The sequence below is a fragment of the Mercenaria mercenaria genome, chromosome 6, assembly GCF_021730395.1.
Source record: "Mercenaria mercenaria strain notata chromosome 6, MADL_Memer_1, whole genome shotgun sequence".
Taxonomy (NCBI): Eukaryota; Metazoa; Mollusca; class Bivalvia; order Venerida; family Veneridae; genus Mercenaria; species Mercenaria mercenaria.
In genome coordinates this window covers 91,108,093-91,175,000 of record NC_069366.1, presented here as the reverse complement: position 1 = coordinate 91,175,000, position 66,908 = coordinate 91,108,093, and the positions used below count along the sequence as shown (strand labels likewise).

Below are 66,908 nucleotides of genomic sequence, written 5' to 3'. Positions count from 1 at the left end.
AAAACAACAACAACAAAAATTAAAACTTATAAGTACTAACAGAAGTAAGGATCCCCCCCCCCCCCCACAAAAAAAAAAAATCAATTATTGATGTGACATTGATTAATTTAAGATATATGGTGAATAAGAAGTCTATGGAACGTCCGACACGACTTTGATGGTTTATTCGCATTGGCTTACGTAAGTCTTCATTAGGCAGTGATCACTTTTCAATCGGCAGTGCTAAGGTTACCTGTCATTCAGTTATGGTTACTTTGCATTTGGATGTTCTCACTGTACATAATAGCGTCGTACATTTTCATTCTGGTGTGGCTCGACGCCATTCGGCATTGCAAACTTGTCATTCGGCATTGCAAATTTGTCATTTCGACAGTTGTTTCTTGCCATTCGGCCGTGATACCCTGGCATTTAACAGTGATAATTTGTCATTTACTTTTCTTTCGACAGTTTTTACTTGTCATTCGGCAATGGTAACTTGACATTCGGTAATGGTTGCTCATTCGGCAGTGGGTACTTGTCATTCAGCAGTGGTAATTTGTCATTATTTAGTGGTTACTTGTTATTTTGCAGTGACATACTATATGCGACATCTAGCGTCTTTTTTTCAATCAGTCACACTTATCAAAATGGCGTCATTGACAGAAATACCCGGATGAAGCTCATGCACCTTTCACAGAAGAAGACGTTGGTAGGATCCTATTTATTTTAGTTTAAGGACATTTGGTTAAGCTGTCTGCAACTAAACGACTGAATGTGACGGGCCATTTCATTTACCGCTCATCTCTCATTTGTGTTACACGGAGATTAGTATTTCCATATGATTGTACATTCGCATGTGTAACTGATTTGATACATAAAACGAGGGAAATGAATTTCAACACTGAGATAATTTTGTTACCCCAAAAAAGTGTGATATATCCTACTCCTCACGAACACGTATACAACAACCACCATGTATAAATTTATACGATACTCATCATGTACATACATTTACTTTACTCAAAATATTATATACATGTATTCTACTCACCAGTCCAAGTATATCCTACTCCTAAAGAACACAGATGTACCCTAGTCACCATGTTCCCTACTTACCATGTTCACATGTGACCGTATTCGTCGCGTGCATAAGTGTACTCTACTCAGCAGGTACACAGGTGCCCTGCTCACCAGATACATACGCATATTGTATTAACCATATACTTGCATGTACGTGTATCCTGCTCCATACCGTACTCACCATGTTCAAATGTTTACAGTACACACCATGTACATACCATACGTCTATCCTACTCACAAATTACATAAATGTACCCTACTCCTTAAGAACACTGGAGAACCCTACACCAGGGTGGCAACCCACGTGACTTTTGGATACCGTACACACGGAGACAATGTCCCGATTGAAGCAACATTTTGCCTGTATTTTTCCTTACTACTTGACGGATTTTCATAGGATAAAGAGCGTCGAAGACAGCAAATGAGTGCTTTCGTTCGCACAAAACGCCTGCAATCAGTTCTAAGTACTTTTCTCTCACACTTCGCCCAACTGCGAAAATGTGTACGTTATCTACACAGTTACTCCACGAACAGCAGTTGGGTGTAGTGTTTGAGAAAAGTCATTTTCAAGACTGAAGAAAAGAAGTTGCTGTCATCCCGGAACATTTTTGGCACACAATATTGTCAATGATTGTTTTAAATTACGTAAAATGCCAATATAAAGCAATGATTGTTTTGAATGACATTAAATATGAATATTACTAATGACTGTTTCAAATGACTTACAAAGGCAAATATTACCAATGACTGTTTCAAATAACTTACAAAGGCAGATATTATCAATGACTGTTTTAAAACAACAATGCCATATAATCAATGACTGTCTTAAATGACATAAAATGTCATATTAAAAATTACTGTTTTTCAATAACTTGTAAATGTAAATATCATAAACGATTGTTTTAAAAGACATACAAATGCCAATATTATCAATGATTGTTATAAATGACTCGTCAATGCCAATATCATCAATGACACATAAATACAAATGGCGTTTTGATTAGTTAACTAATTCTTTAATCCTTCGTAACACGAAGAGACGAATAGAATACATAATATGTATATACAAATTACAAACCATGCAATGATATAGGCGTTAAGTTGGTCTGCAGTTTGCAGTTCGCAATTCGATTTGCAAGCCGCAAACTATTTTGCATTTTACAGTTCGAATTGCAAACCGCAAACTGTTTTGCATTTTGCAGTTCGAATTGCAAAATGGATTTTTATTTTGCAATACAAGATGTATATGATCCATGATTTGCTTTCCAAGAAAGATGTTAATGACGGGGTTGAAACATTAAAATTTCACCTTTCAGTCTCCTTTGCGCTTTGTTATTTGAATTGCAAACTGTAAATTATTTTGCATTTTGCAGTTCGAATTGCAAAATGAATTTTTACTTTCGATTCACTATATGTATTGAACAGCGATGCAGTTTCTCAGAAACATGGTATTGTGCTTTAACATTTAACATTTCAATCTTATTTGCACTTTGTAATTTGAACTTCAAACTGCAAAACATTTGCAGTTCGAACTGTAAAACGAGTTTTTATTTTGCGTTTCAGTATTCAGTATTTCAATGTCCTTTTCGCTTTGTAATTTGAACTTCAAACTGCAAAACATTTGCAGTTCGAACTGTAAAACGAGTTTTTATTTTGCGTTTCAGTATTCAGTATTTCAATGTCCTTTTCGCTTTGTAATTTGAATTCCAAACTACAATTTATATTTTGCGTTTCAGAATTTAGGATATCAATGTCCATTTCGATTTGTAATTCATGTTTTTTTTTTTTATATATGTACAAACTGAGAATGAAATAAACTTTGAAAAATTTAATTTGAATAACAAACTGCAAAATATTTTGCATTTTGCAGTTCGAATTGCAAAATAATTTTTTATTTTCGATTCAATATATGTAGTAAACTGCTTTTCAGTTTCTTCGAAAAGTGGTATTGGTTGGGATTTTTCCAGGCTTTAAAATTTAACAAATTAGTCTTATTTGCTTTTTTTTAATTTGAATTGCAAACTGCAAAATATTTTGCATTTTGCAGTTCGAACTGCAAAATGAATGTTTGTTTTGCGTTTCAGAATTCAAGATTTCAATGTCAATTGCGCTTTCTAATTTGAATTGCAAACTGCAAAATATTTTGCATTTTGCAGTTCGAATTGCAAAATAAATTTTTATTTTGCGTTTCAGAATTAAAGATTTCAATGTCAATTGCGCTTTGTAATTTGAATTGCAAAATGCATTTTTATTTTCGTTTCAATATATGTATCGAACTACGATGAAGGTTCTCAGAAACATGGTATTTATTTTTTTGGGGGGTGGGGGGGGGAGGTGGGGGCAGCTTTTCAGGCTTGAAATTTTAAAGTTTCAATCTAGGTTGCGTTCCGTAATCTGAATTGCAAACTTCAAAATAATTTGCATTTTGCAGTTCGAATTGCAAAATGAATTTGTATTTTGCGTTTCAGAGTTCAAGATTTCAATGTCAATTGCGCTTTGTAATTTGATTTGCAAACTGCAAAATATTTTGCATTTTGCAGATCGAATTGCAAAATGCATTTTATTTTCGTTTCAATATATGTATCGAACTACGATGAAGGTTCTCAGAAACATGGTATTTGAGGGGTGGGGGGCGTGGGGAGGGGTGCAGTTCGAATTGTAAAATGGATTTGTATTTTGCGTTTCAGAGTTCAAGATTTCAATATCAATTGAGCTTTGTAATTTGAATAGCATTTTGCAGTTCGAATTGCTTTATGATTCAATATGTATTGAACTGCGATGAAGTTACTCAGAAAGATGGTATTGTTTGGGGGTATTCAGACTTGAAAATTTAACGTTTCAATCTTTCTGCGTTTTATAATTTTAAATTGCAAACTGCAAAATATTTTGCATTTTGCAGTTCAAATTGCAAACTGAATTCTTGATTTGCGTTTCAGAATTCAAGATTTCAATGTCAATTGCGCATTGTAATTTGAATTGCAAACTGCAAAATATTTTGCATTTTACAGTTCGAATTGCAAAATGAATTTTTACATTAGATTCAATATAATAATTATGTATTGAACTGCGATGAAATTTCTCAGAAACATGGTATTGTTTGGGGCTTTTCAGGTTTTCAATCTTATTTTCGCTTTGTAATTTGAATTGCAAACTGCAAAATATTTCAGAATATACGCAAATTATCGCAAATAACCTTCAATATCATACATATTTATATTTGCCGCTTTTGATACAGAGAAAAGAGATTCTGTTTCAAGTAACTGGCATTCAGTGAGGCAAATGTCAAATTACAGTCATTCGTAATACTTTAGACATCCCCCATCCCTATTGTCCTATTGGGGTTTTGCTAAAGTCTGCTACATCGACTGAGATTATTTTTCGTGAGACCTCGGACGCTTGATTTCATATCCAGACATTCTTTTTTGATCGTACCAAGTGGGAGCTCGTTGGCGCTAACCACGGTTTGATGGCTGGGCTCTTGATTTCTGTTGCCTTGGTATTTAAGGGGAGTCAGAAATGGCATAGCTTTGTGCAGCTGAATCATTTATACGGTTTCCAGCATACTGGGGTACATTGTTGTTAAAAACTCTTGATGCTTGTGTTTCTGCACATAATATAGTCCCAATGTGGAAATATTGGAGGCCTATTACGGGTATTCATCCTTAATCAAATGTAAACTACATAATGTACAATGTATTGTAACTGACTAAACCACAAAATAACAGTCGAAAATGTATAGACTTATAAAATGCATTTACTACAGTAGCATATATAAAAAGAATCAGACTCGACTGGAAGCATTTGTTAAGCATTTGAAGGAGCTAATGAATGTAATAATTACGGGTATGAATTCACAACAGCCGTACATTTTCTCTTTAAAAATAGATGTAATAAGTACATTGAGAAATTGTAACAATTAATACCAGTCGTCATTTATGTTAATGACAGCGAATACATCATCAACTGATAAAATCGCTTGAGTGAATAGTAAAATCTAATACGGGTTAGATGTGACCACAAGAAAATAGCTAGTAAAATGCTTATGCGTGATAACATTTCTAACAACTGTTAAATTCCTAATAATGTCAACCTATTAGACTATTTCGCATATACATGTATATCTCAAAAGCCAGTAATTCATTACCTATTACAGCAGACAGTGGCAGACCTTTATAAACTAATACACTGTCCAAGAGAGTTCTCCAAAATGAGTCTGGTAAGTATGGATATGCCAAGCTTTGTAATAAAATAGTTCAACATCGTTCTTCGCAAGACAGAAGACAAGATGATAAATATACAATAATATGAGCCGCGCCATGGGAAAACCAACATAGTATGTTTGCGAGCAGCATGGATCCTGACCAGCCTGCGCATCCGCGCAGTCTGGTCAGGATCCATGCTGTTCGCTAACGGTTTCTCTAATTGCAATAGGCTTTGAAAGCGGATCCTGACCAGACTGCGTGGATCCATGCTGGTCGCAAACGCACTATGTTGGTTTTCTCATGGCGCGGCTCAATATTATCATCTGTCATCCCAAAACACATTTGGCACACAGTATTATCAATGACTGTTTCAAATGACATGTAAGTGCCAATCTTAAATTGGATCGTTTTAAACGATGTGTCATTGCCAATATTATTGATGATTATTTAAATTTTTTAAAAGAAACTGACCCCCAAAAACCTGAAACATTCAAGAAAAAAGTTATAATATTATTTGATAGATGCATCGAAATGCATAAATATCGTGTAAACATCCATTCTGCACACCTGTCTGATATTTGAGACAGTTTTTAAAATAATAACAAACAAAATATTGACAAAGTTTCTAGAATACACGCGCGGCTTGTCAAGTTATTTACTTTTCTGACACGCCCTTCATAAGAAATTAGCATATATTTTTTCTAACATTAAATTCTATATTTTGAATAACTAGAGTCTACTTGCGTGTGCTGTATGCGAGTGCTGTATCCGAAAGAGATGTCAGAACACAGTGTTGTATTCTGGCTTACAACGACACGTGCAGCTGTTATTATGGCAGTAAAAATAAATCTGAAATCATGAGAAAAACTCAAAAGGGGATTTTTATTCCGATCCATTTCTAAGAAGACAAAGCCAAAACAACAAATAACTCATTACTTTTATTCACACAAAAACAATGCAAAGTAATAATTGCACGTAAGCAAATTAATATAAAATCCCCATCATAAGCCACATCCTTAACCATTTTTTTTTCTAACCATTTTTTTTTCTAACGTTTCTCTCTTTGCCTATATAAATAGATTTGAAATAAAGTAAAATTTATTCAGTAAACTTTAACAGTTTGTGACTGTCAATTTAATACCCACATTGTTGAAACACTTGAATGAAAAACATGGACAAAATAAATACGGTATGCTATTTATACTTCTAATTACCTTGATAATTAACATTAGTTTCAGCTCGAATTCAAAGACTGTTGTCTGAATTTCATTTGTGAGCCTACTTCACGATGTGAGAATATAATGATATTATTCAGAGACGAGACAACTAACTTTTTAAAGAAGCATGTCTTCATATTGGGAATTTAGAAGACTCCTTGATTCTATTATTAACTTAGTAAGTGCTAATGAAAAATAAAGGCAAATTGATTATATCGCTTTCGGGCATTTTATCTTTAAAACACAAATATGAAATATGTAAAAAAAATGGAGCAGCTTTCAAAAGAGTTCGAGACGCATTAAAAGTTTAAGATGTAAAGTAAAAGAGAGCAGGAAGCATTAAAAATTAAAGTATATATTTTCATCGTTCTTACGAAATATCAGCCTTAAAACACTGATTCGTGATTTGGTTACGTTATAGACCCGTTATAGACACTGTGGTTGTACAGCGTCAGAAAATTTGAGAAATCTTTCTATTCATTAACGTATAATTGGTTAAATTTAAACGAGCCGCGCATGAGAAAACCAACATAGCATCCGCGCAGTCTGGTCAGGATCCATGCTGTTCGCTAACGCGGATGCGCAGGCTGGTCTGGATCCAAGCCGGTCGCAAATCACTATGTTGGGTTTCCCGTGGCACGGCTTAAATACATTTCTAATAAAAGGCTATATATAGATCGTCTCGCTAACAGTTTCACTTAACTACGTTAAGTCGGCTACTCAACGTGTAATCACGTTATTGACGTCGTAGGGGTGAAATAAAGGCAAAATCACGTATTTTGGGTATTCAGCTAGTGTATCGACTTTGACTATTAATAAGTAAAGAAATAAGACATTCGATATGTTCACAAAAGAGAACTAACATGAGATAAAGAGAAGTCTCGTATGTAATTATACTTTATTTAACTCGTTTATACATGTATAAATTCAGTGTGAAATATCTTCTACATATTGACATTCCTTTTCAGAATATCACGAAAATTGGCGTCTTGGTGCTTCTCGTGGTTATATATGCATGCGTATCTGTAAATGGAGCACGTTGTGAGTATTTAATTAATGCAGATAAACTAGTTAAAGGCACATCAGCGTAACATATGCACGTGTAACTTGCATTTGTATAATTATACAAAGGTGGTATTCATCGATAACCCGAGTATGAAACTTGCAGACTTGGACGAAAAAAAGAAAAAAACCCATAAAATTTTCAGTTTCCTAAATTGTTTCTCAATTGTAGGATTATGTTTATATATATTGCTTTATGCAATGTTTCGGATCACAAGGGTCATTAATAATAAACGACTGGAAGTTTTTAATTTCGTTAGTCTAAGTCTAAAATCGTTAGTAAATTCTTGTCATGACATTAAAACTGTACTGAATGCTGAGTCATAGACTGGCCCCCGTCCCTATGTTTGTTCTTATTTACATATTTTTGTTTATTCATTAAGAGGGAAGTAACTCCAGCAGGTTGTTTCTACATTGACTTTTTTATTGCCCCTGGCTCCGATCAGCCATCAGATAAAATGTGCTTTTTTAGAGGCAAAAGATTTTCTTATTTTGCTTGCAGTATTTATATAAAAAATAACCAGGGAGCCAGGCTAGCTGAGTCAATATTTCAAACGTTTTATTCAAATAAATTATTGCATTATGTGTGTGAGAAATACACCGCCTGTTTAAGAAACTGATTTGAGCCGCACCATGAGAAAACCAACATAGTGCATTGCGACTAGCATGGCTCCAGACGAGCCTGCGCATACGCTGGTCAGGATCCATGCTTATCGCTAACGGTTTCTCTAATTGCTATAGGCTTTGAAAGCGAACAGCATGGATCCTGACCAGACTGCGCGGATGCGCAGGCTGGTCTGGATCCATGCTGGTCGCAAATGCACTATGTTGGTTTTCTCATGGTGCGTCTCATTTATGCTTAGACAATGTGGTGTTATTTTTTCCGATCCTTTGGGATGACTGAGTCCTTTCAATGTTCTTTTATGATAGAATCCCTGGGTATCACGTGCAGGGTATCGCGTGCAGGGTATCGCGTGCTAGGACTGCGAAAGGTGTTTCACATTTCTTTACCTTTTACGAACGAAGCGTTACTGAAAGCGAGTCTGCTGTTATTTTGCGGATTCCAAAAGATCTCCCTTTTATTGATTTATTGTGACAATTAAAAACGCTATTTGTGAATAAAATGTAATCTTTATTTTTTACCACTGATCAGCAAACTGCAAATTCGGGACAGACTGTGAGAAATGCTCTAAGGGTCATTTCAAGATGGTACGGCTTGGCGAAAGGGATGTAAAGGTGTGTTGCTCTGGGTGCAGCAAATACTGCAAGGCCGGAAACAGACGTAGTGACGGAAGACCATATTGCACTTGCTATTATCCGAAAGGTAGGATTTATTCTAGAAATTCTATTTTTATGTTTGACGTCTGTGTATACATATATTGGAAGAAAGGTTGACTTCTGTAATATCGTTTTTTATTTTTCAATGATTTTTGTTAACATAAATATAAATGTTACAAATTAAAGCAGTTTTTCGTCTTAATTCGTCTCGATTATAATGACAATGGAAATACATTTTCCTTTCCTTTTGTCTTAGCCGAATCGTGCCGAAATAACAATCAAGGATACATAAGCTTAATTCATTTTATTTTACATACATTTTTAGTGCGTAATTAACATATTTATAAGTATTTATATCTTATAGGTTCACAGACTAGACGAATGTATGATAATAAATATTACAGAGAACTCATTGAATATCTTTGTTTTTGTATAACTAACAATAGAAATAGCTTTCTAAATTTTGCAAATGCTAAAATGAAACCTTTATGTATTTTTTAATATACAATTTCAGGTAATAATTTTATTAAGCGCTTAAATCCCATTTTATATATACATGTTTGATATATTATTTATAGTGGTTTTCCTATTTCAGACATAAAGGGAGATTGTTGGAAAGGCGAGCAATGCGAGACCTGTTTGAAAGGACCAAACAATGGTTACGTTGGATACATCAACATTATTCCAGTGTGTTGTGCAAAATGTGAGAGATCTGGCCTCATGCTTGGACGAAAGCTGTGCAACTGTCGACATAATGGCCCTTGAACTTTGTAATCATCTTTGGGAATCGTCACATAAGCAGATCATCTGTTTGTCACCTTCAAAATAAATGCTTTTGTGTTCCTTTATTTGTTCGTTTTGTGCAAGTGTGTGAGTGTGTGTATTTTGGTCGTGTACGTCCGCGTGCTGGGTTAACGTTATGGGAGGCTGCGTTTCTGGAACGTGGCTTTCCCTGTTGGATATTTATCCTTGTTTTGTATACAATATACTAAGAATATACTAGTATTCAATAATTAAATTAAGGTATCCTTAGGTGCAAATATTAGCCGTATATTTTACAAGAAGAAAGAAACATAAATCCTCAAAACGCATGAGGTCGTTACCATGTAAATTAACATTTATATGACATTTCGTTTTAACATGATGGTCAACACACATCTTCCTGGTACTGCACTTCTTACTGGTATTGTTTTTAATCGTAATATTTGTGTGTCTGCTACAGAAATATTGCATTTTAAAGTGTATGTTTATATATGTTGAATGTCTGTAGATGCTATAACTGTACTTTCAAGTTTTTGTTGTTACTTATTATTTTTTCGCCGTTTTCTGTTTCTGTCTTATGTTTCTTTTTGTTTCTAATGTTGATATATATGTATAAAGTGTCCTCATCCGAGTTTTGAAAACTGTGCTTTTTCCCAGGTGATTTGTCATTAACCTAATGAAATAATTTTGACCACTTGAAGATATATTTGAGTGATTCTGGTCACAGTCTCTAAAATTAAGTCATTGGCATGAAATCAATTTGATACCATTTAAAATGTTCTGAAGGACGATTTTCCCGCTGGTGCTTCTGTCGAAAACCGTCCATAGGGATTATCTTTAGTTTTCTTGTACTAGGTTTCACCCACTTTGAAATAGGTTTTTATCATTTTTTTTATGAATTTGATATTTCAGGCATATTTTCATAGTTGATGTTTTTCTTGTTTGTAACAGTGCGCTAAGAATGACTTATCAATGTGTGTAATCAGTATGATTTCGAATGTGTGGAAGTTTTGCTTACCAATAAATGAATGTTAAATTGATATCAGAGTAATACCAATTTTTCTCTTATTTTCATCACTTCCGACGTTAAGATATTATTGAATTTATATATCAAGGACAAAAGCCGAACAGGAACGGCCGCATTCAAAGAACGCAGCATGGCTTCACAAAGATCTCAATAAACATAAATTGAGAGAGAAATTAACAATAAAAACTCACTGATCTGAGCTAAGTTATCAGTTAAATTGTTTATAAGGTAATGTCCATCATTTTTTCCGGAATATTGTTCTTAAAATCGGTTGCATAAGTCAACAAATAAATATGTTTACTATGTATTTGGCTGAAACGTTGGTACCTTTCTGGTATGTTACTTAACCATTTTCTGCAGTTTTCGGTATTTGCAAATTTAGGTTTACGCTTATGTGTGATCATATACATACTAGTATAGAACTAGTTCTCTATACTTTTTTTCTTCATCATGTGGTAAAGAATTAGCAGAATATATCAACTTCTATAGTGACAGTGAAATAATATATCACAAATGAGGAGTGTGTGTGTTCGGGTTAACGTCTTTCTCAACAATTTTTCAGTCATATGAATGACGGCATAAATGAGCCGTGCCATGGGAAAACCAACATAGTGGCTTTGCGACCAGCATGGATCCAGACCAGCCTGCGCATCCGCGCAGTCTGGTCAGGATCCATGCTGTTCGCTAACAGTTTCTCCAATTCCAATAGGCTTTAAAAGCGAACAGCATGGAGCCTGACCAGACTGCGCGGATGCGCAGGCTGGTCTGGATCCATGCTGGTCGCAAAGCCACTATGTTGGTTTTCCCATGGCACGGCTCAAATGATGAGGTTATGTATTTATCTCATGTTGGTATATCTTGAATTATCTGAATAAGATATAAATAAATAAATAAATATATCACTGGTAGGATTATTGTATAGAAGAGTTTTGCCGACGGGATAATTTGCAAGTGTTCGTTCGCTAATAATTTACAAAATAGTAATTATGCGTGATTTGGAATAATCGGTACATTCATATCTGTAGAACATTATCAGAATTTATTCTGTTAATAACAATACCCGGTAAATTTTAAGAATATTTTGTTTTTATTAAAATGCTGCCATGGTATTTGAACTCTCATTTAAGACTATGTGCTGCAGTGCAGTAGAATTAATAAATTAAACGAAACTTACCTGGAAGTTGAAGTTTAATTATTATTCTACAGCGACTGGACCACAGGTTTTAATGCTCTCTCATTTAAACCACCCTTATTATGAACCAGTGACAGAATTTTATTTGATGTACTCTGAAAGTCTGCCTGGTCACCTGATAAGAACACGTGTTCATCTCATTAAACCCTAAAAATAACCATAAAAATATAATTGCAGTTTACAGATGGTAATGTACATTATGACATCACATACCGTTGGTTGAGCGCGAAACTAATATATAATTGTATATAACTGATAATAGAAAATAAGATACAAATGTTTCGCACTGAGCCGTCGATATGTTCCACACCGTGTTTGGTTCGCACATTATGTGAGATAGCCTTTTCTTGGGATCTGCCAGTGATTTAAATAAAGAGCAATGGTTATCTTGAGGGAAAACTAAACAGTTACCATTAAGTCAACAAACAAACCGTACGGTTAATAGTTTATTATATCTATTGTTATATACCAACAAATCACTATTTAGTCTTGGTCGGTCCATACTTCATCTTAAACATAAATTAACATGCATTATTATCGCGTCAGCATTAAAAAATCATGACAAATACGTTATAGGCCACTTAATGAAATACTTTCGTGCAAAAGTCGACCAATTCACATATCGTATCTTTATAGAACATCACTTTTTATTGCTCAAACTTTTCATGAAAGTTCTATTATAAATTGACGAAGCAAGTAGAAAAAAAATAAAGGGCTGAATAGTTCCTAGTGAAATGCCAGTCTGTGGTCTTCCTCAACCATCAAAGTTGGAAAGTCGCCGTATGATCTATATAGTTGTGTCGGCGCAACGTTAAATCCTACTACCCTTAGAACTGATGCAAATTAGCTGTTGTCTGGACTCGGGATTTGATTTACAAAACTTGCTAATTTGAAAAACGTCTCATTAAATGCAGAATGCATAGTTAGCCTAAAACATCCATTCTACATGAAATTACGCAAAAAAAAAAAAAAAAAAAAAAAGTGAAGTACACGTTACTTTGCACTTCTTCCGCTTACACCATGGAAGCACATTTTTTGATCGGATTACTGGCCTTAATTCAAACAAGAGAAAACAGGCTTAATGCGAAAATCGTGCATATGAGAGGGCAGTACAGAAAAGTCACTCCCGTTGAATTTTATGATGACGATATTTTTACAGTGGAATCAAACCTTTTACTATATCAAACAGGTGATGGACATATACATAGAAATATAAAATGAGCCGTGCAAAGCTAAAACCAACATAGTGTCTTTGCGACCAGCATGGTTCCAAGACCAGCCTGCGCATCCGCACAGTCTGGTCAGGATCCATGCTGTTCGCTTTCAAAGCCTAATGCAATTAAACAAATCGTTATCGAACAGCATGGATCCTGACCAGACTGCGCGGGCTGGTGTGGATCCATGCTGGTCGCAAAGCCACTATGTTGGTTTCTCATGGCACGGCTCAAATGTGATTTAGTTTTGCTAAAATGGTATCATATCTATTCATTTGTTTTCTAACTCATAGTGTAAACCTGTACAACGAAAATGTTATTAATTAAGCAAGTGATTTCATATTAGCTATGCGATTGCTATTTGTCACCAGGCTGTGGTATTGGCCCATTGTCTTCAGCCTTTGACCAATGTGATCATTTTTGGACAAATGATGAGGCAAGTACGAAATCATTTGATTAATAATATTGTATAACAAATAATATACTTATATAACTTACACGTGAAACTTAAAGTATACATTGATTTTGTGCAATAAAACTATACAACAAATTTTACGTATTTCGTAATATGAATAGATTAAACTTCCCAAGTTTATAGTGTCTTACCCCAATAGTGAAAAAATACTTTGATTACTTTATCATATTCTATGGCAGTTTCACGATTTTTGATGATTTGACACCTGCGATTTATCCATTCGCAAAGAATAATGTCACTGAAAATGGACGTATAACAAATGGCCAAATGGAAAATGGACTAGAGGGCAAGAGAAAGCATTTCCTCTACCGTCCTTAAACAGGCTGGATCGAACAGAATCTACTTCATTTCCATTTTTGTCGTGTTGGGTGACCTATGGAATTGTTTACAAAAAGAAAGAATGACGTATATCAAGCCGTGAAGAAATAAGGTATTCTAAATGAATTCTTTCTATGTAGTGTAGTCTCAGAAAAAATAGTATATACATGTAGTAGTTTCTGTTAATACTTAATTGTATGAAAATAATCAATAACTGATATATGTCAATTGAGATAAGAAAAGTATTTGAATGAATTAAATGTGTATATGTTATTGTACAGATACTAAAAATAACACAAAACTAAGAACTGAAAAAAGTGCAAATATAACAAATGCATAACAATCCACCATAAAACTAATATGTTCCCACGATATCTTAACTTCATTTGTGCTTGCTTCATCCATTTCAATATTTTCTTGACCTTGGTTAATTTGTAGGCTTGCTTTCTCAGTTTTGTTGTCAGCAGATCGATCTATTTTCTCATGTTGTTGCTCATCATTAGAAGCAGCTGGTATGATCTTTCCATTCTGATTTTTGCATGCCAAAACTTGATAAAGTTTTCTTAGCCACCGAGGTACTTTTGTTGTGTCCTTTTTATTATAGATCCGCATATTGAATATGGTGATCAATGTTATCAAAGCGCTGTTTATCAAATCAAACAGCAGTTTGTACGAGATCATTGGAATTGGTTTTGAGCTTCTTGGGAGGGTGTCGCTGACAATAGTCATGAAGACGGCAATCGACAGTAAAACGGTGATACAGTAGGACATGCGTTCTCCAGACTCGGGCACAAGTAGAAATACAAATGCATTTAGGATACTAAGAAATGTCAAGGGAAGGAGTACATGCATAATGATAAAGCCGGACTTTCTTTCAAGATAGAAAAGAAAGTCTATAGAATTTCCATCCGCCTCGGCTATGGAGTTCTTAAATGTCCAGATATTATTCCCTTCGTAATATTTGATATCTGCTTGCAAAATTGGAGCTTTTAGTGCCACTTCACTTTCAGAATATCCCCACACCGTAAAAGTAACCTCACATATCTGGGTATCAAAAGGGTAGTATGTCATATCAACCGTACATGTGCTTTTGATGAGATTTCCTGGAATCCAGTATGCAAGGCCATTGCTTAAAAAAAGTACTGTTTGCCATTTCATACCAAGTGTATTTGCTTCTTCTGCAGGATTCATTAGAATTAACTCTGGGACCCATACGTCTTCGTATGATGCCTTTATGCTTTCGATCCCTCCGTAAGATTGAGGATTCCACGTCATTTTGGCATCAATCCAGTTCATATTTATTCCCGCAAAAAATGAAAATTCCCCACGAACTTCATCTAATTGCTGTATTGACTTTAAAACCAAACTAACGTTTACAAAAACCGGTCTGTCTTGGTCTGCAATTGGTCTGACTAGCCTTTTGTATCCTGTAAGAAGGTCGTCCAGCAAAACGTTAGTGTCATTAATTGTTGCACATTTTGCCATTTCAAAACACCAATACATTACTATAATCAACTTTGAAATCTTCATTTTACTAAGTGTTCCTTCAGAGTAGAAATCTGCAGAGAAATTCCACTTACTTAATTGTTAAGTTAAAAGACAATTGCCTTCTATTTTCTCTTCCGTAAATTCTGTCCGCGTGATGAAATAACGTTATTTTAATCTATGGAAATAACTGGTTACATGTAATGCCTGATTCTTTGTGTTTGTAAACTGCTTTGAAGATTTTAACATACATAGATTTTTATCCAGTATATGATGAGTTTCGAATATCGTGCGGTTTATCAACAGTCACTGACATTCCGTCCAATTCATCTATATCTTTTTTGTACAGTTGATTCCTGATATTAAAACAGTGGTAAAGTAAAACATATGAAATATCTTAAAAATTCAGAACATATTTCACCCTCTTCGACCTCAATCATTTGCCTGTTCTGTGTATTGTAATAACTTGTTCTGTTAAAGATACAAAAGCTTAAATGACAAATGAAGACAACGGGTTGTTTAAACTGACCAGCCTCCAGTATAACAGAATGCCGTCACACTTTAAATGCTTATAGCCCGAAACTCTTTCAATTGATCAAACACATAACGTGGTTACTCTTAAGTGCCATAAAGTAACTACCTGTTTAGGGAAGCACATTTGAATTAAGCATATTTGTATAGTGTTACATGTAAACAGTGTTTCAAATATCGGAGAACTCTATAGTTCAAAAAGAAGAGATATTAAGAGAATACCTTTTGATTTGATTAAATATTGCTCCACTACCGGAAATGGCATTTACATAGAGGAAACACATGGCCATTAGCCATTTCGTTTATATACTAACATTTTCAAAGTTACCATAATGAAAAAGAAAATAAATATACAACTTTCAGTTCCCCTATATTAAGTTGTTTAAAAAGAAACATAACTGATTGTATTATACAGTATGATAACTGTCAATGACACTTAAAAATCGAAAGAAAATATCTCTTTACAACGGCGGATATTTCTTCCCAGTACGTAAAACTCGAGGTAAATGACTTCCCCAGAAGAAGAAATTTGTACAACAATCACATCTTAATCTTTAAAAAACAAACGCAGTTTGATCTTTAAAGTAACAACATCAAAATCTTCAAAACAACAACTTCTGTTCAACAATTTATTCAATTTTCCAAGCAACAACCTCTGTTCAACAATTCCCTCAATCTTCAAAGCAACAACTTCTGTTCAACAATTCCCTCAAACTTCAAAGCAGCAAATTCTATTCTACAATTTCCTTAGTCTTCAAAGAATCAACTTCTGTTCAACAATCACCTCAATCTTCAAAGTAACAACTTCTGCTCAACAATTAACACGACCTTAAAAGTAACAAAATATGTACAACAATGACCTCAATCTTCAAATCAGCAACTTCTGAATTACAATTTCCTCAATCTTCAAAGCAAAAATTTCTACTCAGAGTCTTCTGTACAACAATTCCCTCAATCTTCAAAGTTACATCATCTGTACAACAATCTTCAAAGCAGCAACTTCTGTTCAACAATCACCTCAATCTTCAAAGTAGCAACTTCTGCTCAACTATTACCTGAATGATCAAAGCAAACTCTTCTGTACAACAATCACAATTTAATCATTACAGAAATGTTCGCTCTGCAGAGGATGCAATTTTTGATTTATTTTTAACTGTACTAATTCTGCAGTTTTGAGTAATGATACAATGGAAATCTAGTCCAGGGAAGGAATTAAGCTAGTTATTATGTGATGTAGCCGGTCTTTGATTCTGAAATAATCGCTGTCTTAACATAATCATGCGAAACACCGTGGCTGTCTTTGGAATACGGTCAGTGATTCGGTCGAAAATGTGCTTCAGTGGTGCAGTCGAAAGAAGTCCGTAATTAACAGAACCTAATTTTCTCTCTTTTTGCACAAAGTCGTGTGGAACGAGTGCTTTAATTTATCACACTTTTTTACTGCTAGAATACATTCTGCATGAAGTAGGACGGTTTTCGCGTTAAAAACCCCAAATGGCAAGTTTGGCAAATCGAAACCGTAAGTAGATCTAGGTGTTTATTGTGCGAACAAGAGCAAATGTGCGCCATTGTTTGGGGGGAAGCAGACCACAACTGACTGGTATTTCACAAGGAACTGTTCAACCCACTATTTTCTTTTCATTTTTCGTTAATTTGTCATAGAACTTTCGGGATACGTAAGGACGACCTGAAGTTGTCGGTTTTTATATAAAACAAAGAAGGATTTGTCCATTAACCTCTTATATGGACAGATGCTTTTATCATTGGCTGTTATTAAAAACAGGACTGGCGCACCTGTGATATATTACAGACTCCGGTATATACCTGATTAACTAATTTTTTAACGAAAAAATGTCTTAAATGTATATATTTTGTAATCATGGTGATACTAACCATAACCTTTAGTCAGTATATTATGCATATTATACACTAAATGCGTGCGTGCGTGCAAAAAAATGAGTAATTTTGCCGTGCACTCTAATTGATAATAATTTCGGGCATGCGCAGAATGGCTGCTCCGGCTCTGCAATGAGAAATATTCTTTATCATTTCGTTGATGTAGACAGAACTCATTTCTTTGCTACATACAGTCAAACCTGTGTTAAAGACCACCTCTTAACAGACACCACCTGGCTCTAAAGACCACATGTTTGTTTCCAATTATTACATCTACAGTGTATTTTAACCTGTGAATAAAGACCACCTCCCAATAAAGACCACATTTTGGCTCTGCCAAGGGTGGTCTTTATAGACAGGTTTGACTGTCGTTTGTAATACCAAACTAAAAAGATTCAAGCCACCGATATATATGCCATCTGTCATGCCGTTGCCGGTATCACCTTCACTCATCATGTTAAATTATGTTAAAAGTGAACCATCGGTCGCTTCATAGAACACAGAAAATACTACAGTTTACAAATTAGTATATTCCAGAAACAGTCCGTTGTTACTTAACTGAACTGGCGTCAAAATCGATGTACAAACATGTACAAAATGTCCGCACTTATATCAATATATAGATATCAGATATGTACGTAATAGCCATTTATTATAATAAGTATAATCAAATATTTGCTCAGAATCTCTGACATTTATCGGTACTTAAAATCTAAAAAAATTTTAGAATCATAGTAGCAATATTTGGCAAGCATTATTCCAACATTTTCAATACGTTCTTACTGCAATAGCGGTTTTCTCCTAGTCAAAAATGTCCAAAACATATATTAATTAAAAAGTATTTAAAGCATGTAACATAAATATCCGCATTGAATATGCTATCCCGGAAGTCTCATTTTGGTTTTAAAAAAATCAGTTTTTAATGTTGACAGCTGAAAAAGTAAGTATATTATAGATTAATACGCATCTTTTCACAAACTTTATTGTAGAAAAAGTAATAATAAATTTAAGAAAATGCCAGTTTTTCAAGGAGTAGACTGCAGAAAATATTGATGTTGACTAGGAAAATTGAGGTATATAACTTCAAGAGGGACATCAAACCTCTGTGACACGTCACAACCGTCCTGCGACACGCCACAACCGTGATGTGACACGCCGCGACCGTGCTGTGACACGCTACAACCGTGCAGGGAACAGTGCATACAAAACTGTTAAACTAATGGGCATAGGGAGTTAACTCTAGTAGAAAGCCTTGTTAAGACATGGATTTACACGAAATCTTATTTCTAGTTTTGACTTTTTATTTTTGTTTAAAAGCATCTTATGCATTTATTACATATGGTGAAGTTTTAGCGTAAAATATGCTGGAATGAAAAGCACCAATGGCAGAGAGCTTTTAAATGGATTTTGGTAAACACTAAAAAAAAAACAAAAAAAAAAAAAAAAAACCAACAATAAAACATGAGATAAAAAAGTGGGTTTTCATATGTTATTAAAATATTTTTTCACTGGAAAAATAGTCAAAAATATAACATAACCACTCGTTAAAATATTGCATCTGGTGTTTCACTCGGTTAAAGATATTTTTAATAGAACGTTGTTCAGAACTATTGATTTTTATGATGTCTGTCAGGTCTTCTTAAATTAATCCCTGTCTTGAAAGAATATCCAAAATCAGTTAAAAATAAGACAGTTGCTAGTCTTTAGGAATAGGCAAAATAGTGTGTCTTCGTGCAAATCCGTGATTTAATTTAAATTCACATTCTTCTTTCATTTTTGTTAAAACCATAAAATGCTGCATACATTTGATGTTATAGATTTCCAAAACCATACGTTTTCCGTAGGAAGGAAATGCCTGGTAAAAAGTAGCCAGCAGAGTGTTTACACCTTCATCATTGAGGCCAATGTAAATCATATGAATAGGAACAGTGCTGTTACATTTAGCTTCGTCGTAGATATAGTGTCACATGGTTATACTAACGATATATTTGAACAGCACGAATATGTAGCAGTAGAATAGTAACAGCAATGGCAGTATTACTGCTAGAACTGGCATTATAGCGGGAAGTACAGCAGTAACATCTATTACTGTTGGAAGTTATAGTAATGCTGTTCCTGTTGTACCCCTTACTTCTTATTAGTTATATTAAAGTGAAAATTTCGAAATGAGCCCTGTATAATTACTATACTTTATCATTCTATGGAATTCATTTGTCCACCTCAAACCGTTGAAAACGTTTTTGTAAGATATCTTTTTAGAATGTGAAAATGAAATTCGTTGGAATGTAAATCAGTATGGAAGAAGACCTGCATGTTGAATACATTCCATTTGAATTTAATCAGGATATAGAAGAAGGTTTAAACAAGGTAGCACGCATTGGTGGTGCTCGTGTGCAAGAGCCAGTAAATGACCTCAGAAAGAAGATACGTCATAGAAACAAAGTAATAAGAACTGCAGATAGTTCCCCCGGAGGCTGGACCACAGTAAAAGAATAGGAAACTCCCTCAGTCTGTGGAAGTGATAGTTAGGATGAAAAAAAGGCTTAAGCAAGCCGAAACATGTGCTATCAAGAAACTCAAAACTAACAATATAAAGTCTTTTATTCCTGGCAAAAGTTCTTTTTTTTTCATTCAACGTCCGGCACCTGGATTTAAAAACAATGGGATACAAGGTCCCCAATGTTCAGCTTCTGCTTCAACACCTGTCTTCACAGGAGAACAGCCCTGTCGTAGAAGATGTGCATATCGTTGGGCAAGACAAACCGGTACCAATGATACCTGCTTCGCATGTGGACGGAAGGGACACTTTCGGAAAGATTGCAACCTCGCCACCGGTCGTGTTCCGCCCCTGCCAAACAGTCCAGAGTCAGCTTTTACAAGAGGATCATCTTTCAGCTCATACAAGATCAGTGGAGACTTTATCAGCAAAAAAAGTATCTATTTCTTACTGATGACTATGATTACTTTTTTAGATGTTTGGACAAAGAAATTCATTTTAATCTAGTAATGATAACGTCAAATGCAGATTACGTAAACATGTAGAATATTTGGAAAAAATAGGCGCAAATCCTGAGATTATAGATGTTCTTAAGAATGGTTATAAAATTCCTTTTTAGGTACGCCAGAATATTATATTTCCCAAAATTACAAATCTGCATTTAATTTAGAAAATATAGATTTTGATCAAGAATCCATTTCAGATATGTTAAAATGCAAATACATTGTCGAAACGCCTTACATTACCTAGCTTGTTGCAACTCGCTGAGTGTTTCGATAAACAAACTGGGTAAATGAGATTTATTTTGGAAGTGCATAAAGTTAACAAGTTTATTTGCGAACAAAATAAGATTTGAGGAAAATAGCTATCGAATATTTTGAAAAGGATTCATTTTTTTCGTTTCAGATTTACGAAAGGCTATTATCATCTGGATATATTTGCAGCCCACCAGACGTATCTTGAATTTAGTTTCAAGGGAAAACATTATTGTTACACTGTGGTACCTTATAGGCAGTGTTGCGCCCCTTTCATGTTCAGAAAACATTGAGAGAAATGACAAATATTGGCGTTTCAATGGCATCAAAATAGTTGTGTCTACATGATGGATGGGGATCAAATAAGTATTACATTATTTCTTAAAAAGACCATATTTTGTCAGAAATATGTAATACAAGCGGGTTTTAAATATCATAAATGATAAAAATCCATTTGCATTCCCGTGGAAGAGCTCGAGTGGATTTGGTTGATTTGGAACATATGTGGTTTCAGTATTGCCATTCCAAAACGTAGGGTTGATGAATTTCTGGATTACTTGACCTTGCTTTAAGACAATGACCCTTGGATCTCGGCTAGGCAATTAGCAGTATGTACGGGAAAATTAGTATCTATGTTACCTTTCTAGGAAACGTTGTACGTCTCCTGACGCGTTTTCTTCATATGGAAATTGCAAATAGAAAATCTCGGGACAAGTTGTACTGCCTTAGTGCTGATAACATGTGTTGGTCTAAACTACAATTTTGGAAGACATATTTACATTCCTTGAATATTAGAAAACTATCGTCTTATTCCCTAGTTTTTACACTGGTTTTCTCCGATGCTAGTAGGTTGGGCTACGGAGCTTATTGCTGAAACACAGTGAAACATTTTTCATGACAATTGGTCGGTAGAAGATTGTTTGAAAAGTTCTACTATTAGAGAGGTTAAAGCCGTAAATCACACTTTAAAAGCCTTTGGTATCGTTCGTACTTATAAACCTGTAAGATGGCTTTCGGATTCTCTCATGTGTTCATATTGTTAAAGTAGGCAGTATGAAACCTGAATTACACCACGAAGCTTTAGAAATTTTTAAACGTGTATATGTTTGATCTAAATATACAGTGAATTCCTAGGAACTAAAATCAAATTGCAGATGATATCAGTAAAATAGTAGACACTGATGGCTGGGAAGTATCCTCAGACTTCTTCTCTTTCATTTATTCTTTGTGGGGACCACATGCTATTGATAAATTTCCTAGTTTTTTTAATAGGAAGTTGAAACGATTTAATTTTACGTACATGATATACCAACCCACCCACCCTTCGTGCTATTGCCTAACAGTTGTATACATATTTAACTGTACTTTTTCTTTTACCGACTGGCGATTTTTTGTTTCCTGTTTAATGTTTTAAAATAGAGAAAGAAATGTGCTTTGAATAGTCCGGACAGTTTAATTAATTGGAATAACATTAATTCCAATTATGTTTTTTCCAGTGTATGACGTTAGTAACTGTGAATGTCCCAAATTAAAAGGTGCTAATTTCTTTGTGGAACTATCTTGTGTGATAGAGTTCTTATTGAAATGACGTACATGTATTATGAAATGTTTATGAAATACAGAGTAGTCCGTCATACCACTCCTATATTGTGTTCAGTTATTTTTTTCTAGTAGAATCTGGTAATTAAGATGTTAAATAATTTATGTTTGGCTGAACGCAATGAAAGAAAACATACATGTAACAGAGACTATTTGCATACCGCAGACAAGAACACTTTGAATATGAAAGTCATAGAACCAAGTAACTTCTAACCGGAAAACCAAATGCTTGATCGGCGGACAAAAGCATAAAACATAAAAAGATAAATACCGGCTCAACGAAGGGAGCACTATGAGAATAAAATACTTCTAGCATTTACTGTTCATCAGAATGTCCTATTTTTATCATGAATCTTTTAGAAATTTTACTATGCCGGGAGAACTGATACTTCTTGAATATAAAAGACAGGAACCAGTTTAGAAAAAGAAAACAAACAGATTGGATTCATGCATTCTGATACATTTATATCCCTAGGTCGTACATATTAAATTAAACAACAAATTATGGTGTCAAAGAAAGGCACTTTATTCAAGAAGTTAATTAGAATCAAAATGTTTAAAACACTAAATCACATGCAACAGACATAGAAACATTCAAATGATGCTCTCAGATCCAATAAATGTACTAAAGCGGCGTATTCACAATTCTTCAAAGGTAATCGAACAGGCTTATAACAGCATAATTTATCATAAAGAATCAACGATAACACATTTTATCATATCTAGTAAAACTATTACGATAAGTTCAAAACATGCAGGCACGAATGAGTATGGGCAGCCAACGCCAGCAAGAAACAACATTTGGAAACAATCTAAATCATGTACAATACTTTTTAGAAAGAAAGCTGTTTAATAGGTAGCGCAAAGTGCAAAAGAATATCAGATTGTACCAAACCTATCAAAAGAATAACGGCACATCATTTTGTATTATAAATACAGCAGTTTATAAGATCAAGGAAATTATTGAGGATTACCAGTAACAACAGCTTCTGAAAGCATTAATACTTATCACAGCATATCTACATGAATGGCAGTTTATGACATCTAAAATAAATATTAAAATTTAGCTAATTATTTAGACATATCAAAACATTTCACAGGTAATAAAATGATGTTAACTGTAATAGAAGGTTTAAGGACACCTCAACAAATATGACAGAAAATTGTGAGAACACACAAAACTATAAACATTTTAAAATATATCAAAGGTAACTGAATGTTTTTGAGATCTCACAGATCTATTAAGACGAAAACTATCACAGGTAAATACATTCGTGGGAAATCACACAAGAATTAAGACGTATCAAAATATACCGAAGGTAAATAAAGTACTTGAGATCTTAAAAAGTGTCAGGACGGATCGAAATATATCACAGGTAAGAAATATTTATGACTAGGTAGTATAAAATTCATACTAGTAATACTTAAGAACACAAATAACAACAACTTTTGAGATTTAGGAATGATAATTAGACGTCCCACAACAATATAACTTTTAATCTAAAAAAGCATGAAATATTGAGATATTGTCAACTTTCAGAGCAATTACACATTACATAACATCTAACTATTTACTCCCACATTCTGGCTATACATATCGATAACAAACATATCAAACATCTCTAACTAAATCAGTGCATGTCATACTAATCATTTTATACTGATTCAGTGCAAAAAAATCTAAATCGCTGATACAAATTTCATACTAAATCACTGCTCAACATTTTATACTATACTTAATCACTGCCAAATATTTCATACTGTTAAACATTTCTTATTGAATCACTGCTAAACATTTCATACTTCTAAACATTTTTATTGAATCATTGCTAAACATTTCATACTGCTAAACATTTCTTATTGAATCACTGCTAAACATTTCATAATGAACCACTGCTACACATTTCATAATGAATCATTGCTAAACAGTTCATACAGAATCATTGCTAATTTAAAACATGTCATAATGAACCATTGCTAAACATTTCATACTAAACCATTGCTAAACATTTCATGATGAACTATTGCTAAACAGTTCATAATGAATCATTGCTAAGCATTTCATAATGAACCATTTCTAAGCATTTCATAATGAACCATTTCTAAGCATTTCATAATAAACCATTGCGGAACATTTCATAATGAACCATTGCTGAACATTTCATAATGAACCATTGCTAAACATTTCAATATGAACTATTGCTAAACAGTTCATAATGAACTATTGCTAAACAGTTCATAATGAATCATTGCTAAGCATTTCATAATGAACCATTTCTAAGCATTTCATAATAAACCATTGCTGAACATTTCATAATAAACCATTGCTGAACATTTCAGCTTATGAACCATTGCTAAGCATTTTATAATGAACCAGCGCTAATCAGTTCATAATGAACTATTGCAACAAATTTCATAATGAATTACTGCTAAACATTTCATTCAATTTCTAGGGCATGATTCAAAATCGGACTACTTAGCGGTGTAATCCCCCATAAAGACGTTCACCAAAATAATAATGTAAAATAAATATCTATCAAAGCTTACATCAATTGCAAAATCCAAAATGTTTTCATAAAATTACAGTTAACGTAATATCAAAATAAACTTGTGTATGATTACGGATTAACATATGAAGTTTTAAATTTCAAAGCTTATTGAAACAGCTGAACTTTACTTATGACTGAATGAAATGCTGAATACGTTTAATTGTCTGTTTATGCTATAGAATCTGAACTTTTGATTTTGTTTCTTCTTCTACCTGTTTTATTCCTTTCCCTAGGTGAAGCGAACAGTAAGTACCGGGTTTGTCTAGTGCTTCACCACTGACCATAGATATCAGGTGAACGTTCTCTGGGTCGTTTTGGTCGTCAGCACATACTATTGATCCACTATCTCCATGTGTGCAAAAAGGTTGTTTCTCCTGGCGGGGCATTTCTCTGTCTTCGATGATAATAAAATCATCCATACTGCTATCCCTAACTCCTTCAACTTGCGGCATTGTAATGGTTCCGAATCCCATTGGTGTTTTAGACCCACATATATGGACAGGAAGCCCTTTCAGTTCTTCCAGGCTATATTCACTTAATCTTCCTTTCGCTGCCTTTTCCTCTGACGTTTTGTACTTGGTATCAAATTCACTCTCGTCGCTTTCAAAAGAAGCCGCTGCTATATCCAGGACAGTTTTTCTATATTCCCTGATTGATTTGTCAATCATTATTGAAGCTTCGGTTGCATTTTCGCCGTTTAAAACTTTTAGTGTAGAGGCAGGATTATCGTCAACATCTGCAACAACATGTCTTGATACTAAGCATATCGTTCTATTACCTGCGCTTGAAGATGCTCGACCAAACCCACCTAACGTACCGCATTTAACTGTTTTATCAAACGTTGCCTCTACTTTTGATCCTACATTACAAGACGAAAGTTCCTTGACACTGGACGAAAAAATAGCAAATGTAGAAGAGATGTTGTGCTTTTTCAGAATCCTCTTTATATCTGGTTTCAACTTTTCGTGATCGCAATTATCATCAACAAAGACAAGAACGGAACGAAAGCGGTACCCAAAGCTTCTAATAGAAGAACTCAGCTGTCTAAGCTCCTCTTTCAGCTAAAAAGTAACAACAATTCTAAGTAAAATATTTGGAGGAGGTTTGAATTTTTTTAAGTAATATCAAAGTATTTTTCATCGAGTGAGCGCTATCAACCGAAACGTACAAAATTTATTTGTAAGAGTGTTAGATTGTCTGTGAATGTAGATCATAACTGATTTTATAAATTGAGGGGTAAACTTGAAAATACCCGAAGTTTTAATCAGTTATTTCAATGAAAGCAGTGACAATCTTTGCATTAAAATTAATAAGTATCAACGTATATTAAACACGTAAATGTCTTACGAAGAAGCTCTCACGAAAGTGTTTTTGCCTACCTCATCATTAATGGTTCCGTCAAGTTGCTTGTCAAACTGTGGTTGTTCGTCTTTGGGAACACGACTTCGAGTGAACATGCCCTTTATTTCATCATAAAGACGCTCTATTTTTTCAATTTGTTCTGATTATATAAAAGTATTCATAAAACGATCAGATTTAAAGAATAAACTTTACTATGGTAGAAATTACTAAACATATGAACTGCTTCGAACTGAAAAACATTACTCAGATACTTCTATAATTGCATTGATTTTTATTTTTGTTAGTATGAATTATTTCTAGCACTATGCATAGCAAATTAAACAGATGATGTACTATAATACATTTATATATTTTTGATAAAGTCTTTGTATTATTAAATAAGATAATTTTCTTAAAAGCATCCTCCAAAAATGTACCTACAGTTTGAAGAAAAAGTGTCTGTTGAATGACACGGATTATGCTAAAAAGATTGGCAGATTATTATTATTATTATGATGATTATTATTATCATTATTATATTCAACATTTTAATCAGACTCTCTTATAAGCGCTAAAATTACCAGGTAAATGTTTCTGAAGCACTTTTCCCCCTCCGTTCATACTATGAGAAACATTTTCTTTCTCGGACGATCTTTTTATGATTGTATATGGCTGCTTTATAACAGTATGCTTTTCCTTTGGTATAGGTGAAATTTCATCCGTTGTTAATCGCCCTTGCTGAAGATCAAGCTCACTCATTTCCGCAATAAAATCTATAATAAAAAATCAGTAGCATACTTGGCAACGTTTCAACGTGTCAATATATTAGTGATGTTCAAAGTATAGAAGACTACATTAGTTTCTTTTCTTCTTTGTAAATTTTGGATATAGTTTACATGTATTATCTGCAAAAAGACGTTCCATAACATTTACATAATTATGCCATAATATTTAAACTAATCTTAATGTTGCATGTATTGATCTAGTGGACATAATTTTTCATGTGAAATATTTGTAATCATGAAATGTTCAAGGAATTACATACCATCTAAACAACGGTCTTGAGCTGACATTGCTCGCTTGATAGATGTTGCTCTTATTGATACATCAGCTAAAATAGAAATACCATGAAACAGTAGATATGCCGACCTTTGGCGCCATCACCATAATTGTTCCAAAAAATAAACCAGTCAATATCTAAACAAATTGTGAAATTGAAAGCCAATACCACTTACTCTGGTAGCGTCCCTTTACATGGAATGTTTCATGAAGATTCTCATGCATTTAAAAGTCTCATCGAACATATTTCTAACCAGCGGAAACATACACGTGTTACACCCAAGGTATCTAGATTGAACAATAACAACGATGTCTACCTATAGAGCTACGGTACAGGCTAAATTGATAAATTTAGTATCTTTTGTTTTGTTTATTACGTGTACAAAAAAGTGCACATACCTCGTGGTGAGATATTTCCAGCCGACTTGGATCTCTTCTGAGATGAATCTAAAACAACAAGATAATAGATTGGCAGAATGTTATTTATCTCGTTGCGAAATTTACGTTTTTATCCCTCATTGTATTTGTTTATTCTTGTTAGATTTAACGTCACATCAGCACAATAATAGGTTACATGGTGACTTTACAGTTTTTCTTGGTACCCCTCCGGGCAACTTGGTAGAACCTCTCACCTGAACAGCGAGCCAGCTAGATCGCTTTCTGATATAAAGAGGAGTTTGGTTTTAAATTCACAGAAAGTGATTCGAATGCAATGAATGTCTCTGCATGTGATATACAGTATTGCTGTTTGTTACAGCAGTATGTACTTACATCAGTAACTAATCTGGTGCAAAGAAGAGACGAAAATAAAAAAAAGTTTGGTGTGAATTTGATTACAAGAAAGTGGAATATGTGTACGTATTGGTTTATTTTAAGCAATTACATGACTTGTTTACTTTTACCCACATGACCAAATATGAATGCATTAATGACTTTGTCTTATATGTCAATATGAAAATAAAGCACAGAAAGTAACCCTTGCATTTTATGTTAATCACGCTGTGAAAATGTATACATTTATGTACATGTGAGTATGAGCAGGGTTGTCATTGTTATCTACAGGTTGGTGCAACCCGCCCGCGTAGCTCAATAGGGAGAACACCGATCTTCGAATCGCAGGCTTCAGAGTCCGATCCTCGGGCGGGCCGTATGTTCTCTGTGACGGTTTGATGAAAGACATAGTGTCTGAAATCATTCGTCCTCCACCTCTGATTCATGTGGGGAAGTTGGCAGTTACTATCGGAGAACAGGTTTGTACTGGTATACAATCCAGGAACACTGGTTAACTGCCCGCCGTAACTTAACTGAAATACGGTTGGAAAACGGCGTTAAACCAAAAACAAACAAAACAGTGGAAACAGTCTTAAAACATTTTTATTTAGCGCTTTTTACTTTTTGAAATAACCTTTAAAGTTTTTATTTTAATTTTGTTGCTATTTACTACTTGACCCGTGGCAGAAAATTATCCAGTTATGACACAGTTACCTTGAAATCAAATCGACTATGTATCGTATTGCCAAAAAGTTAATAGGACTATCAGGGTTACAAATGAACGTGGCAATTATGGCAAAAAAATAATTATATTCCATTTGAGAAGAGAAAAATGAGAACATGCAATTTTTGAAACTCAAGTCCTTCAAGTTAAAATAAAACTTGGTAACTTAGTGGAGTTTACTTCTAATTATCAACTTTTCGTTCATATAGTTTTGATAGCTGCGTGGGTATCAGTAATTCAAAAAAGTTTTCTTACATTTGTTGAGAATCTGAGATTTTTGGTCTCCAACGTTGGAAACTTTACTCTTTACCTGCCTGGTGTCAACTTTTGGTATACTATTTAAGATTCTTAAAAGGTGTTCACACATAATTTTCATTTCAAATGCTTTGAATATATTTTGTTCCATCAAGTTGCTAACTTGATCGCTGATATCGTCCTTCAAAGACATATGCAGGTTTTGGGAAACTTTCTGACATTCCAGCGCCTTGTCTCTGTCCTTTATGTCTTCGGCTACTACAATTGTTTGTACATTATCTCGTTGTGGAACATCATCCATATTGACGCTTCCCGTGATTATCAGTATCAAATACTTTTCCTTTAGATATGCTTTTGAGTAGTCAATGTCTTTTTCGCAGTTGATTGTCTCAATGAAATGCCATCCTTCGTTTCTTTTGAGTACATCTTTTATTTCTAAAATGCTGCCTTTGCCTGAAGTATTTAGATTTGGTAAACATATATGGAATTCAGGATTGTCGTTATCTATTCTGCGTGACGTGCCAGTTGATACAGAATTAAATTCCCCAGGTAGCTCTTCCTCTGTGAGATATTTATATCGATCAGATAGTTGCTTTAAATGCTTATGAGCATACTGACACCGCGGGTAACTGGAAAATGACACTTTATAGACAGCAAACTGCATTCTGACCAAACGTGTATTTGATCACGCGTTCGTTGATATAATGCCTTTGCTTTATGAAACACGCTGAAAAGCAAACGTAGTAAGTACTTCTTAAGGCATTACATAATACCAATACAATTTTTGTATACGTCAAAACACTGAAATTCTTTGCGTCAGTTATAGTGTACTTCATACACAGCTACTTTTATTGACAAACTATCAGGAAAGCCATGTGCACAAATATTTATGTTTCAAGAAAATCATACTTGATTTTGAAAACAATCAATTAATATTTTAAGTTACCAATCAACAGGTATATTCATATCGTCACCGATCTGCTCAGTGGATCAATTGATAGAGTTTGACAAGTAACTGAATTAAAATAATTTATAAACATGATATGTAAACTACATGTTTTTAATCATATTGCAGTAACAATAGAAGTCAACGCAAAATAGTTTCAGCGAAAAGAAAATAAATGCTAAAACTTAATTTAAATAATTTCTTGATCCTGGTCGTCCAGTTACAAGAAATATAATTCCCTGTGGCGCTAAGTAATAGAAAGAGTATTGAAACTCGAGGGTAAACGATTTGTACGAGGGGGCGTAGCCCCCGAATATAAATCGTTTACCCGAGAGTTTTAATGTTCTTTCTGTTTTGTATCATAGCCATCCATATATGGTAGTTCAGTAGGCGTTCCACATTGCCATATACAGCAGTTCAGTGAGTACTTAAAATCCTCGATTTACAATTGTGTAAAGCTCAGGTAAAATAAACCAATGCGAGCGCAGAAAATCAATAAATGCACTTTGCTGTCTGCTGTTAGAGACGCGCACATACACGCTGGCATACTTTCCTATCCAACAGTGCGGTAACTAGCGTGCGGGTATTTAATACCTGCACACTTTTAGTTACCGCACCCTGCGCTCAGTGTATACGATTTACATGCACTAAATTTGTTAAGAAAAAACACCGAGCTATGATACAAATAAACATTATAATTACAGCTATCTAAATTCCAAGTTACACCTAAGACGTGAAGGAGGTTGTTTTGAAATATTGATTTAAAATTCAGTATTATAGATGTCTCCATGTTTGCTTAAACCAAAAAAAAGATAATTTAAAAATATATTTCATAGTAAAAATATATCAGTGAAGAGCTTCAAAACTTCAAGAGCAAACAAATATTTGCCACTCCCACTGCTGAACGTAAGTAAAGATTATTATATCTCAGTACATGTTGAAGTGCAAACGTCTGAAACGACAGTTGCTATGATTGTTAGATATATTGATCAATTATGAAAGGCGTTTTACTTTGAATATAATAAAATGTAGGACAATTTTCTTTTCTTATGAAAATGAATAGAAAATACAGGTATAAAAGTAAATCAATTTATTCTTTGAGGAGCCACTTTAAAGTTGCATCATAGAAAACCAAATTGTAATTATGGGTCTATATAACATATCTTTTGACGGCCAGTCCGAAAACTGTGTTTTGGGAAAAGTACCTTATATTGTTTGTTATTTTGTACCGAACTAAGATAGCGTATTATCATATTTAAAAGAAGAAAATGAAATGCGGTCAAAATTATTTGACAGTATTATTTGGGCGATACTAATATACGGGTCAGAAAAATGCAGTTTCCATAAGGTAATCAAATAATGAAATAATGGAAAAATGAAAAATATACTTAGCAGCGCTATATAAAGTGTTATCAACATTGCAACAAAAACTAAGTACCCTTTTAATTTATAATAACATTGAATGCATTCGCGAAAAATAGCTTGAATAAATAATGTGAAAAATGGTATCATATTGTATCAAGTTTAAGCGTAGATTTAGAAATATTGAGCGAAATCAATGTTTGTGTAACAAACGAAATAAGAATCAAGATGAATCGGAGTATCACTTCTTATTAATTTGTAATTTAAAATAATGACTTGAGAAAACCATGCTTACCATGACATTATTGTGTTTGGCCTGGTAGAAATAAATTAAAATGAAATGCGAAATTAACCCAAAACAGTAAAATTGTTAACCTAGCAAATCTTATTTATAAAACAATCTCATATTTGCATTTCATGCAAATTTTTATAATCATTCAATTGCATCACACATACATTTTTTTTCGGACGGTAGTCTTGTATTTGTAAACAGACAAATCTTTAAATGGTAACTTCATATTTACGAATACATTTTATCAGGAATATTCAAGATAGCAAAGAAATTTTAGAACACTTATTAATAAAAAATGGTCTCAAAATTTCTGTAAAATAGGAAGTTGCAAAATAATTACTTTAAGAAGACTGTGCACTTGAATATAATTTAAATCTATAGATTATGGTTTGATTTCTGATGTAACTCATTCGTAATAAACAAGAAAATAGTGTAAACAACAAGAAAACAACAAAAGAAAAAAATGATAGAAAGTGAAAAATCAAGGTTACGAAGAAATAATAATAAAAACTGCTTGATAAAGTTACCTGATTCTTTTCAATAGTAAACTAAATATATAAACGAGACCATAAATTCCACGAAATAAATTTAATCTGCTTCAAATATTTCACAATTCAATAAATTTAAATGGAACCAGCTTCAGTCGTTACTTCTACAATTTTCACTAACTCCTTTCTGTCTAAGTCCACGATTTCAAGGTTTTAAATACCGATATTATGTTTAAATTGTTCAGGATCGACCTATTTGTTTTGGTGACATCAAATAATCAAAGTACTGAGAGGACTGATGTGGGCAGCGGCTGACAGCTTCTGGTAATGGGCATGAACAGTTAGCTTAAGTTTGGTGAGTCTAGTTAAACTACTTTTGATTAATAAGCATTTTCAACCTTTCTTTTACCAAATCAAGGGGTAAAACTCTGCTTTTACACTGTCAAAGGGGATAAAATAATATATTAGCAAAGCTCATATGCTTATTGAAAATTTTGTGAGGTTTGGTTAATTTTGCTCAAAATATTTCTTGAATTATAAATATTTTTTAACAAATCAATGGGAAACACCCTGCCTTTACTAGAACAAGGGGAATAACAGTAAATGTAAGCAAACGTCAAGGACTAATTGATAATTAAGTGATGTTTGGAGATTCTAGTTATAACAAGAGCTTGTAGAACACTTGCATGAATTAACTGACAAGGAACAGAAATCATTTGGTCACTGCCTACTGGACATTTAACGTATTGATCTTAAATCAATAATCATTGGTCATTTACCAGTCTTAAATGACCTCCGTATCAAATGTGATCTTAGACCAACGCATAATCTAGTTTTCTGGCAAAATAGTTCTATTGTCAATGTGATATTATCCTTTGACCTGCTGAACTCAAAAGAAATAGGGGTAATTTGCTGGTCATGACAAATCTCACGATCTCATGATCCTAGGCCCAAGCGTTCTCCAGTTATTATCCGGAAACTGATTTTTATACAGACCGACCAACATCCATCATCAAACATTAATATTTACAATATACCCCTCCTGCTTCGAAAGAGGGCAATTAAAATTCAAATAAGAAGATGCCCATGTCTCCCTAGTCCGCCAATGCATAGTCGTAATAGGCCAGAAGTCAATAGAGGATAGGAGCGAAAGACAAAGAGACACTAATATTTGGCTGCAACAGAGATCATCTACTTTGGACGTCCAATCACCCTAAGAAGTTACAAATGTCTGGGTCAAAAGGTTCTCAAGTAAACCGTTTCCATATTCAGGCCCCTGTGACCTTGATCTTTGATCGAGTGAGTCCAAAATCAAAAGGGGTCATCTACTCTGCATGTCCTATTATCCTATGAAGTTTCAACATTCTGGGTCGTGATTATCAAGTTATTGATCCAGAAAGAGTTTTTCCATCTTCAGGCCTCTGTGACCTTTCCTTTAAGTAAAATTACCCCAGAAACATTAAGGGTCATTTACTCTGTGACCTTTTCCTTAAGTCAAGTTACCCCAGAACATTAAGGGTCATCGACTTTGTAATTCCTATCATCGTGATTGAAGGTTCTGGGTCAAATGATTCTGAAGTTATTGGTTGGAAACTGTTATCAAAGTTCTGGTTCCTGTGACCTTAACTTTTGATCAAGTGATTAAAAAATCAATAGGGGCCATCTACTCTACATGTCCAATCATCCTATGAAGTTTCAACATTCTGGGTCAAGTAATCCTCAAGTTATTGGTCAGAAACGGGTTTCCATGTTCTGGGTACTGTGACATTGACAGGTGACTTTTTTTTTAATCATTTTATTTTGTTTCAAATGATATCTCATCTTGGTAAAAGCAGGCTATGAATACATTATACATAAATGACATAGATAAAAGACACTTCAGAATGGTTCTTAAACTAAAAGCCACCATAAAAGAATATTTACAATGAAATTAAACGTTTCATTCAATTTTAAAACAACCAAAACAACTCCTACTATCTCCAATATCAGCACACATCATGATCTGCGGGTTGCATTCAGTCATTTTTCAGCTGTAGATTAATATAATATGCCTCATAATCATGACAATATGCATGTTTTATTATTGTTATATTTTCTGTCCTTTGGGATCATGGAATACATTCAACATATGTGTAATAGAGTTCTGCTTAAGCCGGTGCTAGGGGGCGTAAGAAGTGTTGCACATTTCATTACCTCACATGAACAGACTCAGTCAAACCGAGTCTGCTATCATTCTTCCTGGTTGCATTCTATGCTTCCAAAGGATCTTTTTACGAATTTTATTGTTCAAATTAAAATATTGAAAATTGAAATTTTTCTAACTTGAATGACCTCAAATGATTTCATTGCAGTCTTCCGAATCTCGCAATTGTATAATTATCCGCGAAGAAATCGTACGCCAGAACGTGAATATTTGGGGACGAAAACACAGCAAATCTACCGGCGATTAAAAGGCGAATTTGTTAAAAATAATGTTTCATTCAAATTAATTATACCCTTTAATAATATGTCAATCACAAACACCAGCTTGAATGTAATGTTAAATCAAACTGAAGTGCATACGTTCGTATTTTCGGGAAACAGGTACGAATTTTTCGCCCCCTCCGTTACGGCTGCAATTATTTTCTTAAGGTTTCGATGGAGGCATTGAGAAACAAAAATCAAACAACACCAAATCATAGAAAGAAAGAGTTGTTTGACATGAAAATTGAACAGCATGTAAAACATGTATATTACTTTACGAAACAAGTGTCAGTATACTGATATAAACATTGAATTCCGGAAAAGGGCTGCCTAAAGGGGCTCCACTTCCGGACAGTTAAACGCCTTTAAAAACTCACCATTTTCAAAGAACTGTTACACATGTTCGTTTTGATGCATTTGCAATAGCGTGCGAGTGGTGAAATTTCGAATAACAAGGTGGAACACAGTTTTCAGCAATTGTTTATCTTTATTTCTTTACAAATGGCATTCATTTTCAAAGGAGACAACTGTTCCCGATTGTTTTAAGTACAAATGGCATTCATTTTCAAAGGGAAACAACTTTTTCCGATTATTTTAAGTAATCTTTGAGAAAAAGTTGTCTCCCTTTGAAAATGAATGCCATTTGTAAAGAAAAAAGATAAACAATTGCTGAAAACTATGTTCCACCTTGTTATTCGAAATTTCACCACTCGCACGCTATTGCAAATGCATCAAAACAAACATGTGTAACAGTTCTTTGAAAATGGTGAGTTTTTAAAGGCGTTTAACTGTCCGGAAGTGGAGCCCCTTTAGGCAGCCCTTTTCCGGAATTCAATGTTTATATCAGTATACCGACACTTGTTTCGTAAAGTAATATACATGTTTTACATGCTGTTCAATTTTCATGTCAAACAACTCTTTCTTTCTATGATTTGGTGTTGTTTGATTTTTGTTTCTCAAGTCCTCCATCGAAACCTTAAGTCGTGCAAATAAAAATTATTTACGTAAATATTGTGAAAGGATCGTATCTTTCTCTATGAAAAATATTTAGGATAACACTTCTTCTGTTGATTTAATGCAAAATATCTTTCCATAAACCAATTTCTATGCTACAAAGTTCAACGGATGCACGGGTGCAGTTTTATCCGAAAATAGAACGCACGCCGTGCTAATTAGATGTATTCTGATCATGTGATCAAAACAAGCACTTTAGTGTTGTTATAATAATTAAATTTCGATTAACTTTTCTAGCAGGAACTGAGTTTTAATTTAAAACGTTTACAAAAATCTTTGTTTTTAATACCGATAATAGATCTACGCAGATGGTGCTGAAGTATTATACTATTTTTGTAGGTTATTTATAGTTTTTTTTGGTCACGTGATGAAGAATTGTTTTGGTCATGTGATCAAAGCAAGCATGCTCATTTTCATACGCGTTGTTTTTGTTATAAAATATAGATTACGACAAATTTGTACTTAAGCAGTGCATTTTTTGATAAAGTTGAATCTCAGAAACCTTCTGAAAGTTAAACAGACTTGAATTACGTAAAATGTATGGAGGACATGGAACTAGTTGTTCTTCGGTTTCGGATAAGCGTTTTGACCGTACATTTGTGGTATGGTAAATCTGTGGTCACGCTTCGATGCCCAAAAAAAGTAATGTATAGATTGATATTATACGGGTATTTCAAACACCATTCAAGGCAAAATCAAAAGTTTCTAACTTCAGTTATTAATTAAGTTTCATTATTTGAAAAGTGTTTTGATTTTGCTCCTTCCCTCAACCTCGGTAGATGATTATTCATGCCTGTTGGCACTAAAAATGATTGTTTCCTGTTAATAGTCCTCAAAAGTTAACTAACTACTAGGTTATTTTCTAAATCAAGCAGTGCAGCCAAAATAAACAGCTGTAACTGAATATGCTGGATGCTGGATTACTATTTTTATCCATACCTGATGCAACTGTATTAGACGAGCATGGACATTTTCCGCAGTTAAGATGTAAGTCATTACATATTCCTTAAGAATATATTTCATTGTGCGGAAGTACAACACACAGTAGCTCAGGGATAAAAATCACTTTTATATCATTTGAAGCTCTTTATCTGTTTTAGTTTGTTTGTCAGTTTTCTTTGTTTTTGTTTTTTTTACATACTGACATTTAAGTCATTATGGTAAGTTTCTAGCTTTTTATGGTAAAAGAAGAACCAGACATGCTATACGCAGCCATTTGGGCTACATCAGTCGAATTCACAGATGTTTGAATAAGCTTGAACCGACAGCAGTTGCAGGACATTCGTGCTTCGGCACCTTCCCGGTTTTCTATTGTTTTATACGTCTGAATCAAAAAGACCTTTCGGGAAATGAGGCTGTATATAAGAAATACAGAGATGTCTACGTACAATGGTGGTAACCTGTAATCCCCTTACGTGAACTTCACTATGCCATATATCACACGAGTTGACCTTTGTTATAAAGGTCATTTTGAGCAGAACATAACATCTCTATTACATAATAAAAGAAGTAAATGAAAATGCACATTAGTACCAAGTCTTGTATATTCATGACTTTTTGATAACACGTGTAATTTTAGTTTTATAAGCCACGTGATTCAATGCAATTTGTTTCACAGATATTATTAGCCAGATTTGTTAAACATTCATAATGGTAAAAAGAAGTTAAGTTGACAAAACTTCCACTGGAAACCACAAAATATATACATGAAATATACAATCTGCACATTTAAAAACATGGATTGAACTTATAACATCATTTACAACACATCTGAAAAGCTTGAAAAAAATCAGTAGAATGAATGTTTATTCGATACTGTGCAGTATCCAAATACAGACATCAAAAGACCGCTGTCCTAATCAAACAAATCCATAGTTCTTTATTCTTCTTTCTGTTATCGAAACTGTAACTGTCATTCTCTTTTTTTCTGATGGAAATTTTAATTGTGTAGTACAATGAAATAAATTCTGGAAGCCATGGTGTACAGTGTATCGTGCACCTAGTCGTCTATTTAAACTGTATATATAACTTGTCTCTAATTTATCATTAGATTAAAGTTTAATTCAAATGGTTGCGTATTACATATCTTCTACGCATTACTTTTACTTACTGTAAAATCAGATATATTCGCAAGGCTTATACCCTTTACTTTATCTGGGGACCAAACACCACTCTTCATGGAATTACACGCCTCAACACGTGTATCATGGAAGGTTCCATGTTCACCACCGTTTGAATACATCTACGGATGACTCTAAATTGCTTTTTGTACTTTTAGCATGTGTAAATGTTGAGTTCTGCTCAACCCGGGGCTAGAGGGCGTGGACGGTAGCATGCATTTCCACTACCGTCCATGAACAGGCTCAATCAAACCGAGCCTGCAACATTTTCATTTTTGTCGTGTTGAGCGATCTGTGAAGTTTTCACTTTTCTCTATTTTATTATCACAGCAGCGTTGTTTGTGCCGTGTGGCGACCGTAAAAGTCTCCCCGTACTTTCTATCAGGGCTGTTATATTTCGATCTTCTCAGATCGTTCAGCACGACTTTTATGTCGTGTTATTGGTACTGTTTAGTTTTTCAACATGACCATTTCGGCCTGGGTGGTTCCAATACTCTCGCTTTCATAGCCTTGGGTATTGTTTAATCATCCCTTGGATATGGTGCCTGCTTTTTAATTTTGTCTTTTGACAGTTCCTGTGATACGCAGGCTCCATAACCACAGATCCCCTTCCTAAATTCCAGTTTGTTTATTTCTGCCCACTGTTTTCTCGTTTGGGGCAAACCCTTTACTTTATATGAGGACCAAACGCCGCTCTTCATGGAATTACACGTCTCAACACGTGTATCATTGAAGGTTCCATGTTCACCGCCGTTTGAATACATCTGCGGATGACTCTAAATTGCTTTTTGTACTTTTAGCATGTGTAAATGTTGAGTTCTGCTCAACCCGGGGCTAGAGGGCGTGGACGGTAGCATGCATTTCCACTACCGTCCATGAACAGTCTCAATCAAACCGAACCTGCAACATTTTCATTTTTGTCGTGTTGAGCGACCTGTGAAGTTTTCACTTTTCTCTATTTTATAGTTCGATAATTTTTAATTTACGGTGTACAATATTCGCGATGCATGACTACTATAGTCTGTTAGTTTCATCCTTAATTCTGCCCCAAGTATGGACTTTCAAAACACATCTTTTGCATAGGACCTTTCAAATGTGTATTTAATTCTATCGTATGTCAGAACTACCTTATTTATTTTCGGCTCATATATCAAGAATAGATGAATAGTTAAAATGAATCTACTTAAAATATTGTTTGTGAAACAACATATTCTTAAGTTTTAAGTTTTGTTCTAATTAGGCTTCATAAAACTGCGGCGTACTGAACTTATTCCTTACAACAACAGAATATTCGTTACATGTATCTATTTATGCGAAGGAAGTCAGTCTCGCGAAATTGTATTGTGAAAAGTTACAATAGATATACATATCAGATAACTGAACGTTTTGCAAACATAACGTAAACGCACTACATACTTGAACAAACTATACACTCCTAGTATAATGTCATTGAAAGACCCGTTTCGTTAGATAAAATAATAGATTGATAACCATTTAATAACATGGAGATTTTTTTTATCCATCCGGGGTCAAAAAATAAACTGTCTATCTTGAAGATGGTCCAAGGTTTGTCGAATATTTGCTCAACAATCAGTACAAAATTAATATACCGTCCTTCATGCACGCAAAGTCTAAATTCGGAAGTCTTTATTTACATAGATATCGATATTACACGTATATCTAGCACTGACAAATAATTAGGGAAGTTAACACCTTTGTTGAAATATTTTTTTCTGCGTGCCGTATTAAGCACGATTTTACGACATCGTATGACCTAATGCCGCCTGAATAATGTACCAATCGGATTGCTTGGTAAGGTATTCTTGGTATTTTCAGCCATAATGAGAGATTTAGTAAGAGTGGCGCTGATTGGAGAACAGGCTGAAAATGCTTCACTCTGAGTCATGTGTGACACTGAGTGAAATGACAACGCGTTCGTCATCTATAACCTCTATAAGTACAGCACCATCGGGTTGTATGCGTACCACTTGAACAGGTGCGCGTAACCAAATATTCATCTGCTCATCCGGACATATTTCTGTTTTCTTGTTAAGTTATTTCTGTTTTGTTAAGTTTCCTTTCCTTAAGTTTTGGTTTTACAAAAAGGTTATTTGTTTTATACAGTCATAAACTCTTACCCTGCATTACAGCAACAATTTCTAACCATTGCAAATCATTACTAACCTGCAACAGCATGTCCGATACTATTAAATTTTAGACTCTAAATTTTAAATTAATCTTTCCGGTGAAAACAGTACTGTACATATTCTGAATGATAGACAAATTTGATAATAAACTGAAGTAGGGTAAGGGTTCATGTTGCTTCCAACAATTCCAGAAATAAAGTATAGAACGTATTTCAATATTGTTTGCTTACTGTTACCATCTTATAAGCACCAAAGGGTCAAAACGAGCTTTTGTGATTGTTTGGTGTCCATCGTGTGTCCCTCCACAATTTTTAAACACAGTCTTCTTCAGAACTACTGTTCTCATTTATACAAAACTTCACAGAGGCCCTTTTCAACATTGCCAAAAAATTTAAAATACAGGTTTCTGCCCATATATAACTTGTCCTTCAGTTTCATCACGCCGACCATCTTTTTTAAAGATATTTCTTGTTTATGTATAACCTCCTTAATTTTTCTTACTTCTTATTTCATCTCTGTACCTCATTTTGATGAAATCGAATAACACCTTGATTCTTGACTATTTGTCATGAGATATTTAAACAAAACAAATGACACGTTTTGGTCATTTAGAGAACACTCTAGAATTTGTTGGTTGCGTGGTTGGTTTCGAAATATTTTTTCAAGCAGAAAAAATACACCTCTGTGCCATCATATAAATGTAATTGTATATTTATAAATGTATAAGATAATATTAGCTGAACGTACGTTAAAATAAACAATTGGGAACTGGATCAACTGGAAAAATGTAGACTGAGTTTGCATTTAACTATGTTAATATTTTCTTCGAAACATTTGTTTTACCAACAAAAATCATGTGTTACCTAATTCCTAGTTTATTTTAGCGAAAGTGTCACTTTGATTATTCCTCAGGTGGTGTTTAGAATTGTGATCGACTTATTTCTTGAGGGAGGTCTTAAAAGTGATCAATTAATTTTAATTAAAAGTATAAACGTAAAGTTAAAGTTTAAGAGAGGACTGAGTGTAACCTACAGAAAACGAAATACATTTTGTCAACAACTGTCGTGCGGATATTGTAACGTAGTCACATTTGAAAGTTCATACATTTGGCATCGAGCGTTGTAATTATTCTTTTGCAAGATGTCGCTTTTGGTTAATTGTTCTATTTTTCACAATTTTCTGTCACTGAACATATTATAGATCACATAGTTGTTTCAGGCTTTTTCTATTCAGATAAAGGGAAGGGAGGAAACTGTCACCAAATATTGATATGTCATGTACTAGCAAAGCCATTTTGTAATACAATGAAGACCATACAAGAATGTGCACATCTCTCTCCCCCACTCCCACAAGCCCAAGACGGCATTGTGATCAAGCCGTTGTCCTTTTTCCCGTTAAGATGGATATTTAGTTTAAAGCGTTTAGCATTTTATCCTCTAAAAGCTGAAATTATATGTCCTAGTAAATGTACTTCTTCTTCAAATTATTCATTTTATATTACATTTTTGTTTGTAATTTAGTGCATTTGTTAGACAAACAGCCTAAAAATCACAAAAAAGTATATAAAACTTTGATCAATGCTTGTTAAGTGTACATTACTGTGTTAAGTTTACATGTGGCATTTCTGAGTTAAATTTGATTTTTGCTAATACAAAAAAAAAAAAAAATTTTGATAAGCTTTCCTTTGTCATCAACATTAGTTGTACAAAATAATGCGAGAATGATAAAATATTAAGATAGGGCAGAAACGTTAAGGATTGAACTCAGTTAAAACAATGGTAAAGCTCCAAAAGGAATCAGTATATTCTACAAAATTTAATGCAGATTCTCTGAAACGAAACGTTACAGTAATATTGTATGTGATTGACATTTTATAAAAGAACAAATACACAAGGTAAACCAATTATACAACAAGGACAAACAAACAAATAAAGGAAAGAACACAGCAGACACCGCCTTAGAATGGGCAGTGGTAAAATGAACTAACATGCGCATCAAACCACTCCCTTAACTCCCAAGTCAAAAATGTGTAAACAAATATTGCCACTAACAGGTGAATGCCTTGCACATGTAACAGAACCAAAAAGCACGATATGTGAAACATAGATATGCTCCTAAAATTTCATAAAATGCAAACTTAAAGAACTATAAACGTACGGTCTGCAGAAAGTAGAGCAATCAGAGAAACGTGTAAGGATTTCAATTAAACAAAATAATTGACACATTATATAATGCAGCCGATTAGTTTTCCGCCAAGTTTTTCAGTTATAAACAAAGCAAAAAAGACAAGAAAACCCGTCATAACTACAGTACTGTCAAAATACTTATTTCAGTGTTTGATTATTTACCGGTTAACACGTTTATTACATACATTTATAAAGTCTTTCAAACATACGGCTTGTATTTTACAATTAGATACGAACAGGCAGAAAAATGTCCGTATTGTACCTTTTGTATTGTATGTTGCTGGACTACTTCCATGTGATATGCATTGCCTGATGCAGTTCTGTATATAGCGCACACAAAAATTACACTCAGTTCTGTTTTAACATCGATAAACATTGAAGCATTTCTTTCGATAACAAAACAAAATACATAATGTAAATAAAATATATGATAAAAGGGTCACTATAAAAGCTGCTAGATCTGGCATTCGGCTTGCTCGCCTCGTGTGATCCGACCTGTCACAATCCATTTGAGCCGAATACAGCATCCCAGATCGAACTACTACCAATAATAACCCTATTATGTTATACATGTAAGAAGTTGTATGAAACATTATAGACTGAGTGGAACACGTTACTCAATAGAAGTCCATTTTCCACTAAAGTTTGATAAGTTTGATACTTCCGCGGATCTTTTTTTTTCTTCAGGCGCCCTCGAAAGGGGTTACCCCATTTATTTTCCCCGTCGATGGCGTGATAGGGGTCGGGGAGCCGCCTATCAGCCTTACAATAAATAAATCATTATCGATACACATGCATAATAATGCAAGCAATAAAATTACATCATAAATAAAATGGAACACATATAATTTCATATCTCCAAGAGAAATGTTTAAGTAATACTGAAAAAATGACATTGAAATGTAACAATTCATAAGCGTATCAGCTATATGTTATGTAAAAAAACATCATTCAACAAACAGTATCAATAATCGCCTTTTAAATCATGCTTGTCCGAAAGCGAAAATGACAAGGTAGATAAGACGAATGAAAGTTGAATTACTTCCCTTATATTACCTGAAAAAGTTTTAAAAATCGTGGAACGATGTTGTCCTCTTTATCAGAAAAGTTGAAATGAATTTGATCACAGATATTAGCAAAAAGTTTTCTATAAAAACTTGTTCTTGATTGTATCTTATTATTGAATTTGCAATTATTTCGGTATTTCCAAATAGCCCATTTCGTTTCAAAAATGATAATGTTTATAAATAGATTAAGGTTGGTATGATTATGTTCATATAATCCAAAAAGTACCGCGAGTTAAAACAAGTGATATCAATATTTAACTGTATTAAGTTATTCCGCGGATCTTGTTGTTTGACACTGACTGGAGAAAAAAGACGAACCTTGAAATAAAAGAATGTACGAGGACTCCCTGTTTCTTTCCATTCTGTGGCATGGAATTGTGTCAAGTCTTCTGTCAAACTGCTTCTAGTTTTGATACATTCTACTTTTTTAGAAGGGTGAGAACATAATGCGCGTTGCTTTTAACAAAGTAATTGCTCGGTCTTATAGCGTATACAACAAACTTAAAATCTAAAAGCAAAATGCCGCACATGTTGATCATGTTTACGCAGGCAGCAAATTTCATGATTTCATAGCCTTCGAAAGATTGTTGCGGGATGAAAATATTACTGGAGTATTTGGAAATATGTGATATTTAAACATTTATTGGATTTTTTTAACCTAACTTGTGTAAAATACGTTGATTGAATCTTGTGAACTTTGTCAATGGAATTTTCAATGGAATGTTATTGTTAGTGGAGTCGACACTCGTGAATTTCGGTCATAATACTGCACTCTAATAGTTTTTCAAGTGAACAATTTTATCACGTGCTGGTTTGTTTATAGATTGAAACGTTATGAACTCATGTGTGTCCACACCAGAAATCTCCTCAAGTAAGAAAAGAGATTTGTCTTCTCCTGACGATCAATTAATACCAAAGAAAAACAAATTGGGATGCGAATCACCATATGCCATTGTTTCTTCTATCACTGATACAGATATGTGTACACGGCAAACAACTTCTTTATCATTTGCCTCTGCTTGGACGACGCAGCTAGAGTTAATTTATAGCTACAGCACTGGAATCCTCGATACATTGTGAATTAAATAAAATGCTGCAGTCTACAGTAGAGTCTGTTCTTAAAAATTATTGGGCGGTCAGGGCCCGGTTGTTTGAAACTTTAACCGCCTGTTAAACTAACCACCAGTTAAATTTTGATTCAAAATACTAGACTTGGTGGGAAAAATAGAATGATGTTTTGATCTTATTGTAAAGATTTTTCAGTGTTCATAATTCTTACCTCTTACATTTGTTTTTCTAAGTCTTCTGAAATGTCGAAAAATCACACTAAAATTTGATCAACAGTTAGCTTAATCACCCGTTAAAGTTTTAAACAACTGGACTCAGGTCTCAACGCTTAAATTAACTCACTACAAGCTGAGAACGAATCTCTCTGCACTGACAATGACGACTGATACGTAAGAATTTCAGTCTTACGCCGCAGTGTGATAGTCTCAGGTTATCTGGTATCACCGAGTCTGTGAACGAAACTTATAACAAAGCACTGCGGTTGATGCGAAGTTAACTCTTCGGGACATTTTTGTGTCCCATCGTGTAGGAAAACCCAAATCTTTGGGCAAACCACGAGATATACTCGTCAAGTCTTTATCTCGCTGCGCTCGTAATTCACTATATAATAAATGGGTACTTCTGAAGAAAAATGGATATGAGGGTATCTCCAATAACGGGGATCTAACAAAATATAGGTTGGAACTCCTCTTTGTGTAGAAACCGCAAATATCAAAATGTACAGTGATCTATTAGATGCTTCGGATAAGAAACAAGTTACGAGCGTGGTAATGATTGACCTTAGTGCAGTTTTTGATACTATTGATATTCCAACTGTTTGAAAATTCTGAAATTTGATTTTGGCATCACTGACACGCCGTTGAAATGGGTAAAAGCGTATCTAACAGAGGGACAAATGAAAGTCATCATTAATAATGCATCCTCTGAGACTGAGTCAATGCATTGTGATGTCCCTCAAGGCTTTTGTAAGGCCCAGTGATATTTACAATGTACATTGCTATCCTGAACAAAGTTGTTCAAAAGTATTCTGCAGAAATCTATGGATATGCTGACGATCATAAACTCGCTTTCAGAATCCAAGCTGGCACTATGCAAGATGAGTCAAATGTTTTAAACCAAGTTCGTAGCTGTTTGGATGACATTATTACGTGGATGACGAAATTCAAACGAAGATGAATAATTCAAAAACGTATTTATTATCTATGGAACTAAGAATCAGCTAGCTAAAGTTAACATCACGAGTGTAAATGTTGGTGGTTATGAAGTAAAATGCATTGATCATGTTAGAGATCTTGGTGTGTATATGGAAAATTCTCTGAATTTTGACTTACACATTAGAAAGAAATTGCATATGTTCAGCAGAAGAATCTGACAGGAATTTGAAAACACCTGTCACAAAAATTAACAGAAATTCTAGTGCATGGTTTAATTCATTCTCATATTGATTTCTGCTATGGTCTTTTTACCGACATACCAGCATATCAGATTGAAAAGTTTCAAAAAGTCCAAAATCATGCTGCACGTGTTGTGACCAATTCTTCATTTAATGAACCAATTACTTACATCTCAAAACAACTATATTGACTCCCTGTAAAAGCAAGAGTGATGTTCTAAGTTCTAGTGTTTGTTTTTCGAGTTATTCAAGGCACTGCTCCATATTAGCTTAGTGCACTTCTTCATTTTGTTCAAGATACTACATACAAAACAAGATCATCAAATGAAACGTCGCTATACCAAGAACAAAAACAAAATTTGCAGATAGATCAGTGCGTGTAATAGGTCCAAAATGGTGGAATGCCCTTCCAACAGACTTAAAAGAAATCAGATGTTCAGATATAAACTTAAAACACAGCTTTTTGAACAGTTTTGTAAGTAACTTTACAAATAAAAAGCGGGACAATAATGTCACATTGTCAGAATTGTAATTTGTAATTTGTAATTGTTATAGTATTATGACAAAGCCTTTTTTTGGAATATGATCATCAAGTGATATGCAAATACTGTAGATAAATTGTATTGGATATTTGTAATTAATTTTTCTTAAATTACTACTTTTTTTTTCTAGATAAATTTAAGTTATACATTTTAACGTTATTGTAAAGCGCAAAAGAATATTTTTTTTTATACTTTTTGCGCTATATAAATGTATTTGTATTTGTATTTGACTCCAGGCAAAATGTGAAACGCAAGAATATCATTGGGGCCTGGTCTTAGGAAGATATTGTCATAATCAAAGCCCGAAAAACAACAAAATTACTGTTCACAGGATTTTCTGTAAGAGAGTCCTGGATCCATTCAGGTTATGATGACAAATCTCCAGATGTTGACAAACTGGTATCTATTATGTATTGTGTACCTTTCCCATGTGTCATCATCTGAAATATATAGTAGACAAGAAACTTATACCGTAAGTGTGACCTGCAAGATGCTTCGATAACTGTCAACGCAATTTCTGTAAAAATATTTACCAAAGTTTATCCCACGTACAATAGGAAGAAATAAAGCTACTGTTATCCGAAATTTCACAACTTACATAGACATCGCTGCTGATAATTTAAATTAATATTTCATAGAAACTTTTCGTATCTTATTGACCCGACAGCCTGATATTACAAATATATCTTTTGCTGTACTTTTCTTATGCATTGTGCCGCTTATGACGTTGTTTGGTGCGTTGGCGCTATTTCACACGCAGACGTTACGTCAGTTCCGCTATTTACATATTACCTTGATGAAGCCTTTCGGCAAAACGACGGTATATTGAAATTGTAATAGTGTTTTGTATTTGGTAGTATTTTTCTTCTATACTGTAACTCAAGTAATTGTGATATTTTACCATTACCTCACTGTTAATATCAAATGTGTATTTCAGATAGTTCATACACAGGGGAGATCACAACTTGCTGGATTTTCTGAATTTACTACTACTACTGCTACCATCAATGATAATACTAATAGTACTGCTACTACTAATAATAACAACAACAACAGCAAAAGCAACATCAATAATAATAATAATAAAAATGAAAAAGATAATAATGATAATGATAATAACTTTATTTAAAAGAACAGTCATGACCGCACCATGCCCATGAGGTCATTTTACCCCTATTGCCGAATACCAGTGCTTAAAGCGTTAAATGGTACGCACAGACGGGTTGCATATAGAGGTTCAAACCCCTGGTTAATGGTACCTGGTCCATCATTTATTATAAAAAAAACAACTAAAGAAATACTACACACTACCCTACCCATAGAGCCTAAAGCAGCAAGTACATTTAATTTCACTAACCTTGAAAATATAAATGTTGAAATGCAGAAAAAAACTTAAAAAAAAAACTTTAAAAAAAAACTGTCTATGCTGTTATCGCAGAAAAAAACAATTATTACAAAATTTAAATCAATGCCATGAAGTCTATGAAATACAGTGTCCCAAGATTTTTGTAATGTATAAATATCAATAATGCATAGTCCTAACAACGGCAGATCATTCCACAGTTTTGGATCAATAGAATAGAAACTTCTATTATTAAATGTTTTGCACTTGTAGTATTGAACAACATAATGACATTCAGAATTTTCTGACGATCTCAAACCTTGTCTACTAGGAACATACTCTGTAAGCAATTCTGTTAAATGTATATGTGTTCTGCTAATGAGACAGCTATACATGAAAGAAAGTATCTTAAACTCAATTCTTGCTATCACCGGCAACCAATGTAAGTCATACAATGCCTGCTTGGAACTGCCAATTTTCCTCATGCTAAGGCAAGTTTTGCGCACATGTTTTGAATACGTTTTATCTTACGCCCCTCACCGTTAGCAACATCATACTGTATGACATTGCAATTTCAGGGGCTGCCTTTGTTAAATATTTTCGGATGTTCCTAATTCGTAGGTAATTCAACATGTCTGTACGACATCTGCAATTTAAATGATCTTGAAAAAAATGCACCAAGATATATAATTGTGCTTTCACGTTTGATATCATCACCAGCAGTGTTAATCGAATTCGTAAAACATTTAATCAATTGAGGTCTACTACCAAACAAAATAAATTCAGTTCTTCAAGTGTTCATTTTCAATTTGTTTCTATTCATCCAGTCATTGATTATAACTGTGCACCGTTCGCGATCGCTTGTGATTCTACGGAAACAGATGTTAGACGAAATTTGATCATCAGCAAAACCGTAGACTTATATGGATTTAGGAATGACATCAAAAAGAGTTTTACAGCCACGGACCAAGGCAATTGCCTTGGGGCACACTGAGGTCAAGATGGCGGTCTGATGAATACACATTTGTTGATATTAATCTCACAAGTACGAGACCTTAAGTACGAGTCTACTCATAGAAGAGCTGTTTCACAGACACCATACTGTGCCTTTAGGACATCTAGCAGAATGTCATGGTCGACGGTGTATAAATGCCGCATTATAAATCATCCACACACTTTCTTGATTTGTATTCTACTGTTTCTTTACCTTTGGATTAGAACCTTTTCATTGCTAAAGATACTAACCCTTGGTCATATATCTCTTATTTTGAGATCAACAAACGCCATACGTTTAAATAAAAGTCAGACTTCAAACGCCGTATGTGCAATGTCGTTTAGACACAACATTCAATTATTTCGAAGGTCATATGTCGCGTGCTGAAGGACAAAGTTTTCATTAAAAGGTTTTTATGTCGTATGTTCAATGTCGAGCATTTTAATGCCTTATGTCGTGTACTGTGCCGCGATATTAATATTTTTACAGTTAGAGTCTAAGTTTGAATGTAGTATGTTCAATATCGCATTTTTCACAACACTCAAAACGTATTTCGAATGCTGCATGTCTCGTGCTGAAGGACATTTGAAAAGTCGTATATTTAAAATTCACGCAGCTAATATCTTTAACTCTTCAAAACTTTAAAAGTTTAAAGAGAGATGTAGCAGGAATATGAAGTTACTCTGTTGCAATTCGTGAAACAAAATAGTTAAAACCAATTTAATGCCCCCATCCCCCTTCTTCTTAGTTCTTCCTTCCACTGTCTTAAAGCAGAATGGATAAAATTATACCTTTCAATTTTCATTTTTGTCATACTGAAAAAATAATTATCAAAACAAAAAAGCTCATAACCGAAATGTTATGCAATATATTATATCATTTTCTGTGTATATATATTTTAGGAAAACAAATTAGTTCTCGGAATTATTTTCTAGCTTTGTGAGACTTTAAGCGTTTATATTCAACTAGCAACTGTTGTGTTACTGATAATAAATGTAACGGAAATTGAAAAAATTCGATTTTTTTATTCTTCATTCAAATACGTTACTGAGTGTAAATCAGATTTTTCTTTCAGACAAATCCACATTAGAATGAAATGTTTAAAATAACGAATACGTGTATATTTGTTAATTTTTATATTCTTTGCAAACTCATCTGCGGTTAAATTACCATGGACATGGAAATGTATCTTTTCTCCCAGCCATGCTTTTGGGGGCATTTTTCAATGTGTCCAATGTGTCTGTTACTGTCTTGTGCTGACAAAGATCGCTTGACGGTTATCGCAGGTACGTTCTCTAAAATAGAAATTAACGTTGAATATATATCCCGATCTTTGGCATCCGTACCCGAATCATTATAAAATATAAATCCAGTCAGTATTAAAACATATTGTAAAGTGTTGAAAACCAAACCATTTACTTTAAAAGAGCCCTTTCACGTGGAATTTGAGTTACAAAAGGTGTCATCATTTATAAAAGCTGTTAAAAAACTATGTCTTACAGATAAATAGATTAACACAGTCTACCTGACAGGCTAAATTGATACGTCTGACGTCTTTGTTTTGTTGGTTACATATACATATAATGCACATACCTTGTGGATGACTTTGATCCTTTCTTAGATGAATCTAAAAAAAAGCAAGATATTGGGTGGGCGTAACGTTGTGTCTCTCGTTGGGAAATAAACGGAAATAGTTTTGTAAATAGAATGAAATGGAGGGCTAAAAATTAAGGAATTTGATAATAAATTTTCTTTTTGTCTCAATGTGAACCTTTTGCTAAAAGTACTGCTTTGCAGTTACAATATTTAGTTAAGTCAATAACTATTTTAACGAAAACAAATTCATAATTTAACTGACAAGTTCGAAAATGGATCATCTGGGGTCAAAACCTAGGTCACTAGGTCAAATCAAAGAAAACCTTGGGTATGCGATAGAGGCTGTATTTTTCAATTTATTTTCATGAAATTTGGTCGGAATGATTACTTTGATAAAGTCTAGGTCAAATTTAAATATTGGTTATCTCAGGTCAAAAAGTAGGTCACCGGGTCAAACCAAAGAACAAAAAAACAAACCTTGTGTATGCTATAGAGGCTGTATTTTTCAATTGATCTTCATAAAGTAATGACAGAATGCATATATGATTGTCTTAATGAAATCTAGACCAAGTTCGAAAATTGGACATCTGGGGTCCAAAACTAGGTCAGATCAAAGAAAAACCTTGTGTATGCAATAGAGGCTGTATTTTTCAATTGATCTTCATGAATTTTATTCAGGATATTTACCTTGATGAAATTTAGGACAAGTTTGAAAATGTGTCATCTGGGGTAGAAACACGGGTCATTAGGTCAAATCAAAGAAAAACCGTGTATATGCGATAGAGGCTGTATTTTTCAACTGATCTTAATGAATTTTGTCAGAATAATAATCATGATAAAATCTAGGCCAAGTTCGAAAATGGGTTAACTGGGATCAAAACTAGGTCACTAGGTCATGTATAAGAAAATACTTGTTTAAACTCAAGAGACCACATTTTTGGTCCAATCTTAATGAAAATTGGCCAGAATATATGTTTTCATGAAATCACTTGGTCAAACATGTTTACACTGTTGTGTTGTTTCTCAGGTGAGCAACCTAGGGCTATCTTGGCCCTCTTGTTTTTGGTTAGGTTTAACGTCATACTGACACAATTACGGGTCATATGGCAACTTTCAAGCTTTTGAAGGTGAAGGAAGACACCAGGTGCTCCTCCGTGTATTATTGGCACCTTGGTAGAACCACTGAGCTTCCGTTATTATTTGAAGTCAGCGACTTAAACAACTCGCTCAAGAAGATCCCTTATCAAATCCTGTGATTATTAAATTGAATGTTCGTGTGTCATTTCACAAAGCCAACAGTTGTAGTTAGGACAACAATTAAGCAGTATGTTTTTGCTGTATGTGGGTTTTGTAAATTCTTATTCACCTTAATTAGTCAAAGCACCAGTAACGCACAAAATAGTTCTTTCTAATAGCGTGTATTATCTTAATCATTTCATTGTAAATTTTCTCTTTCTGGCTTGTACATTACAAACGTTTAGGACAGAAGTTGAAGATAAATTAGAAAAAAGTGGAAGCTCCACAGGTCGTTCAACACAACAAAAACAAAAATGTTGCAGACTCGGTTTGATTGAGCCTGTCGATGGACGGTAGTGGAAATACATAAAACCTGCTGCAGAATAATATGGTCTTGGTGTATTTATAAGATTTTGATGCCATCGCATGTTTTGAATGATTAAGGAAATAAAGTGTGAATATTATTATTATTATTATTATTATACCAGATTTATATAGCGCCCTTTTCATGATCAATTTCACGTTCAAAGGCGCTTTACATAGTTCAAATGCAGCCACACAGGGCGCATAATTCATCCTCTACTAGTACAGACACAGAGCGATCTGACCAGAGGGACAGAGTGAATATGCAGTAACCGTAAAAGAAATACACCTGACACCTGTTCAAAATTTGTAGAGATTTAATACCTTTATGCATATTTTAAACAGTCTAGTGTATTATATATATCCAGAAGGTAACTGTATATCCACAATTTGTTCTCATCTTAACAGTTTTGTTTCTTTTTCATTCACATTTATTTTTTATCCGATGTTGCCTAATTTTATTGCAATGTTCTCTAAAACAATAAAATCGCCAGCTTATGACGGCTGGTGGAACAGCATATACTGGTACTCAGAAATTGCTGTCCGTCGTAAAAATCGTGGGTGAAAGTACACATTTTCGCAAGAACATCAACAAGAGGGCCAAGATGGCCCTAGTTCACGCACCTGTGTAACATACCATAACAGTATAAACTGTTTTACCTAGTGATTTCATGGAGACAAATATTCGGACCAATTTTCATAAAGATTGGACCAAAAAAACGTGACCTCTTGAGTGAAAAAATAGCATTTTCTTTGATTTGACCCAGGTACCTATTCACATGACCCAGATTCGAACTTGTCCAAAATTTTATGAAAACAAACATTCTGACAAAGTTTCGGGAAGACTGGAGAAAACGTGGCATCTAGAGTGTATGATCTGACCTAGTGACCTAGTTTTTGTCCCCACGTAAACCAGATTTGAAATCGCCCAAGACTTTATGATAACAAACATTCTGACCAAATTCTATGAAGATAGAATCAAAAATGTGCCCCTAGGGATTTAAAAAGCTTATTCTTTGATTTGACCTGCTGACCTAGTTTTTGGCCCCAGATGACCCAGATACAAATTCGTACGATAGTTCATGCAGACAAACATTCTGATCAAGTTTCATGCACATGAAATGAACAGGAGTGTTAACAAGTTTTTCTTTTGGTTTGACTGGGTGACCTAGTTTGACCCATATGACCCAGTTTCAAACTTGGCCTAGGAATTATCAAGATAAACATTCTGACCAAGTTTCATGAAGATAGGTCGTAAATGTGACCTCAAGAATGTTAACAAGCTATTCCTTTGATTTGATTTTATGACCTAATTTCTGACCTCATATAACCTATTTTAAGATTTGGCCTAGATATTATTAAGATAAATATTCTGACCAAGTTTTATGAAGATAAGGTGGCCTCTAGGTTGTTAACAAGCTTTTCCTGATGTCCTAGTTTTTGACCCGACATGACCCAGTTTCGATCCAGGACTAGACATCATCATGATAATCATTCTGTGCAAGTTTGTTTCAAATCAAAGCATAAATGAAACCTCTACATGGCTGAAAGGGCCAAAATAATTTTTTTGGCTATTTCAGGGGCAGTAACTCTAGAACCTATGATGGAAACTAGCTAGTTTTCAAAAGGAAGTGAGATCTTATTGTGAATTTAGTTGTTTATAAGTGTGGTTAAAATTAAATATAAAATATCATTTCTATCGTGTTTACAAGGTAAAAATTACCACTTTTTGGCTCTTTCAGGGGTAAATCAGGGGCTGATCTCCAGAACCTATGACTGGATAAGTTGTACCTAACTTGAATACTAACACTTTAAGGTAAGAACATATTGTAACGATCTAGCCATTATCATTTTAACTTCAGATATAAATGCATGTAGAATGTAGTAAGCTATAAATTCACGCATAATATATTCCTAGTACGATACCGGGTTGCATGGAAATTTAGACTTTCTTCTGCGTATTTTCATGCTTATGATATCTATAATACATACACCATGCTAGAGTCATTGAAATACACATACTATCTGTTGCCCTGCCATCAATGCCATTTCTGGCAAGGGCTACAATTTTCTTTCACGAACTTGGCAATGACGCCATTTACAAGATGGCAACTCTGCCAAGACAACCATGCCAAGCTGGGCACCGTATGCCAATATAGCCAGTCTTGATGATGATGTCGTCTACCAGATGGTGACACCATGACAACCCTGTCAAACTAGGCACCGTGTGCCAATCCAAGACTATAAATACTTGGCAGACCTTGGCAGTTTTGTCAGTACCTGGTAAGAACTTACAGTGACCACTTGGTTATACCACACATATATGTATGCCAAAATGCCTTATGAATGTTTTCCAGCTACCTAGATGGTACAGTAGAGCCACATATAATTGGCAGAGTTTGGCTGACATGGTTACCTTACCAAATATGAAACTATAATAAATTCCTCTAATAAACTACATATCTCCTGACCAGATATAACATGACATTCACAACCCAAGAATGAAATACTATTCCTTATTTCCCAATACACCTGGGACCCTAAATAAACTGATTTCTAATTACTATTCTACTAATACAAGACTACCATTATTTAGACCTAACGCAGATTCCTTTTAAGTACATAGCTTAACTCTATTCATCCTCCGAGAGCCAGAATCATCAACCGGATTTCCTGACAAGACCTATAGGCAAGACGTGACACCATTTTTGACAAGCCTCAAATATTACCAAGGCAAGACGTGACAAGGCAAGACGATTTTGTCAAGCCTTTCTATACAAGCCTTTTCTGAACTACATCTAGATGAGAAACTTCTGACCGGCGTCGGCGAGCATTCCAGACCAGAGATAGACGAGGAACCAGAGCCATAATACAAATGGACTATATCCGATTTCATTGTTTGTGAAATGACATATAAATAAATCACTGTGTTTTAACTTTATTTCAGGTGTCCGTGTAATTTACTCCCTATTATCTGCCTATTTTCACCCACGTGTGTTTGAGAAGAACCCACGTTTGGATACTAAAGTGTGTGCTGGCTAGCAGATCCCGTGTACGTTTCAACTGGTGTCAGAAGTGGGATGATTTTTATGATAGACAGGTCTGCTTTCACTTTTCCAGGAAAACAAGAAATAGGGAGACAGAGACACTGCATATTTTATTAACTGATCAACACTTTATTTCATTTGCTGTTCCACAGCGTCTTCAGTTACTGAAATTCCATTGTTCTACCAGGTGCTGACCATTCAATCAAACAAGTAACATTATTGATTGGATCTACCATTAGAGCCTTATTTGAATGCCCTTTACTGACTGCATTCCGGAGTGATCAACCTGAAAGCAGAAAGGAACAGACATTGTTCATTATCCTTTATTTATATTATTATCACTTTGAAACATACTATCCAATCTGGATATACCATTATCCAGTACATTCATACTGTACCAAATACTGCCAGTTATTTCCAAATGACAGACAACCAAGTCGATGCAGACATTGAAGTTCACAGTAAGTGACCATGACAAAGACGACACATTATCTCCTGTTTCTGACTATTCGAAACTAACATCTGCGGCTCAAAGTGGCAAGAAAATAAATTGCTTGACATATTGTGATTCAAATGAATCATGTTTTCACACTGAGCCTCGAAAAAAAAGCATTTTGAAAATTATAATTCTATTACGAATAGAAATGTTGGTTATGGTAAAATCAGATATCTAGTAGCCCGAGAAATTCAAACATAAATTATGTTAAAGTAATACAACCTACTTTTGATGGTACTGACAATATGATGAAATGTCTTATATCATGCAGACTCTGCAGTGATCAGCATAACTGTAATTTAGTGTTGCCATGCCAATTGTAAGAAAGTTGATGCCAGTACATACTCAAAACCAAGAGTAAGACAAAAATGAAGACAATTTCACAGCTGTCTCAAGATATATACAGACTTACTAGAAACACATATACCAGTGCTTCTAAAGAAGTTATTGAAGCCATAACCTTAGACCATTTTATTGATGCTATCACTGACTCAGATATCAGATTAAGGTTAAAAGAAATAACTCCTTAAACTTTATTATTACAAGCAGCTATGTGACTTGTGGCTTTCCACACTGCTGACCAACACAGATATAATTTAGTAGCAAATGTTTCCGAGAACGAGCCATCTCATGATAGATTGAAGCCCTATGATATTTGATACTATATGCAAGTCATTTGAATTTAAAAAAACTGACACTAGGTCACAGTAGTCAGCCTTATAGAAAGAATCATTACCAGACATCAAGAGAAAGCATTACAAAACATAGGTACACAAGTAGTCATGTAATTAATGTTAAAAATACTAATAAGGCCAATTTGACACAATGCTCTGCACAAAAATATTTCATTAAGTGCCAATAAATTGACAACAGACCAAGGCTGATATAGTTGCCAGGGCCGCCAATCAAATCGATAAATAAGGCTGATAGTTACCACGGATGTTAAATAAACTAGATTTCAAACAAGAAAATTTACCGCCTTACATGACACATGCTCAGATGCTAGCAGTCACTGAAGAGGTCTGAGTATGAATTTAATCATGAAACTTCAAACCACCTGTAAATATAAAATTGATTACTTCTACCAGTGAAACACTATGATATTACCGAATAACGAAGATAACCATAGACATAAGTGATAATGTCTATGAACATACTAGATAAAATCCTAGGAAGAGATACATTAGTACTGAAATGACAATATGGAATTCCAAAATACCGCTCCCTGTTACAAGTCAACCCTTAACATTGATAAGTTTCAGGTGGACCCCCTCTCCTCCCATTTGAACATCAGTCTAACCAACTGCATCTTCATCTGGTGGACAATTTAACTTACCCGCTCCCTGTTGCGCTGAAATATGTGCCTTAGGTGAACACCACCGTTCCTCTGCTTGCACATCAGAGTGGTCCTTTTACCCGAATTACGACTAACCTGGAGGTCCCTTTCACGTAACCTGGAGAACCTCACCCTAGAGAAACCCAGAAATAAATAGACAGTTACATGTACTTAGTATGTAACAAACTTTTTAACATCAATAGTAGCCTGAAACATTATGACATATGTCATTTAATGGACAGCTTTATACTCCTAGGGTGTTGACATTGACATTGAAATATTAGCAAAACAGTGCAGTGTTTTGTATTCCACTTTTTATAAAATAGAAGTGATGCCACAAATCAATGTGATGCTACATTTGTAACCCAAATGTGAAGTAAGGGTATACCATGGGGGTACCTAGTTATTGGCCATTGATAAATTATTGTTATTATTATTATTATTATCATTATTATTATATATTGTAGCTACCATTGTCGTTGTGACTTATTTTTGCCGGCCATGTGCAAAAGAGTGTTGCTTTATGAATACTTTTGTAAATATTACCAACCATGATTGTGCAGTACACCGCTGCGAGTGTTTAGGTTGAGGACGAAATGAAGTATACTTTTGTTTAGATGAGCTGTTGGTTTTTACCGTTTCTCCAGGTGGCCAATCGACTTATACTGTCAAGCTCTCTATTCCGTGTAAATACATGTATTAAATGTTGTATGAATAAAACTTTAGCGCTAAAATGTTTGTATGAATGAAAAGCTGTCTAAGAGCGAAACGTTCAGATTTCTTGTAAGTGCTGTATGAATGAATAATTTGTATATGATCTAATGTTAAAATACCATATTTTGGGTATGAGCTAAAATTTAATTACCAGATTAAATGCCATCAGAAATATACTACCTAAATGATATATTTGCAGAAATTGCAAGTGATAGTCTATCAAATGATTATTCAACTTTAGCTCAGTTAAGCTGCAGAATTACATGTTACCTCATGAATACCATAAACATAATGAAACACTAGTCATTACCGACAATTAATTACCTCCTTGGAAAAACGCTCGTTCTCCAATCAGCACAGTGTTATTATAAATTATTTATGAGTACAATGATAAATCGACTATACTTACTATACATATACGTACTATACTCTTCTCCTATTCAGGGGCTGAATCCATGTGGAAGGGGTGCAATGTAACGATCTAGCCATTATCATTTTAACTTCAGATATAAATGCATGCAGAATGTAGTAAGCTATAAATTCACGCATAATATATTCCTAGTACGATACCGGGTTGCATGGAAATTTAGACTTTCTTCTGCGTATTTTCAAGTTTATGATATCTATAATACATACACCATGCTAGAGTCATTGAAATACACATACTATCTGTTGCCCTGCCATCAATGCCATTTCTGGCAAGGGCTACAATTTTCTTTCACGAACTTGGCAATGACGCCATTTACAAGATGGCAACTCTGCCAAGACAACCATGCCAAGCTAGGCACCGTATGCCAATATAGCCAGACTTGATGATGATGTCATCTACCAGAGGATGACACCATGACAACCCTGCCAAGCTTGGCACCGTATGCCAATATAGCCAGACTTGATGATGATGTCATCTACCAGATGGTGACACCATGACAACCCTGCCAAACTAGGCACCGTGTGCCAATCCAAGACTATAAATACTTGGCAAACCTTGGCAGTTTTGTCAGTACCTGGTAAGACCTCACAGTGACCACTTGGTTATACCACACATATAAGTATGCCCAAATGCGTTATGAATGTTTTCCAGCTACCTAGATGGTACAGTAGAGCCACATATAATTGGCAGAGTTTGGCTGAAATGGTAACCTTACCAAATATGAAACTATAATAAATTCCTCTAATAAGCTACGTATCTCATGACCAGATATAACATGACATGCACAACCCAAGAATGAAATACTATTCCTTATTTCCCAATACACCTGGGACCCTAAATAAACTGATTTCTAATTACTATTCTACCAATACAAGACTGCCATTATTTAGACTTAACGCAGATTCCTTTCAACTACATAGCTTAACTCTATTCATCCTCCGAGAGCCAGAATCATCAACCGGATTTCCTGACAAGACCTATAGGCAAGACGTGACACCGTTTTTCTCAAGCCTCAAATATTACCAAGGCAAGACGTGACACTGTTTTTGTCAAGCCTTTCTATACAAGCCTTTTCTGAACTACATCTAGATGAGAAACTTCTGACCGGCGTCGGCGAGCATTCCAGACCAGAGATAGACGAGGAATCAGAGCCATAATACAAATGGACCATATCCGATTTCATTGTTTGTGAAATGACATATAAATAAATCACTGTGTTTTAACTTTATTTCAGGTGTCCGTGTAATTTACTCCCTATTATCTGCCTATTTTCACCCACGTGTGTTTGAGAAGAACCCACGTTTGGATACTGAAGTGTGTGCTGGCTAGCAGACCCCATGCACGTTTCAATATATACTCCTGTACCTTTTAAAAATGATCAGGCTAGTTTCGACGGTTATTCCAAAACAATTGCCTAGTTGTCGATCAAAATTTTCTTAAAGGACTCATAAAAAGAGGTGAGTTGCATATTCACGGCACAAAAACTGATTGTGATTACTGGCCTAGGTCTAGATCACATTTTACTGGACAGTCCAGTTTATAAACCGCATATACAGCGCTATAAATTATTTGTTATAAGTATTTACCGAACTTACATATTTTAACGTTGAAAAGAATACGTGTTCAAAAAATATTTTTACAATATGATTTGGCCCATACTTTAATGCAGATCAGAGAAATGGCCGTCCCAAAAGGCATCAATATTGAAATAATGGAATAATGAAAATTTTACAGATCTGTGCAAAGACAGTATTATCAATATTGCAACAGACGAGTTCTCAAGTATGTAGGTATTTGCACCCCCACCCCTCCCCGTCCGATAGTAGTTCGTGACGCGCCTAGCTCAAAAAGTATTTGATAAAAATTAATGAAACCTTGCATAAGTCTTTATCATGAAATGAACATGTGCACCTCTTATTTTTCGTCTGGCTGCATCCCCTATATCCAAGTTATGGCCCCTGAAGTAGTCAAAAATGCACATTTTCAGCTTGTGACAGTATTTGATATAGATTCATGAAACCTTGCATGAGTCTTAATTATGATATAAACTTGGGCACCTCCTATTTTTCATCTGGCCCGCCCCCTATTTTTAGAGTTATGACCCATTTAATAGTCCAAAATACACATTTTACCTTCTGACGCGCCTAGCTCAAAAAGTGTTAAATATAGATTGATTAAACCTTGCATGAGTCTTTATCATGATATGAACTTGCGCACTTCTTATTTTTATCTGGGTCAACCCTCTATTTCCAGAGTTATGGTCCCTAAAATAGTTAAAATGCACATTTTAACCTTATGACGCGCCTAACTCAAAAAGTTTTTCATATAAATTGATTAAATCTTGTACATGTCTTAATCATGATATGGACTTGGGCACCTCCTTTTTTTTGTCTGCCTCCGCCCCCTTTTTCCAGAATTATTGCCCCTGAAATAGTAAAAAATGCACATTTTCACCTTGTGACACACCCAGCTCAAAAACTATATGACATAAATGGATGAAAACTTGCATGAGTCATGGCAATTTTCAGCTTTGAATGGTAAAGGAAAGCCCGGGCGCCCGCCATTATAGGCATGGGCAGATGCCTGGGTAGAACCAATACTCTTCGGTAAACCAGTTGTATTGCTTACCCGCCTGAAAGAATTTAACGTCACTTGAAGGGTTTTAACGCTACATAGGTAATGGCAATGTGATTTGAAAGTCAACGTTTAGCTTTGAATTGTAAAGGAAGGCCTTTTAGCCACTCAGTCATGCAGTGCTCTGAGACAGTCGCCATTTAATAAAAGTATAACACTACAAAATGAACATTTGAGAATGATAACAATAATGTATCTTAAAATGATTTCCCATTATTTCCTATTTATTTTATTCAAGTTAAAAGTTTTAGCATAAAGCATTGTCTACCATAACTACAGCTAATTTTATTTAGCTCCAAAATGGAGAAAAATAGGTACAGTGTGAATGTTCATTCTAAAACATCTGGATATATCTCTCACATTTTGTAGTTACCTTTTTAATAAACCAAAAAGATAAATACTGATCATAACACACCCGGTTTACCTTGACTAATTTTATGTAACAAATGCAATCGCTTCACTGATAATTGAATAATTTCAATAATAAAGGATATCAAGATTGGCTTTTACCTCCCTTTACCTTGCCATTATCATAATTGTAAAAATTAATTCAAAATATACACTATATAGTTGATTTAGACATGTTTTGTATAAAGTAATTATTTTGTTCATGTGATATCTGTAGTTTGAAGATATTTCAAATTATACTAAATTTATAAAATTACAAGCAATTTATCTCCCTTTAAGCACACATACTCCATTTAAAAAAAAAACATTAATACGTTTAAAACACTCTAGCATTTATGTAACATACAAAGTGCACACAGTACATTTTAAAGAAATCTAATTGGTAAGAAAATTGAAAATAGCATAATTTGAGGCGGCCATTTTGAAATCAAGATACATGTAGCAACAAAAATAATGATGATAAAAAATGTTACTAATGGATTTTGAGAGGTTGCGTGTTTAAACTTTCAAAACAAAAAAAAATAAAAAATAAAAAAAGATAAAAAAGAATAAAAAAAAAAATAAAAATTAAAAACACCACGTCATAAAATATAGCAAAAAAGTCACAAACTCATACTTTCAGACAATTCGGCACAAACCTTTTTAAGAAATCGTATTTTTGACATAAATTGACCACATGTGAGGCTTTGCATGACCGCAGCGACAATTGAGGCAAACGAGGCAGTTGGGCCATTTTTTCTTATGTCGAATTTTTTTCTGTCTCAGTTGCCTCGGTATATTTTTTTTAAATCTCGGCCATTATTTTTGGTCTACCTCAACTAAATGAATTACCAGCTGTATCGGTAGAATTTAATCTCGGTTACATAACTACTTCTTCATTTTTGAATAAGTTTATTACATAAAATATGGAATAGACTGTAGTGTAATCTTTTCTTTACTGGAAACGACGTTACAACAGTGTGACCTGTATGAGATATTTCAGTATCGCACTTCAGATTGTACTCTTAATGGTCAGAGGAAATGGTCATTTCCATAGGCCCACGTTAAAATGTTTTGTATTATTGGCCTTTCCTTACATTAAAACTTTTGATACCACTTACTGAGGATGTCTATAGTTATCTATAGATTTTTTTCCATTTTTCTTGAAAATGCTCAACTGCATAAATATCTTTCACCACAAATGCATCATTACAAATAATTTTAGCCAGTAATCATAGATTAGAATTTCAATTCATGACGTTAGATAGTTTTGAAACAAATTAGACAAATATTAGACCAGTATGAGACCATTTTTACACTGCGGAATTCCCTACATATTTTCGACCAGTCAGGGGCCCTATCTGACCTAAAGCAAAATGGTCTCTTAACATCCGTGGTCTCTCGACCAGATTTGGTTGTACTTAAAGTTGAAAATATATTAATAACACTGAAGGCTACCTTCCATCCCATTCCCACTCCCTCAATAAAACCTTTACAATAAATTTTTGCACAAATCTATTACCATCTGCTGGGTACGAGGACATGTTTAAAGAAATACGAAATCGTTTCATTAACTCAAGGTTGTTCCACTTTTAATGAAATTTAAATGTTAGTATATCGAGTGATAAGATATTTCTGTGCATATTTGAAACTCTAGGATACGGTAAAATATACGTGAAAGATTATTGATTTCAGATATTTGCCTAATGCAGGATTCGATAACATAATCAGGCCTCCTAGATCTAAGTAAATATTTCACAACTGAAATTTACAAATGACGCACATGTTATTTCATCAGGCAAAAACATGTTTATATTAATACATGTTTTTCGGCGACGCCGTCTAAATTTTTTTTTCGTTACCTATGCCACGTGACTTCAGTTTGCAAATCAAACTACTTGATAACGCATTATAGATAATTTATCAAAATGGAAGATTTATGCAACACTCTGCCTGATTGGACGAGAGTGTCAATTTCTTTCACTCTGTTGATTGTGCTACGCTGAGTGAAATGTAGACAAAGCGTTTATTCCAAACGACGCTGTTCACAGTTTTAAAGCTAACTTTGGCTCAGTATATTTAGCAAGAATATTGATGTATCTCAAAATGATAAGTAAGTTTAATAAATATGATAAAAACCTGTTCAGATACCAACATATATCAAATTAAAGAAAGAGCTGAATACGGTCTGCGTATCACATGAATAAGGGTGTGATAAGAGTCTTTTATGTAGAGAAGTGCTTTTTAAAAGATTTTCCTTGTTACAATTGTCGTCTGTATATGAAAAGGTTTCTTGCTTTTGTGACTTATTCAGATTGTATATTAAAATGAGCACTTGTTTGCTTTGATATATTTGTTATAAATTATTTAACTGATTTATTATATATGAATATTTTTCTTTAGTATGGTATGCAAATATTGAACTCAGTTGAAATCTGTTTCATTATATATATGCTATATAATGACTGAATCTCATTACACTGAAATAAAGGTACGTTGCATACAGTTTATCTATGCGATATGACTACAGGCAAACTTTGTTTATGAAACAGAAATATTGAAATAATTACAATTGTATGTTTTGCTTGACCTTCACTTTTTTATAGGTGTGACGTCATTGTCCAAAGATTCATGAATAGCGAATATGCATTTGTTAAAAGCGGGATGAGTTGGCCTATTTTAGAAATAAATAAAAAGTAATAAATAAAAAAATCCTTTAATTGATTTTTTCTCATGTATTCTAATCAAATTTGATTTGTAGCATCTTTATTAGGCCCGCAGCCAACTTTGTTCAGCTGGGACATTTGACCCCTTTTAGGGGCTGCTAGAGCTAAAACTAGAAATGCCTTTATACAGCGTCTCATGAACAGCTTGGTGGATCTTTGTCATACTTGGTCTGGAGCATCATTATAAGGTGCTCTTCCAAATTTATTTATATAGGAACTTGGGCCCTATTAAGGACCACTATAGCTAAAAGTAGATATGCCTTTCTTCGCATTAACCACTAAAATGTAATGGATTTTTATCAAACTCGATGTGTAACAATATCGTAAGGTCTCCTGCTATTTTGTTACAAATGGGGATAGGGACCAATTTAGCTAAAAATATAACACGTTTAATGACCTCTTCTCATGAACCGCTTCATGAATCCTCATCAAACTACTGCTGTAATTATTCGTTTAAGGATAAACGAAACAAAATTGCAACCCTACGAAACCTTTGCGAAAAATTAAAAGAGAACCATTTAAATTGTTAAAGTGCGGTGTTTAGATTCGCAATTTGAAAAATGTTAGATGAAAGATGAATGTTAGATGAAAAATTCATAAACTTCTTTCCTTATTACAATTCGCCGACCATCATTTTTAAAGATATTTCTTGTTATCTTTATTACAATAAATGGATGACTGATTAACCTATTATGATATCATGTCATGATTCATTTCATGATTAAGACACGTCAGTATAGAAATTTAAGTTGTTTTGAAAACGATTTACCAGATATAGTACTGAATCAATGTTTGAGGTCAAAAATGTTTACTTATCAATTTACACTTGTATCGTAATCTAATCAGTTCTGAATGCATAAAATATATATACATTACGCAAAACTGATCCAATAAAACTGCTTTTTATACGTGTGTAGCGTATTGAACGCTCTGTGCCTTTTTAGTTGCTGGGATCTCATTACTTGTAAATATTGGCATATGTTGCAGTGTTATAAAATGGGAAGAAAAAGCACTTGATAACAGCGTTCGAATAAAATAAACAGACAGTAGCCTATACTGTAAATGTAATGAATTAATGGAAGTTTGTTTAGCTCTTCAGATATGAAATTCAAATGATTGAAAGAAAAACAGCGTCTTGTAGCAACGGGAGACGCATTAAGCTACTTTTATACTACAAAGAGTAGCGGAATAAGTTTACAGTCAAAATTTTTCGATGGAAATTATAGACTTAAAATACTCAAATTTAAAAATTAAACTAATCATGGCAAAACTCTTTCGGTCAGAGGTGTTGAAACCAATGATGACTTGTTACTACACGCTTACACTTACTAGTACTATAGCACTGCCTGGTTACATACAATGTATTGTTAAAATTGTGCAAATATAAATACTAGAAAACGTTTATACGTGTAGTACACTTTAAGTTTTTACAGCTTTAACTATATTCATAATGTTTACATCAAACAAATTAATTAATACAATGTAGGAACCAAGTTTAAACTTTGATCTCAAGTAAACTCCCGTATTGTATTATCAGAGCCATTATCTCCCTTGACTTAGTAAAAAATGCGTATAGAAAGGGCCTAAACGTGTGTCGCATGTATTTCAAAAAAGCATTTAACTCAGTATGAAGTAAGATTACAGGAACTTTATTCAGCGTGTGAAATTGTGCACTCGGCGTTTTGTTAGAGATATCAATCAGCAAAACCAGAGTTATGGCCATTGCCTTAGTCAAAAATATGCACAAGAAGGAAGAAAAAACTGTGTCGCTCATATATCAAAAAGCATCAAAATTCGATTTTAGTTGTTGGATATTTTGTTCACGTCAAAAAATCCTTCACTTTCAAATGTTTTTGGATAAGCGTCCGTTACTATTTAATGACATGCTCAAGCAGGCCTACGTTACTTTACATATAATAATCTCGCTAAATTAGTCCATGCAATTAACACCCAGAAGATGTTGTTTTGTTATTTTCCCCAAGTGATCAGGGTTCCGCGTCTTCCCAAACTTATTGTCTAGGACTTAACTTCCCTTGCATTAAAATAACAAAATAAAACTTCTTTCACAACAATAAATCATCCACTGCAACAACTTAAATACATAGGCTAATCTTTTTTAGAAAAAAAACTGCCATAACTATGTATGTACAGATATTTGCATTTAAGCCAGTTCGGAAAAAAGCATCTGAGCAAACTATGTTAGAAAGTATACGTTTCTAGCCTTGTTACTTAAAGTATAGGTAAGGACTAACACTGATTCTACCGAACGATGAAATTACAGTTTTTGGATCTAAACTTTAAATATTAGGAATTAATTGTGGGTCCGGCCTCCACTCATTTCAAACAGTCCAATATATTTTATATGCATATGGTAACTACTTAACCAGCACACTATTGAAAGCCCAAATACCCGCTTTATGAAAATTTATTAAGCTTGTTTCTTTTTCTACAAAACATCTGTTATTACCCCCATCTTACTTTGGTGTTTTTTTCTAGTTTTGTACATTAATCCTAACTTTATACATGTGCGTACATACGTACGCCTAGCTACGCGCATGATAATAAAATCTAACGTAATTAGCCGACAACAATCAGTGTTTTTGTCTATAAGATACATTTCAAATTACTTATTTTGTTATTTACATTTTATGTTAACATGATGCATGTATGCAGTAAAATATAATAGTCTAATATAAGTCTAAATTGAAATTGTGCTAAAAGCTTCAAGGAGTTTTAACTTTAACATATCTTTATCAAATCTGCAACAACTGAATCAGGTAAATATAATATTAATACATATATAACTGTATATAGTAACGAAAATTGTGCCGTTTTGGAGACGTTATGAGCCGCGTCCAGCGATTAAACACTTCCGGTAATATTTGAGAACTGAATGCCTTTTGTGCGTTTATACATGTTATACGGATATAAAAACATTGGGACTTTTTGAAAATCCATAAATAGCGCTAGCAATTTTAAGTTGATTTGCAAGAAGTCCTTATGTGTTTTATACACGTACAAATGCACAAAACGCATTTAATATATTCTTATATTTACATTTCTAAATAAGCTGGCCACAAAAATAAGTGGTTAGTATTCCATAAGCATTAGAAAATCAAAATTATTGTCAGGATATCGATATCTAGCTCTGAAGACGTTGTGTACAGTTCACTGATGAGTTTTGTGCCCCCCCCCCCACATGAGTGGTGGGAGCATATAGATTTGGTCTTGTCCATGCGTCCGTCCGTCCG

At 34.2% G+C, this 66,908-nt stretch overlaps 3 protein-coding genes and 1 long non-coding RNA gene across 4 annotated transcripts; 1 reads left to right on the top strand and 3 right to left on the bottom strand.

Annotated features, from left to right (window-relative positions):
* Nucleotides 1–6,339: 6,339 nt before the first annotated feature.
* LOC123548352 (uncharacterized) lies at nt 6,340–10,620 on the top strand. Its single transcript, XM_053546585.1, has 4 exons — nt 6,340–6,450; nt 7,447–7,519; nt 8,694–8,864; nt 9,414–10,620. The coding sequence occupies exons 1-4, from the start codon at nt 6,424–6,426 to the stop codon at nt 9,581–9,583; spliced, it is 441 nt and encodes a 146-aa protein (XP_053402560.1). The 5' UTR covers nt 6,340–6,423; the 3' UTR covers nt 9,584–10,620.
* Nucleotides 10,621–14,076: 3,456 nt separating this feature from the next.
* Nucleotides 14,077–15,309, bottom strand: LOC128558114 (neuronal acetylcholine receptor subunit alpha-2-like). Its single transcript, XM_053546960.1, has one exon. The coding sequence runs from the start codon at nt 15,307–15,309 to the stop codon at nt 14,077–14,079; it is 1,233 nt and encodes a 410-aa protein (XP_053402935.1).
* Nucleotides 15,310–23,143: 7,834 nt separating this feature from the next.
* On the bottom strand, nt 23,144–26,614 carry LOC128557922 (uncharacterized). The gene is made up of 2 exons (XM_053546584.1): nt 26,498–26,614; nt 23,144–26,179 (listed from the first exon to the last, which is right to left on the bottom strand). Exons 1-2 carry the CDS (start codon nt 26,573–26,575, stop codon nt 25,292–25,294), a joined length of 966 nt encoding a protein of 321 aa, XP_053402559.1. The 5' UTR covers nt 26,576–26,614; the 3' UTR covers nt 23,144–25,291.
* A 439-nt stretch (nt 26,615–27,053) lies between these two features.
* On the bottom strand, nt 27,054–28,450 carry LOC128558164 (uncharacterized). Its single transcript, XR_008371553.1, has 3 exons — nt 27,918–28,450; nt 27,505–27,570; nt 27,054–27,232 (listed from the first exon to the last, which is right to left on the bottom strand). It is a non-coding gene; the product is annotated as an uncharacterized LOC128558164 (long non-coding RNA).
* Nucleotides 28,451–66,908: the final 38,458 nt, after the last annotated feature.

What these genes read in the sequence shown, in the direction of transcription:
- LOC128557922 (XM_053546584.1), bottom strand. Translation starts at nt 26,575, where the DNA reads ATGTTCACTCGAAGTCGTGTTCCCAAAGACGAACAACCACAGTTTGAC. An exon ending in ACGGAACCATTAATGATGAG is followed by an intron (nt 26,180 to 26,497) that starts GTAGGCAAAAAC and finishes GTTACTTTTTAG; the next exon opens with CTGAAAGAGGAGCTTAGACA.
- LOC128558114 (XM_053546960.1), bottom strand. Translation starts at nt 15,309, where the DNA reads ATGTATTGGTGTTTTGAAATGGCAAAATGTGCAACAATTAATGACACT.
- LOC123548352 (XM_053546585.1), top strand. Translation starts at nt 6,424, where the DNA reads ATGAAAAACATGGACAAAATAAATACG. An exon ending in ACATGGACAAAATAAATACG is followed by an intron (nt 6,451 to 7,446) that starts GTATGCTATTTA and finishes ATTCCTTTTCAG; the next exon opens with AATATCACGAAAATTGGCGT. An exon ending in ATCTGTAAATGGAGCACGTT is followed by an intron (nt 7,520 to 8,693) that starts GTGAGTATTTAA and finishes ACCACTGATCAG; the next exon opens with CAAACTGCAAATTCGGGACA.